This window comes from Oncorhynchus kisutch, linkage group LG14 (genome assembly GCF_002021735.2).
Source record: "Oncorhynchus kisutch isolate 150728-3 linkage group LG14, Okis_V2, whole genome shotgun sequence".
Classification (NCBI taxonomy): Eukaryota; Metazoa; Chordata; class Actinopteri; order Salmoniformes; family Salmonidae; genus Oncorhynchus; species Oncorhynchus kisutch.
This window is the reverse complement of record NC_034187.2, coordinates 27868040-27940128: the sequence shown is the minus strand read 5'-3', so window position 1 is coordinate 27940128 and position 72089 is coordinate 27868040. Positions and strand designations below refer to the sequence as shown.

Here is a 72089-nt window from a genome sequence, read left to right as displayed (position 1 = left end):
TTGAACTAACTACCAAACCCAAGCCCTATCCCTCTTTATTTAATTACCAAACCCTAGCCTCATCCCTCTTCAGCTAATTACCAAACCCTAGCCCATCCCTCTTTAGCCAACTACCAAAACCTAGCCACGTCCCTCTTCAGCTACCTACCGATACCTTGCCCCATCCCATTTCAGCTAACTACCAAACCCTAGCCCCATCCCATTTCAGCTAACTACCAAAACCTATCCCAATCCTTCTTCAGCTAACTCCCAGACACTAACTTCGTACCTCTTCAGCTAACTAGCAAACTCTAGCCCCATCCCATTTCAGCTAACTATCAAACCCTACCACCATCCCTCTTTCAGCTAATGACCAAACCCTAGCCCCATCCAATTTCAGCTAACTACCAAATCCTAGCCCTGTCCCTCGTCAGCTACCTACCAAACCTAGCTGCATTCATCTTCAGCTACTGACCAAACCCTAGATCCCATCCCTTTTCAGCTAACTATCAAACCCAACCCCATCCCTTTTCAGGTAACTCCCAAACCCTAGCCCCGTCCCTCTTCAGCTAACTACCAAACCCTAGCCCATCCCTCTTGAACTAACTACCAAAACTTAGCCCTGTCCCATTTCAGCTACCTACCAAAACCTTGCCCTTTCCATCTTCAGCTAACTACCAAACCCTAGCCCCATCCCTCTTTAGCCACCTACCAAACCATAGCCCCGTCCCTCTTGAACTAACTACCAAACCCTAGCACTGTCCCTCTTCAGCTAACTACCAAACACAAGCCCCATCCCTCTTCTGCTAATTACCAAACCCTAGCCCTGTCCCTCTTTAGCTAACTACCAAAACCTAACCCCGTCCCTCTTCAGCTAACTACCAAGCCTAGCCCCATCATATTTCAGTAAAATACCAACCCAAGCCCCATCCTTCTTCAGCTAACTACCAAACCCTAGCTCCGTCCCTATTCAGCTAACTATCAAACCCTACCCCATCCCCCTTCAGCTACCTAAAAAACCCTAGCTGCATTCATGTTCAGCTAACTTCCAAACCCTAGTCCTTTCCATCTTGAACTAACTACTTAACCCTAGCACTGTCCCTCTTCAGCTAACTACCAAACCCTATCCCTGTCCCTCTTCAGCTAACTTCCAAACCCTAGCCACATCCCTCTTCAGTTAACTACCAAACCCTAGCCCCGTCCCTCTTCAGGTAACTACCAAACCCGAGCCTGTCCCTCTTTAGCCAACTACCAAAACCTAGCCACGTCCCATTTCAGCTACATACCAAACACTAGCCTAACCCCATTTCAGCTACCTACCAAAACCTATCCCAATCCTTCTTCAGCTAACTACCAAACACTAACTTCGTCCCTCTTCAGCTAACTACCAAACTCTAGCCCCATCCCATTTCAGCTAACTACCAAACCCTAGCCCCATTCCATTTCAGCTAACTACCAAGTCCTAGCCCCATCCCATTTCAGCTAACTACCAAAACCTATCCCAATCCTTCTTCAGCTAACTCCCAGACACTAACTTCGTACCTCTTCAGCTAACTAGCAAACTCTAGCCCCATCCCATTTCAGCTAACTATCAAACCCTAGCCACATCCCTCTTCAGTTAACTATCAAACCCTACCCCATCCCTTTTCAGGTAACTACCACACCCTAGCCCCGTCCCTCTTCAGGTAACTACCAAACCCGAGCCTGTCCCTCTTGAACTAACTACCAAACCCAAGCCCTATCCCTCTTTATTTAATTACCAAACCCTAGCCTCATCCCTCTTCAGCTACCTACCGATACCTTGCCCCATCCCATTTCAGCTAACTACCAAACCCTAGCCCCATTCCATTTCAGCTAACTACCAAACCCTAGCCCCATCCCATTTCAGCTAACTACCAAAACCTATCCCAATCCTTCTTCAGCTAACTACCAAACACGAACTTCGTCCCTCTTCAGCTAACTACCAAACTCTAGCCCCATCCCATTTCAGCTATCTACCAAACCCTAGCCCCATTCCATTTCAGCTAACCACCAAACCCTAGCCCCATCCCATTTCAGCTAACTACCAAACTCTAGCCACATCCCATTTCAGCTAACTACCAAACCCTAGCCCCATTCCATTTCAGCTAACTACCAAACCCTAGCCCCATTCCATTTCAGCCAACTACCAAGCCCTAGCCCCATCCCATTTCAGCTAACTACCAAAACCTATCCCAATCCTTCTTCAGCTAACTCCCAGACACTAACTTCGTACCTCTTCAGCTAACTATCAAACCCTACCCCATCCCCCTTCAGCTACCTAAAAAACACTAGCTGCATTCATGTTCAGCTAACTTCCAAACCCTAGCCCTTTCCATCTTGAACTAACTACTTAACCCTAGTACTGTCCCTCTTCAGCTAACTACCAAACCCTATCCCTGTCCCTCTTCAGCTAACTTCCAAACCCTAGCCACATCCCTCTTCAGTTAACTATCAAACCCTACCCCATCCCTTTTCAGGTAACTACCAAACCCGAGCCTGTCCCTCTTGAACTAACTACCAAACCCAAGACCTATCCCTCTTTATTTAATTACCAAACCCTAGCCTCATCCCTCTTCAGCTAATTACCAAACCCTAGCCCATCCCTCTTTAGCCAACTACCAAAACCTAGCCACGTCCCTCTTCAGCTAACTACCAAACCCTAGCCCCATCCCATTTCAGCTACCTACCAAACACTAGCCTAACCCCATTTCAGCTACCTACCAAAACCTATCCCAATCCTTCTTCAGCTAACTACCAAACACTAACTTTGTCCCTCTTCAGCTAACTAGCAAACTCTACCCCATCCCTTTTCAGGTAACTACCACCTCTTAGCCCCGTCCCTCTTCAGGTAACTACCAAACCCGAGCCTGTCCCTCTTGAACTAACTACCAAACCCAAGCCCTATCCCTCTTTATTTAATTACCAAACCCTAGCCTCATCCCTCTTCAGCTACCTACCGATACCTTGCCCCATCCCATTTCAGCTAACTACCAAACCCTAGCCCCATTCCATTTCAGCTAACTACCAAACCCTAGCCCCATCCCATTTCAGCTAACAACCAAAACCTATCCCAATCCTTCTTCAGCTAACTACCAAACACTAACTTCGTCCCTCTTCAGCTAACTAGCAAACTCTAGCCCCATCCCATTTCAGCTAACTATCAAACCCTACCACCATCCCTCTTTCAGCTAATGACCAAACCCAGCCCCATCCAATTTCAGCTAACTACCAAATCCTAGCCCTGTCCCTCATCAGCTACCTACCAAACCTAGCTGCATTCATCTTCAGCTACTGACCAAACCCTAGATCCCATCCCTTTTCAGCTAACTATCAAACCCAACCCCATCCCTTTTCAGGTAACTCCCAAACCCTAGCCCCGTCCCTCTTCAGCTAACTACCAAACCCTAGCCCATCCCTCTTGAACTAACTACCAAAACCTAGCCCTGTCCCATTTCAGCTACCTACCAAAACCTTGCCCTTTTCATCTTCAGCTAACTACCAAACCCTAGCCCCATCCCTCTTTAGCCACCTACCAAACCATAGCCCCGTCCCTCTTGAACTAACTACCAAACCCTAGCACTGTCCCTCTTCAGCTAACTACCAAACACAAGCCCCATCCCTCTTCTGCTAATTACCAAACCCTAGCCCTGTCCCTCTTTAGCTAACTACCAAAACCTAACCCCGTCCCTCTTCAGCTAACTACCAAGCCTAGCCCCATCCTATTTCAGTAAAATACCAAACCCAAGCCCCATCCTTCTTCAGCTAACTACCAAACCCTAGCTCCGTCCCCATTCAGCTAACTATCAAACCCTACCCCATCCCCCTTCAGCTACCTAAAAAACACTAGCTGCATTCATGTTCAGCTAACTTCCAAACCCTAGCCCTTTCCATCTTGAACTAACTACTTAACCCTAGCACTGTCCCTCTTCAGCTAACTACCAAACCCTATCCCTGTCCCTCTTCAGCTAACTTCCAAACCCTAGCCACATCCCTCTTCAGTTAACTATCAAACCCTACCCCATCCCTTTTCAGGTAACTACCAAACCCTAGCCCCGTCCCTCTTCAGGTAACTACCAAACCCGAGCCTGTCCCTCTTGAACTAACTACCAAACCCAAGACCTATCCCTCTTTATTTAATTACCAAACCCTAGCCTCATCCCTCTTCAGCTAATTACCAAACCCTAGCCCATCCCTCTTTAGCCAACTACCAAAACCTAGCCACATCCCTCTTCAGCTAACTACCAAACCCTAGCCCCATCCCATTTCAGCTACCTACCAAACACTAGCCTAACCCCATTTCAGCTACCTACCAAAACCTATCCCAATCCTTCTTCAGCTAACTACCAAACACTAACTTCGTCCCTCTTCAGCTAACTACCAAACTCTAGCCCCATCCCATTTCAGCTAACTACCAAACCCTAGCCCCATTCCATTTCAGCTAACTACCAAGTCCTAGCCCCATCCCATTTCAGCTAACTATCAAACCCTACCACCATCCCTCTTTCAGCTAATGACCAAACCCAGCCCCATCCAATTTCAGCTAACTACCAAATCCTAGCCCTGTCCCTCGTCAGCTACCTACCAAACCTAGCTGCATTCATCTTCAGCTACTGACCAAACCCTAGATCCTATCCCTTTTCAGCTAACTATCAAACCCAACCCCATCCCTTTTCAGGTAACTCCCAAACCCTAGCCCCGTCCCTCTTGAACTAACGACCAAAACCTAGCCTTGTCCCATTTCAGCTACCTACCAAAACCTTGCCCATTCCATCTTCAGCTAACTACCAAACCCTAGCCCCATCCCTCTTTAGCCACCTACCAAACCATAGCCACGTCCCTCTTGAACTAACTACCAAACCCTAGCACTGTCCCTCTTCAGCTAACTACCAAACACAAGCCCCCTCACTCTTCTGTTAATTACCAAACCCTAGCCCTGTCCCTCTTTAGCTAACTACCAAAACCTAACCCCGTCCCTCTTCAGCTAACTACCAAACCTAGCCCCATCCCATTTCAGCAAACTATCAAACCCAAGCCCCATCCTTCTTCAGCTAACTATCAAACCCTACCACAATCCCTCTTTCAGCTAATGACCAAACCTAGCCCCATCCCATTTCAGCTAACTACCAAACACAAGCCCCATCCCTCTTCTGCTAATTACCAAACCCTAGCCCTGTCCCTCTTTAGCTAACTACCAAAACCTAACCCCGTCCCTCTTCAGCTAACTACCAAACCTAGCCCCATCCCATTTCAGCAAACTATCAAACCCAAGCCCCATCCTTCTTCAGCTAACTATCAAACCCTACCACAATCCCTCTTTCAGCTAATGACCAAACCTAGCCCCATCCCATTTCAGCTAACTACCAAAACCTAGCCCCATCCCATTTCAGCGAACGACCAAACCCTAGAACCCATCCCTCTTGAGCTAACTATCAAACCCTACCGCATCTATATTCAGGTAACTACCTAACCCTAGTCCCGTCCCTCTTCAGCTAACTACCAAACCCTAGCCCATCCCTCTTGAACTAACTACCAAACCCTAGCACTGTCCCATTTCAGCTAACTACAGAAACCTAGCCCCATCCCATTTCAGCTAACTACCATCCCCTAGCTATGTTCCTCTTCAGCTACCTACCAAACCTAAATGCATCCCTCTTCAGCTAACTATCAAACCCTACCCCATCAATTTTCAGGTAACTACCAAACCCTAGCCCTGTCCCTCTTCAGCTAACTACCAAACCCTTGCCCTTTCCATCTTCAGCTGACTACCAAACCCTAGCACCATCCCTCTTTAGCTAATTACCAAACCCTATCCCTGTACCCCTTTAGCCACCTACCAAACCCTAGCCCCATCCCTCTTGAACTAACTACCAAACCCTAGCCCTGTCCCTCTTTAGCTAACTACCAAACACAAGCCCCATCCCTCTTCAGCTAATGACCAAACCCAAGCCCCATCCCTCTTGAAGTAATTACCAAAGCCTAGCACTGTCCCTCTTCAGGTAACTGTCAACCCTTCCCCCGTCCCTCTTCAACTAATTACCAAACCCTTGCCCCTTCCCTCTTTAGCTACCTACCAAACCTTAGCCCCATCCCTCTTCAGCTCACTACCAAAACCTAGCCCCATCCCATTTAAGCTAACTACCAAATCCTAGCCCTGTCCCTCTTCAGCTACCTACCAAACCTAGCTGCATTCATCTTCAGCTAACGACCAAACCCTAGATCCCATCCCTCTTCAGCTAACTATCAAATCCTACCCCATCCTTTTCAGGTAACTACCAAACCCTTGCCCCGTCCATCTTGAACTAACTACCAAACCCTAGCACTTTCCCTCTTCAGCTAACTACCAAACACAAGCCCCATCCCTCTTCTGCTAATTACCAAATCCTAGCCCTGTCCCTCTTTAGCTAACTACCAAAACCTAACCCCGTCCCTCTTCAGCTAACTACCAAACCTAGCCCCATCCCATTTCAGCTAACTTCCAAAACCTAGCCCCATCCCATTTCAGCTAACTACCAAACCCTAGCTCTGTCCCTATTCAGCTACCTACCAAACCTAGCTGCATTCATCTTCAGTGAACGACCAAACCCTAGAACCCATCCTTCTTCAGCTAACTATCAAACCCTACCACCATCCCTCTTTCAGCTAATTACCAAACCTAGCCCCATCCCATTTCAGCTAACTACCATCCCCTAGCTATGTTCCTCTTGAGCTACCTACCAAACCTAAATGCATCCCTCTTCAGCTAACTATCAAACCCTACCCCATCAATTTTCAGGTAACTACCAAACCCTAGCCCTGTCCCTCTTCAGCTAACTACCAAACCCTTGCCCTTTCCATCTTCAGCTGACTACCAAACCCTAGCACCATCCCTCTTTAGCTAACTACCAAACCCTAGCCCTGTCCCCCTTTAACCACCTACCAAACCCTAGCCCCATCCCTCTTGAAGTAATTACCAAAGCCTAGCACTGTCCCTCTTCAGGTAACTGTCAACCCTTCCCCCGTCCCTCTTCAACTAATTACCAAACCCTTGCCCCGTCCCTCTTTAGCTACCTACCAAACCTTAGCCCCATCCCTCTTCAGCTCACTACCAAAACCTAGCCCCATCCCATATCAACTAACTACCAAATCCTAGCCCTGTCCCTCTTCAGCTACCTACCAAACCTAGCTGCATTCATCTTCAGCTAACGACCAAACCCTAGATCCCATCCCTCTTCAGCTAACTATCAAATCCTACCCCATCCTTTTCAGGTAACTACCAAACCCTTGCCCAGTCCCTCTTCAGCTAACTACCAAACCCTAGCCCTGTCCCTCTTTAGCCACCTACCAAACCCTAGCCCTGTCCCTCTTCAGCTAACTACCAAACCCTAGCACCATCCCTCTTCAACTAACTACCAAACCCTAGCCCTGTCCCATTTCAGCTACCTACCAAACCCTTGCCCTTTCCATCTTCAGCTGACTACCAAACCCTAGCACCATCCCTCTTTAGCTAACTACCAAACCCTAGCCCCATCCCTCTTCAGGTAACTACCAAATCCTAGCCCCATCCCACTTCAGTTAACTACCAAACCCTTCCCCCGTCCCTCTTCAGCTAATTACCAATCTATAGCCCTGTCCCTCTTTTGCTAACAAACAAACCCTAGGCGCGTCCCTCTTCATCTAATTACCAAACCCTAGCCCCATCCCTATTCAGCTAACTAACACACCCTAGCCCTGTCCCTCTTGAACTAACTACCAAACCCTAGCCCTGTCCCTCTTCAGCAAACGATCAAACCCTACCCCCAATCTTATTCAACTAACTACCAAACCCTTGCCGCCTTCCTCTTCACCTATCGATCAATCCCTAGCCCCGTCGCTCTTCAGCCTCCTACCAAACCCTAGCCGCATCCATCTTCCGCTAACTACCAAACCCTAGCCCCATCCCTCTTCAGTTAACTACAAAAACCTAGCCGGCTCTCTGTTCAGCTATCTACCAAACCCTAGACCTGTCCCTCTTCAGCTTCCTACCAAACCCTAGCCGCATCCATCTTCCGCTAACTACCAAACCATAGCCCATCCCCCTTCAGCTAACTACCAAACCCTAGCCCCATCCCTCTTCAGCTAACCAAACCATAGCCCCATCCCTCTTCAGCTAACGATCAAACTCTACCCCCAATATTCTTGAGCTAACTGCCGAACCCTAGCCCGTTGCTCTTAAGCTACCTACCAAATCCTAGCCGAATCGATCTTCAGATAACTTCCAAACTCTAGCCCCATCCCTCTTCAGTTAATTACCAAACTGTAGAATCCCTCTTCGGCTAGCTGTAGAATCCCCCATCCCTGATTATCTAACTACCAAATTTTAGCCCCATTCCTCTTCAGCTAACTACTAAACACTAGCCCCACCCCTCTTCAGCTAACTACCAAAAACTAGCCCCGTTCCTCTTCAGCTAACGATCAAACCCTACCCCTAATCTTCATCAGCTAACTACCAAACCCTATTCCCGTCCCTCTTCAGCTACCTACGAAAACCTAGCCGCATCCATCTTCTGCTAACTACCAAACCCTAGCCCCAACCCTCTTCAGCTAACTACCAAACCCTAGCCCTGTCCCTCTTGAACTAACTAAAAAACACTAGCCGCATCCATCTTCAGCTAACTACCAAAAACTAGCCCCGTCACTCTTCGGCTAATTTTCCAATCCATAGCCCTATCCCTCTTTAGCTAACTACCAAACCCTAGCCGCGTCTCTCTTGAACTAACTACCGAACTGTTAAGGGAATTTTTACCTATAATGACTAATTATGTATACATTTCAATCAGGCCTGACGAGTCAGAATACTATTATGTTACTGTATATGTACTAATCAGAATACTATTATGTTACTGTATATGTACTAATCAGAATACTATTATGTTACTGTACATGTATGAATTTTCTTTCTTGATCCCAGTACTGAATATAATGTGGTGAATGTGGTCAAGAGTTTAGAACAATGACGGTCTGTTCCTTGGTACAAATGAATGAACTATATCTCCAGACTGACTAGAATGCTTATCTACACTGGCTGACCTTGGCTCTAGGCGAGGAGGGAAGGCTTGAGAGCTATGGAGCCTTTCTACCAGTGTCAAGAAGAGACGGAACATTTAGAAAACGCTGACGTCATTTTCAGTTTACAACCTGTGGTAAAATTCAGCAACCTACCAACCCCTAGCCCTGTCCCTCTTTAGCTTACTACCAAACCCTAACCCCGTCCCTCTTCTGCTAACTACCAACCCCTAGCTGCATCATCTTCAGCTAACTGCCAAACCTTATGCACATCGCTCTTCAGCTAACTACAAAACCCTAGCCCCATCCCTCTTCAGCTACCTACCATACCCTAGCCACATCCATCGTCAGCAAACTACCCAACCCTAGACGCGTCCCTCTTGAACTAACTACCAAACCCTAGCCCTGTCCCTCCTCAGTTAACTACCAAACCCTAGTCCCTCTATAGCTTACTACCAAACCCTAAGCCTGCCCCTCATTAGATAACTACAAAACCCTAGCCCAGTACCTATTCAGCTAATTCCCAATCCATAGACCTGTCCCTCTTCAGCTAACAACCAAACCCTAGCACCGTCCCTCTTCAGCTAATTCCCAATCCATAGCCCTGTCCCTCTTTAGCTAACTACCAAAAACTAGCATCGTCCCTCTTCAGCTAACTACCAATCCCTATCCTAGTCTCTCTTGAACTAACTACCAAACCCTAACCCCACCCCTCTTCAGATAACTACCAACCCCTATGCCCATCCCTCTTCACCTAACTACCAAACCCTAGCCCTATCCCTCTTGAACTAACTACCAAACCCTAGCACAGTCCTTCTTCAGCTAACTTTCAAACCCTTCCCCCGTCCCTCTTCAACAAACTACCAAACCCTAGACCCGTCCCTCTTGAACTAACTACCAAACCCTTGCCCTGGCCCTCTTTAGCTAACTACGAAACCCTAGACCAGTCCCTCTTCAGCTAACTTCCAAACCCTAGCACCGTCCCTCTTCAGCTAATTCCCAATCCATTGCCCTGTCCCTCTTCAGCTAACTACCAAACCCTAGCCCCATTCCTCTTCAGCTAACTACCAAACCCTAGCCCCATTGCTCTTCAGCTAACTACCAAACCCTAGCCCCATCCCTCTTCAGCTAACGATCAAACCCTACCCCCATCTTCTTCCGCTAACTACCAAACCCTATTCCCTTCACTCTTCAGCTACCTACCAAACCCTAGCCCCGTCTCTCTTGAACTACCTAAAAAAAACTAGCCCTGTCCCTCTTCAGCTAACTATCATTCCCTAACCCATCCCTCTTTGGCTAACTACCAAACCCTAGCCCCACCCCTCTTCAGCTAACTACCAAACCCTAACTCCGTCCCTCTTGAACTACCTAAAAAACCCTAGCCCTGTCCCTCTTCAGCTACCCACCATCCCCTAGCCCTGTCCCTCTTTAGCTTATTACCAAACCCTAACCCCATCCCTCTTCTGCTAACTACCAACCCCTAGCTGCATCATCTTCAGCAAACTACCCAACCCTAGACCCATCCCTCTTGAACTAACTACCAAACCCTAGCCCTGTCCCTCTTTAGCAACTATGAAACCCTAGCCCCGTCCCTCTTTAGGTAACTACCAAACCCTAACCCCATCCCTCTTGAACTACCTAAAAAACCCTAGCCCTGTCCCTCTTCAGCTAACTACCAAACCCTAGCCCTTTCCCTCTTCATCTAAATACCAAACCCTAGCCCAGTCCCTCATCAGCTAACTAAGAAACCATAGCCCAATCCCTCTTCAGCTACCTACCAACCCCTAGCCCTGTCCCTCTTTAGCTTACTACCAAACCCTAACCCCGTCCCTCTTCAGCTAACTACGAGACCCTAGCACTTTCCCTCTTCATCTAAATACCAAACCCTAGCCCAGTCCCCCTTCAGCTACCTACCAATCCCTATCCTAGTCTCTCTTGAACGAACTACCCTAACCCTAACCCTGTCCCTCTTCAGCTAACTATCACTCCCTACAAGCATCTCTCTTCAGCTAACTTCCAAACCCTAGCCTAGTCCCTCTTTAGCTAACTACCAAACCACAACCCTGTCCCTCTTGAACTAACCACCAAACCCTATCCCTGTCCCTCTTCAGGTAACTACTAAACCCTTGCCCCACCACTCTTCAGATAACTACCAAACCCTAGCCCCATCCCTCTTGAACTAACTTCCAAACCCTAGCCCCTCTTTAGCTAACAACCAAACCCTAGCCCAGTCCCTCTTGAACTAACTACCAAACCCTAGCCCCGTCCCTCTTTAGCAAACCTTCCAAAGCCTAGCCCTGTCCCTCTTCACCAACCTACCAATCCCTAGCCCCATCCCCTTTCAGCTAATTTCCAAACTCTATCCCAATCCCCCCTTTGCTACCTACCAAACCCTAGCACAGTCCCTCTTTAGCTAACTGCCAAACCTATCCCTGTCCCTCATTAGCTAACTACCAAACCCTAGCCCTGTCCCTCTTCAGCTAACTAACAATCCCTATCCTAGTCTCTTGAACTAACTACCCTAACCCTAACCCCGTCCCTCTTCAGCTAACTACCAAACCCTAGCCCATCCCCCTTGAACTAACTACCAAACCCTAGCACAGTCCCTCTTTAGCTAACTGCCAAACCCTATCCCTGTCCCTCTTTAGCTAACTACCGAACCATAGCCCCGTCCCTCTTCAGCTTATTCCCAATCCATAGCCCTGTCCCTCTTTAGCTAACTACCAAACCCTATCCCTGTCCCTCTTTAGCTAATTACCAAAAACTAGCACCGTCCCTCTTCAGCTAACTACCAATCCCTATCCTAGTCTCTCTTGAACGAACTACCCTATAACCCTAAACCTGTCCCTCTTCAGCTAACTATCACTCCCTACCCCATCTCTCTTTAGCTAACTACCAAACCCTAGCCCCACCCCTCTTCAGCTAACTACCAAATCCTAGCTGCGTCCATCTTCAGCTAACTGCCAAACCCTAGCCCCATCCCTCTTCAGCTAATTACCAAGCACTTTCCCCGCCCCTCTTCAGCTCACTACCAAACCCTCGCCCAGTCCCTCTTGAACTAAGTACCAAACCCTAGTCCTGTCCCTCTTCAGCTAACGATCAAACCCTAACTTCATCCATCTTCAGCTACCTACCAAACCCTAGCCAAGTCCCTCTTCAGCTAACTACCAAACCCTAGCCAAGTCCCTCTTCAGCTAACTACCAAACCCTAGCCCCGTTCCTATTGAACTAACTACCCATCCCTTGTCCCATCCTTCTTCAGTCAATTCCCAATCTATAGCCCTGTCCCTCTTCAGCTAACTATGCTAACTACGGATCCCTATCCTAGTTTCTCTGAGACTAACTACCAAACCCTAACCCTGTCCCTCATAAGCTAACTATCATTCTCTACCCCATCCCTCTTCAGCTAACTACCAAACCCTAGCCCATCCCCCTTGAACTAACTACCAAACCCTAGCACAGTCCCTCTTTAGCTAACTGCCAAACCCTTGCCCCGTCCCTCTTTAGCTAACTACCAAACCCTAGCTCCGTCCCTCTTCAGTTCTCTACCAAATCCTAGCCCCATCCTTCTTCAGCTAATTACCAAACCCTTGCCCCGTCCCTCTTTAGCTAACTACCAAACCCTTGCCCGTCCCTCTTTAGCTAACTACCAAACCCCAGCTCCGTCCCTCTTCAGTTCTCTACCAAATCCTAGCCCCATCCTTCTTCAGCTAATTACCATTCCATAGCCCTGTCCCTCTTTAGCTAACTACCAAACGCAAGCCACGCCCCGCTTCAGCTACCGTCCAAACCCTAGCCTCATCCATCTTCAGCTAACTACCAAACCTTATCCCATCCCTCTTCAGCTAACTACCAACCCCTTGCCCTGTCCCTCTTGAAATATCTACCAAACCCTAGCCCTGTCCCTCTTCAGCTAGCTACCAAACTGTAGCTCCAACTTATACAGCTAACTACCAAACTGGCAAACTCTAATTTGCCTGGATCATAGAGTTTTCTGTCATTTTGTTTACTGGGTTGGATGTTGAAGGAGATTTTTGATAAACATGATGATCTACTGATTTAAAAAAAATAATCTTGACGATATCCGATCATTTTCAATGTCTTTTTTACAAAAACAAAACAAAACTGTCTTTCAGTGATCAATGATCTCAAATATTACAATAGTTTTTGAGAAAAAGACCCACTCTTTTAAAAACAGAGGTAGAAAATAGCAACATGTGTTTTCATCCATCTCTCTCCAAACAGTCACTTTGGAAATATTTCTTGATCAGCCATTCTCATCAGTTCTCAGACAGAGTTGTGAATTTGTGCCATGTTCTGGGGTCATGACCTCTCTGCTGCTGCCGCCACCAGAGTATCTCCGTTTCACACGGGAGGAAGCTTTCACTCAACAGCTGGGCTGTCTTTCTTCTCTCCTCATGTACAGAACACAGACAGACGCTGTTATTGCATTCTGCATCCTCTCTTCCTCACCAGCCACCATACGCCAGGGACCTGCAGGGCGCAGGGAAATACAAATGTCACTTAAGATGGAGAAAGGATACGGGGAAGCCGAGAGCAAGACACAGTTAATTTGTTCTCCAGGGTTGAAGGAGTAAACTAGTAGAGGGATCTGGCTTTCCGAACTCCAAGTAGTGAGACTGTGTACTTCCAAAATAAAGAGCTGCACACACCTTTGAGACAGAGAGAGACTGTACTAAAACTGTCTGATACAGAACAACAATACATACATTACATTTCTGCATTATTGTCACGTTCGTCATAATGATGAGACCAAGGCGCAGGTTGAGTAGAGTCCCACATAATTTTAATAAATCGAAACTTACTGAACAAAACAACAAACAAACAACCAACCGAAACGTGACGATACTGATGTGCACTAAAGCACTAAACATAGTCAAGAGCAAGACAAATGAGGAAAATGGCTACCTAAATATGATCCCCAATCAGAGACAACGATAAACAGCTGTCTCTGATTGGGAACCATATGAGGCCAACATAGACATAAAAAAAAACCTAGACATACAAAAACCCTAGACATACAAAATCTAGAGTACCCACCCTAGTCACACCCTGACCTAACCAAATAATATAGAAAAACGTAGATATCTAAGGTCAGGGCGTGACAATTATTCTGTATTTATTTAATTTTTAATTCCCTTTTGAATGTTGACTATTGCAATTAATACAATTGAATTCATACAAGATTACTGTAGTCTTCAGTTAAACGTTTATGATGGATAAATTCTATGTTTATTAAATGCTTGCGTGCAATGTACACATATATAGATACAAATAGGAGACATCAATTGCATGTTTAAATTCTACAATCTATCAATCATTAGCCTTCAACTTCCTAAGGTCCAGCCATGTTGAGAACTTCTAGATGTCACCATGATGGTGGTCCTAGACTCTCTTTCTGTCTATCTGTCTGTCCTCTCACTGAATCGCTGACTTTCAGTGTGTCTCTCTCTCCCATCTCACCGAGGTCACCCCGTTGGTATCGCAAGCACAGCAGTCACATTGTGCTTCAATGCAGACAGATTGCTTATAATAACCATAAGGGACCTTTCATTTTTCATTGTCAGCGATTTGCGGGATAATTTTGGCACCCTTTAAGGATCCAACTCCCCTAATAAGAGGATAAAAATAAACAAGCTAGTTGTGAAAGCACTATATCGGGATGGCATAATCCTATTTACAAGTCTGAACGCGCTCTGGGCAATGAGATCAAACCACTGCAACACGGTTATAGGTGGCAATTTTCACTATTTTTAAAACAAGAAACTACCATGCCTAAGGCCTTAGAGTGCCAGGTTTACTAAGTGGATAAAACGTCACTTTCTAAATTTCATTACAAAACGCCAACTAAGAAAAATTCTCAGTCAATCTATGTCATATACTCAATATTAGACATAATAGAAGAACAAGTATTTGGGGGGCAGGTATCGACTAGTACATTTGATAATTGATTCATTTGTAAATCTATTTTAATTAGCCATTTAAGCATTAATGAACCAGTTTCAAACATTACAGTTCTGGAAAGTATAGATTTTTTAAATAAGATGCAGAATTTCTGCCTCTACTGTATAAGACATCTGTACAGTACAGTGTGTCTCTCCTGATGGGATGGCTGAGGGAAGAAGGTTCTGTTTGACTCTGTATCAGATCAGGCTCTTGTGACCAACAACTAGTGTCTGAAAACTCGTTTCTGACATGTCTAGGGGGTTTGGTGGATATATTATACTGCAAGGGGTGAGGGTTGTAAGGGAGGGGTGAATTTACAAGAAAGAATAAGTTACAGGGAAAGGGAGAGGAAGTGTGACATGGAGGAATGGTTTGATTGGGTAAAATCAAGGAGCTAGTCAAAGGTTAGGGTACACAGAAGATAGTTGTGGGAGAGGAAAGCAAGTGGAATATAGATGGAGAAAGTGGGGTGGGAGAAAAAAATGAATGCAAAGTACTGTTGTAAAAGGGAGAGGGAGAGGAATTGATCGAGGGAGGCTGAGGGACAGACAGGGGTTGAAGGAGCAAGTTGATTTAACAGCTTCTGTGCTGAGTGAGATAGACATTTAAAAACATAGCATTAGATCGATACAGGAGCCTGTTTCTTATGATAAGATCAAATCGATTACTGTCTTCAAACTTCAACACAATGAATTCTACCTGCTGTGTAAAACAATAGTAAAATAGTTATAGTCATTGCTCTATCAAAACATTAAATTCTGCTCCATGGGTAATATTTCTTAACAAATTAAATGTGTTACCAATGTAAATGAAGCTGCCTCTTTCTACTGGAAACCAGGATTACAATATCCACAAAATGTTCAATATTTCAGGTTTAAACAATTTAAATTGTTTACATAAACCTATCAAATGGTGTATTGAAAATGCTTGAGGTTCACCCCGGTGCAAACTGAAAATAAAACCATGTGATGTTCATTATCAGCTTCTATTTACCCCTTTCCTGCACTCTCTTTATGTATCTAATATTTCACATTTACCACCGTCCAGGAAAAGTGACACAAGAAACCATAAATTCCCTTCTAATTCCAAATAATTCCGATTACATGGACGAGTAGTTTTCAATCAGAAAGATAATCTGGATGATAGATGGTGGGATAATTGGCTGTCTCTGCCACGTAAATATTGTGTCGTTCTATTAATCTTGCCGAATGAGGTGTCACTCTGTCACTCATTCGTCAAACTGAATTAGGAAATATAACGAATAAATAAATGTATGTGGGTGGAGGCTGTGTATGTATGTGTGTGTGTGTGTGTGTGTGTGTGTGTGTGTGTGTGTGTGTGTGTGTGTGTGTGTGTGTGTGTGTGTGTGTGTGTGTGTGTGTGTGTGTGTGTGTGTGTGTGTGTGTGTGTGTGTGTGTGTGATGCAATGAAATGGAAGGAATTTGTGGGTGCTATAGTGACTATCCTACCAGTATGAAAAAGTAAGAATGCAGGGTATAGTTTCCAGGGAAAACATTTTATTATACAGTTATACCTACTTCAGTAGAGGTTGAAATAAAACCATATGTATGCACTATTACGCATCTTTGAACATTACATTGTAACCATACCCCATGCTAAATCTTGAAACAGGCATTTTTATCAGTAAATATACCCCTGGTACAGTACTGTATTTTCTATTTCAGGATCCATTTCTCTCGCATGTTAAATCACTCAGAGGCAGCTCGTCCAGACATGGAATATTTTCCTCCCCCATCAGGTGACTTGGATGTAGCTGGGAAGAGACAGTTTATTGCCACACCAAGAAGGTCCATCCTTTTAGATTTACATTGAACCCTAAACAATATGTTAGACATATTTGCTATGACAGGCTTTTTCCCTCAGATAATATTTAGCATTGTTGTTATTGTACTGGCATTCATTTAATGAATTCCCTTGTAAAGCTTTTGATATCGTCCTAATGTAGAGACTCATCTGGAAACAGAACCTACTTTTCCCTAGCTAATATGTCAGCTAGTCTCTTAACCTGTGTGGGAGAAAGATTTTAAAAAATCAACCAGTGACATCTTCCTAATTTAATTTATAAAGATCATAATTAATGACCTGCAGGCAGCAGGAGACCCCATCTCAGAGCGGAGACAAAAAAGGCCCCAGACGTAAGAATAAAAATGAAGTTTTCATTGAATTCTGAATAAAATCTCAAATATCAGTCATTTAAAAGAAAAGGTCAGCTCTAATGGAGTCCCTCCCTGCTTTTTAATATCTCATAATTCTCTTTAAGGAGCCAATCTGGCGTGACGTGGTCTGCTAATTCAACTCTATTAATTAATAGAACCATCAGGTGTTTGTAAAGGCAAACAAATCACTACAGTGCTGGTTTGGCCTGTGGGCAGGTGAACTGATCTCCCTGCATGAGGCGTGACAGATTATATCTGCTCAGAAGATGGGCCACCGGTTTATCTGCCTGATAAAGTCAGATCCTCGCTCCATTTTCAATCATCAGAAAGGAAATTAGATTAAAAATATCTCAAACTTTGCAACATGAAAGACAAAAAACACAGATAGGCCAAAATGTAATAAACCGAAGGAATTTTTAGATCAATCACTAAACAGAAAGTGTTGCAACATTAGCAATGCTGCACTTCCGGTAAATCCAGTCATTCATTCTATTTTAATTTAGTCTCGGAAACCCCAGACCTTGGAGCAAAAATAAACTAGGCAACAACAGCACAAGGTCTGGGTAGGATGTCAGATTCTCTTGGGAAGAACATTTCTGCGGAGGCTCTTCTTCGGACAGACAGTTCTCCCAAAAAATCATGGGTCTGGGTAGGCGGCAGCGAGGTTTAAAATGCGGTGCTCGGGTTTAGCTAGGGTAACAAGTGGATATGGCAGTGACGTCACCGGTGACTCGCGTCTCATTTCCGACTCCTCCTCTCTGTCCCAACTTACTCCAGAACTTCTACAGACGTGTAAACCGGAACATTGGAACGTTGAGTGAGGTAACCCGTCTGTCTAGAGAGACTACCTTTAATTCAGGCTATTGTTCAATGGATTTAATGGATATTCCAACCCACCTTCTGTTACACATTGTATTGTCTGTATTGCATGTCAATCATGTGTGTTACCTGCAGGTCAGGATTGCAGAGATGGTCTCCAGAGGAAGCCCTGATAAAGGATTGTGTTAGAGACAGGGGAGGTAACTTTGGGCATTGAGAGGGACCAGCTGGGGGCTCCACTGCCTGCGGAGAACAGGTGGGCTGTTTAAAAGGCAAGCTCTCTGCATGACGCGTGACAGATATCTGCTCAGAGGATGAGCCGCCGCTTTATCTGACTGATAAAGTCAGAGCCTCAGTCCATTTTCAATCATCAGAAAGGAAATTAGATGAACAAGATCGTGGTATAAGCAGACAAATATAAACCCCATATTTCCTTCATGCCACTGTAGATTCCTGAACACAGCTTGAATTATAAAAAGGAAGAATATTTGATCTAAATATCATTTGCAATTTTTCAGAAAAAGGGAACTTTCAGTTGTTCAAATAGAAGCCCCTCTATCTATTCTCTGCCTCTTCTCCTGTCCCAGTTAAATCACAAAGCACAGTGTGTGTCCATAGGGCAAAGGTATGGGGACGGGACAGGTCTGTCATTTCATTTCTGTGGGCGAACAGGCTCCATACCTCAGTCAGTCATAAATTTACAGTACCCCTGCTCTCCCCTGGTGGGTCAGCCCCTCCCCTGCCTTCCCGGGCCTGACACGCATAGCAAGCATCCCAGGCCTCGTAAAGCTGACATCTTCACTAAACTATGCTAACAAGACCATGGTGATTTGTATATGCACAGTTCCCTGGCACGTGGCAGTAAGGAGCACAGGAAGAGAAAGAGCCCAGGGGAAATGAGGGGATCAGGGGTGGAATCTACAGGCCTGTTGATGGGCAGCCCCCTCAAAGTTCACCTTTGAGGGGGCTGCCCATCAACAGGCCTGTAGATTCCACCCCTGATCCCCTCATTCCCCCTGGGCTCTCACACATGGCCAACAGGACAGCAGGGGTGGCAGGGTAGCAGGACGGGGGACATGCGACCCCAGGGATGTCATGGCCAGGACATGGAAAATTCCTCCTGTGATTCTCCACAGCGGTGGGATTTATAGACCTCTGAGTGAATGGTTGGTGCAGGTGCAGAGCAACTTGCCTCTCTCTGCTGATGCAATATATTACAAAGCAACTAACATGGCTTAGGGTGTCACCACAAACAACACAGTTATTATTTAAGTTTTTTTTATTTTTAAGGTGACGACATTGAACAGCAAAGGCTGGATAAAATCACATTGGATTTAAGGTTTGGAAAATCATGTGTATAGATGAGTGAAATGTGGGGTCAAATTAATCCAATTGTATATGTTTTGGCTCCTCTGATAGATTAAGGTAAAAATAGAATAAAGTCCGATTTTATGTTCCATCTGAATGGCCTTAACATGTTATTTCATTTACAACAGGTACCCAGGTTATTAACAGTGTTCATTCCAAATATATAGCAAATCACATGGATAAGACAGAACGACAGCAGCCTAAAACTATATCTGTGTCGATGTATCTGGTTAGGCATGGTTTCACTAGAACCTTCCTCCTCTCTATTAATACCTGCCTCTGGGCTTGGGGACAGTGAGTTGTCCACTGCTCACTACAGGGTGATTGAGGGCCTGCATGCTCTTTTACGACCCGACAGGTGAGGCTTCTTTGAGGGCATTGATAAGAGCCTCACCCCTGTCATGACCCAGCCACGCTAATTTGAGAGACTCCCAGTTAAAATTATAATACACTTCATTAAAGACACTCGTTTGTTTTTTTTCTGCAGAGGAATGACATTCAGAGGATTAGATAAGATCCAGTTCAGCACAAAAGATCTCGAACTTTGCAACATGAAAGACAAAAACCAAAGATAGGCCAAAATGTAATAAACCGAAGGCATTTTTAGATCAATCACTAAACAGAAAGTGTTGCAACATTAACAATGTTGCACTTCCAGTAAATCCAGTCATTCATTCTATTTTAGTTTAGTCTCGGAAACCCCAGACCTTGGAGCAATGTAAGCCAGGCAACAACGACACAAGGTCTGGGAAGGATGTCAGATTCTCTTGAAAAGAAAATGTTTTGTGAAGGGTCCTCTCCCAACAAGTCATGGGTCTGGGTAGGCGGCGGCGAGGCTTAAAATGCGGTGCTCATGTTTAGCTAGGGTAACAAGTGGATACGTTACCTGCAGGTCAGTATTGCAGAGATGGTCTCCAGAGGAAGCCATGATAAAGGAGTGTGTTTGGGACAGGGGAGGTAACGTTGGGCATTGAGAGAGGCCACCTGGGGGCTCCACTGTCTGGGGAGAACAGGAGGGCTGTTTAGAAGGCAAGCACTAAACCCACACACAGATCATCACTGTATACAGAATAAATATGATTGGAATGAATCCAGACAGTTCAGTAGGATTAAATGAAAAAGAAAAGAGAAACCACAACAGAGACAGCACAAAGGATAAACCATGGATACAAAAAGAGAATAAACAGTACATTGACATGATTCTGTTGGAAGCAGAGGAACAATGGTTGAAGGAGGAAGGACAGGGGCCATGTAGATAGAGCTGTGTAGAGCCCAACACTTCCTCCTGTACAGTATCTCTACCTCCTGCCACACCTGTCCCCGAGTTCATCCCATCCACCGTTTGAAGTTCCAACTTATCTCTCCCTTCTATCTTTGGGCCCATTTCACATCACTGACTGTTTTCTTCTCTCTGTGCTTCTGCTACATCCTCTCCCTCTCTAACTCTTTATCTCTCTGCCCCCCTCATCCTCTCTCTCTCTCTCTCTCTCCCTCTCTCTCTCTCTCTATCACTCTCTCATTCTCTCTCTGGTTTGGACACCAGGGCCAACCAGGGGGATGAAGGGGTAGGAGTGAATGAGAGTGCCCCCACTGATCTGCTTTCTTCAGGCTGTCAGCGTGCCCTGGAGTGGGCCGTGTGGACCCGCTGTCGGAGGGTGTCATGTTTCCAGGGCTGACACTGTGGCCCCTCTGTCCTGCCTGTGGCCCGGACTCAATGGGGCCTTTGATGGGACACCCGAGGCCTTTCATCGTGCACCCTGCCCTGGAGCACGGAGCCGGGAGGGCGGGGGCTCACAGCCCAAAACACCTGGCAGGTACCGAGGACCATGTGCCTTGGCCAAAACAAAAGCCACTCTGTCAAGTCATTTATTGCAAATTAATTTCCTCTCCCGATCTTTCTGCATTCATAAAACGCAGGGGGGAAGTGAGGGAGGGAGAGACAGGGTGCTTACAGTGAGCCACTCAGCAGGTACAGATGAACTGTCAGCTGCAGGAAGTAGGTTTATTTACACAGGCAGATTAAGGAGATCAATATTAAAATAAAATAACAATTGGGAAATCATCATGCTCTTTAGCAAACTGGATAACAGCTAATCTGCTGAATACAATTTGCACATCATACATTTTTCAGAAGTACACATCATCCTGAAAGCATTAAAAACTCCTTGATATCTTTTTGTTGTTATCCATTTCATGGTTTTATTCATTGTTAAGCTGTATGTTGTGTATGGATATAGTTGATTCATAAGTACACTTCCACCTACAATGGGGCCTATCTCGCTTGGCCCTTTAATGCACGCCTTGAGGCACACCTGCCCCCTCCTGTGTCGCCCTCTTACCCCCTTCCCCCAAACACTGTTACATCCCTGGACTCATCCTCTTCCTTCCTTATCTGCAGTTCAAAGCCTGATGACTGAATTATCTCTGGATGGTCAGAGAGAAAGGAAACAACTGTCTGCAGCTCTCAGCGTGGTGGGGATGCTGTTCTCCCACAACCGCCGGGTTAACTCTGCCTCCCTTCTTAATCCCAATGAAGAGAGAAGGAGAGAGGGAAATACAGGAGAGAGAGAGAGAGAGAGAGAGAGAGAGAGAGAGAGAGAGAGCGAGAGAGCAGTGTGAGGGCACATCAAGGCCATTGCTGGTCTGTCTGCAGGGGTGGAAGTAACAAATTAAAAATACTATTTTTGAGTATTGTACTTCACTACCTTTTTATTAACATCCGTTACAGAGTACGATTTTGTAGGCTATCCATAATCGTAGATCGTGAGGGCACGGAAACTTTGCAAGAGCCCCTCGGAGCTAGAAAAAAAATGCTCATCGTTGTTTTGTCAGTGAACAATCAAATTAAATTTCACGCATTGCGCCAATACAGGCCAATCAGATCAAGCTGTGCATACAAACTGAACAATGACAGACAATGACAAAGCTAAAACATGTTTTTAGAAATGTTTGCACATTTATCGAAAATGAAACTCATTAACTTAAGTACCCTGAGTCAATACTTTGTAGATGAACCTGTGGCGGTGATTACACCTGTGAGTCTCTAAGAATTTCTCTCAACTGGATTGTACAATATCTGCCCATTATTCTTAAGGAAATTCTTCAAGCTCTGCAAGTTGATTGTTAATCATTTCTAGACAACCATTTTCAAATTTTGCCATAGATTTTAAAGCCAATTTAAGTCAAATTAGGCCACTCTGGAACATTCAATGTTGTCTTGGTAAGCAACTCCAGTGTAGATTCAGCCTTATTTTTTCGGTTATTGTCCTGCTGAAAGGTGAATTCATCTCTCAGTGTTTGTTGGAAAGCAGACTGAACCAGGCTTTCCTCTAAGATTTTGCCTGTGCGTATCGCTGTATTCCTTTTATTTTTTTATCCTAAAAACTCCCTAGTCCTTGTCGATGACAAGCATACCCATAACATGATGCAGCCACCACCATGCTTGAAAATATGAAGAGTGGTACAAATTGATGTGTTGCTTTGGATTTTCTTTGTATTCAGGACAAAGAGTACATTTCATTGCCACATTTTTTGCAGTATTACTTAGGCTACCTTGTTGCAAACAGGTTTTTAATTCTGTACAGGCTTCCTTCTTTTCACTCTGTCATTTAGGTTAGTATTGTGGAGTAACTACAATGTTGTTGAGCCATCCTTAGATTTCTTATATGAGTTTCCATCCTCTGGAAGTTAGGAAGGATGCCTATAGTGACTGGGTGTATTGATACACGATCCAAAGTGTAATTAATAACTTCACCATGCCCAAAGGGATATTCAGCATTTGCTTTTTTAGTTTTTACACATCTACCAATCGGTGCCCTTCTTTGCGAGGCAAATCTTATAAGCATAATAATAAAATCTGTCTGTTTATGCTAGAGATATATGCATGGGCTTCGTCTCGATCCACCTCATCCACTGATATCTGCGGTGAAAGGTGGCAAAGCTACAGCTGTGTTTGTCAGACAATAAGACATCCAGAAAATCGCCCACAAGCCTCACAAGACACGTCTGAAGGTCCCCGGTACCAGTTTAAAAAATGAATGGAAGTTGTTCACACTGAGTATACAAAACATTAAAAACACCTGCTCTTTCCATGACATACACTGACCAGGTGAATCCAGGTGAAAGCTATGATCCCTTTTTGGTGTCTTGTAAAATCCACTTCAATCAGTGTAGATGAAGGGGAGGAGACAGGTTAAAGAAGGATTTTTAAGCCTTGAGACAATTTAGACATGGATTGTGTATGTGTGCCATTCAGAGGGGGGGTTGGTGCCCCCCCTTGGGTTGTGCCGTGGCGGAGATCTTTGTGGGCTGTATCAAGATGGTAAGTTGGTGGTTGAAGACCAGTGGTGTGGGGGCTGTGCTTTGGCAAAGTGGGTGGGGTTATATCCTGCCTGTTTGGCCCTGTCAGGGGGTATCATTGGATGGGGCCACAGTGTCTCCTGACTCCTCCTGTCTCAGCCTCCAGTATTTATGCTGCAGTAGGTTATGTGTCGGGCGTCTAGGGTCAGTCTGTTATATCTGGAATACTTCTGTCTTATCCGGTGTCCTTTGTGAATTTAAGTATGCTCTCTCTAATTCTCTCTTTCTCTCTCTCTCTTGGAGGACTGGCCACAGCCAGAAGAGGACTGGCCACCCCTCATAGCCTGGTTCTTCTCTAGGTTTCTTCCTAGGTTTTGGCCTTTCTAGGGAGTTTTTCCTAGCCAACGTGCTTCTACACCTGCATTGCTTGCTATTTGGGGTTTTAGGCTGGGTTTCTGTACAGCACTTTGAGATATCAGCTGATGTAAGAAGGGCTATATAAATAAATTCTATTAAAATGGACAAGAAAAAAATGTAAGTGCATTTGAACTGTGTATGGCGGTAGCTGGCAGGCGCATCGGTTTGTGTCCAGAACTGCAACACTGCTGGGTTTTTCTCGCTCAACAGTTTCCCTTGTTTATCAAGAATGGTCCACTACCCAAAGGAAATCAGGCCAATATGACACAACTGTGGGAAGCATTGAAGTCAACATGGGCCATCATCCCTATGGAATGCTTTCAACACTTTGTAGAGTCCATGCCCCGACGAATTCAGGCTGTTAAGTATTGGGAAGGTGTTCCTAATGTTTGGTTTACTCAGTGTATATGGAAGTAGTTTAAGTGCCCCAAAAGAAGAGGTTAAATATGTTAATAACAATGTAAATAATTTCCTGATCTTTCTTTTAGCTCTCAGATATAGGACAGACACGTCCACTGAACCAATTTCAATCAAAATTGGCACAAGGAAGAAAATGATTATTATTTTAGGCCAAAGCCATAGTGGTTGAACATATTCATTAGGTCCCCTAATGATACCCCCTGACAGTAGCCTAGTGGTTAGAGCATTGGACTAGTAACCGAAAGGTTGCAAGTTCAAATCCCAGAGCTGACAAGGTACATACAGGGTGTTGTCTTAAATATATAAAATGATATGGCCTAGGACCCACTAAAACATTAAATAATTGGTAACCGTGAACACATTTCTGAGTTGAATAAGTGGTTATTTATCTCAGCATTTACAGAAACTATTTCAAACACATTTGGCACAAATAAGCAATGACATTGGACCGACAAAAAAATATACTTCCCAGATGGTTAAGGTCACAGTGACTGGAAATCTATATTCGAGGTAATGACCTAGAGTCATTATATACAGTATGGCCTGACCATCACGTTTATTGAAAAATGATGTGTTACAATGAACACACATCTGATCTATTATTGATGATCCTTATTTATTCATTCATGCAACAGTGGATCAACTCACCAAAAGTCCTGTGAACATCAAGTGTATCAAAAATATATGCTATGTTTAGTGCTTGACTTGGCCAAGAGTTCACTGGGGCCGAGTACTGGAACCTCAAATTGTCTACTGCTTAAGCTCCTGTACCTCTATTAAATATTACATCAAAAGTATTGTGGAGCTGCAGCACATAAATAGTAAAAGTACCGGCACCCAAAATGACTACCAGCGCCTATTTATGTCCAAGTCAACCACTGACTATGTGAAATATTTGTTATCACATAACATAACGTTTTTGTAGACATGGTCCTGTGAACTAGCTAGCTAGTTAGCTAGATAAATTTGGATAACGTTAATCTAAAAGCCAGAGACTCACACCATACCCAAACCGGGTGCCCGAGTGCGTCCGCATGCTCCATCGTGTGTCTGCATGCGCCATCGTGCGTCTGCATACGCCATCGTGCGTCTTTTACAACCACGACCTCCGTTCATCTTTCAATCATCCACCCACGTGGGTATAACCAATGAGGAGATGGCACGTGGGCAAATGCTAAAAGCCAATGAGGAGATGGGAGATGCAGGACTTGCAGCATGTTCTGCGCAAACAAATAGAAGTAATATAGATTTTAGCGCCTGGCAATGCAGACGCTCGTTGGCGCGCGCGAGCAGTGTGGGTGCAATGATTGAATAACATGTATGTGTACATTTATTTTGCAACGCTCAAGCACGCGGCGTAAGCAGTGTGGTCAGCATGTAAGTAAGTCTAACTGTGCAAATAACTGTGAGTCTACACAATAAGTACAGCTAGACATGGACTCATCTCAACTTTTTAGGTCTGAGAACATCTGACAAATTCACTTCAGTTTCAGTATCTGAGAATAAGTATGGAAAGTTTGTGTTTGGGCTATCGTGAGGTCAGTGATGTGATAAAATAAGATGCCACATAAAACAGAATTTTCAGAAATATTCCAAATATTTATGTTGTGTATTTGCCTCTATACAGGTTTGGTCTACCTGAAGCATCATCTTGACATAATGACAGAGGACGAGAGAAAGCAACAGAGCCAGCATTCATCTGATGAAGAGGATTTCTTCTCATCACTAATGCCCAAAAGGTTACAAGGTACAAGATGGGTACCTTGCCTGTGTGTCAGACAAGATGGACTTGCTTCATTCCTTTCCATACAGAAAGAAGCTGTCCCTCAAACTCAACACGGGCCTGGCTGCCCTGCCTTTATGTGAGCGATAGGCATGATTCACTTTGAAAATCAGCGCCTGCTGAAACTGAACAGAAAGTTCAGAGAGACGTGAAGGCATTAGAACAGAACTCTTTTGTTTTTGCTCAAAGAACACTACATAACCTAATGTACTCTGTACATATAGTCTATGTAGAGTTTATCAACCCCGTCTCTATTCAGGGGGGGGGGGGGGGGGTTGCTCAAACATTTTTATTTCCATTATGTTTTGATGTTGCCTCCAAAGGTAATTTGACATCAAATCCTTTAGGTATGTCCAGTGTGCCCTGGAACTCCCTATTTGGCCTTGTATGGGTGTGAGTGAATGAGTGAGTGAAGTGATAGTGATAGTGATAGTGATAGTGATTGTGATAGTGATAGTGATAGTGATAGTGATAGTGATAGTGATAGTGATTGGGTGATTGGGTGAATTTCTTTGTTTATATACTTTATTTTGTGTTGCTTATAATTCATCAATACATTTTACTTGCTTTGAATGTTTGACAAGTCCTTAGTTTTTTTATATACAGCTGTGCCCTGTTGCAACTCAAACAAGAAAGGAACTTACTTTATACTATACATTCATTTCCACTCTTTTTCAATTTCCTGCAGATAATGTGTAACAATGCTCAGGTAAACTTAGCGAAATTAACTATTTTTATTTTAAAAGTAACAATTACCCTTACTCTGAGTACTTTTTAAATGAGCTACTTTTTAATTTTACTTGAGTAGTTTTTTACACCAGCAGTTTTACTTCAACTTGAGTAAAATGTAACTAAAGTAACAGTACTTCTACTCGAGTAGGATATTTCAGTACTCTTTCCACCCGTCCGTCCGTCCGTCCGTCCGTCCGTCTGTCTGTCTGTCTGTCTCTCTGTCTGTCTGTCTCTGTCTGTCTGTCGAAGTGCCAGGACAGGGAAGATGGCCTCTCTATTTCTTCTCCAGCAGTGGGATGTCATCGATAGTGGCTGTCAGCAGCGGAAGCTGGGGTCTCATGTTTGAGTGGCCACAGAGTGCGGTTGACTGAGGTGTTGAGAGGGGAGGTGTGGTGGCCAAACCCACAGGAGAGAAAGAGAGGGGGGGGGGGGGGGGAGAGAGAAAGATGGGGGGTACAGAATGAGAGGGACCCATTCAATCTAGAACACCTGTGCCCTCTGATCACAGGAAATGTATGTGTGTATGTATCAGTCGTCTAGTTTCTATAATCACAGAGACATAATAGGGGGTATTCTCCTTGATACCAAGAATTATGGACTTGCTGTACGGTTTCAAGTTTCAAAGTTGATTCACAATGTGCACAGGATACAGGTGTAAAACAGTACAGTGAAATTCTTACCTTGAGAGCTCTTTCCCAACAATGCAGTGATGACAATAACATAGATAATAATAGAAAATATTATAAAATAGATAAATAAAAACCACACAAGAACTATGATGTGAGTTCAATAAACACGACTGTGCAAGTATATACAGGTCAGTGGCAGTATCTTATTCAATGTGCAGTGTTTATCACAATTGCTCTGAACATTTACGATAAACCACAGAACATACCACAATCTCACAATTAACTGTTACCTACTGTAGATGTAAAGTAGCCCCCCATACCCATATAGATCTCCATCCTGGCCTGGCCTCCTCGTTGATCTTATCTCTGGCACACAAGGTCATCCCCCAGCCAGTCACCACACTCCAATTAAGGATACTAATGGACAGAGCTAATTGGGAGGATTTATAACCTCCTTTTACTATGCTTTATGAGGAAGGCAAGTGGAGGGCATGACCATTTATAGGCCCTGGATCCCGGGATCACCGGCTGTTACTGTCCAACCTGCCACGCAGACCCAGGAAAAAGAAAGTCCTAACAGTAGTGACTGCAACTGCCATCTCTACAAAACGCTTCCATCAGCTTATACGTCCCTCATCCTTTTCTTTCTATAGTTTCCTACATAGACAGAGAGGAAACAAACGACATCTTACAGCAAAAAGAAACAAAATAAAAGGGTGAGAAATAGAATGATTTACACAGAGCAAAAGAGACACAAAGAGAAAGAAAGAGACCGGCAGAGAAAAAGAGAGAAGAGACAGAAGAGAGACAGTGAGACTGAGGGTGAGACAGAGGCAGAGACAGAGGTAGGCTCCACAGAGCAGGCAGGCAGGCCCCAGCCAGTAATGAGTGTGTGGTTATTGATTGTATTGTCAGGGTGGCTGACCAGGGTCCCGTGTGCTATGGGCCCCAGTCCATCTGTGGACAATGCAGTCAGTTACAGCTCACTGCCCCGTCTAATAAAGAACAGGCAGATTGATGACACGAGTATGGGTGAACTCTGCCTAACACTCACCAGCCCAGCACCCCTCAGCACTTTCAGCTGACCGAGGAGGGGTGAGAGGGTACTTTAGTGCTCCCATGTAGGAGCTGCTTGTCTAGGACTGAGGATCCATCCCATCGAGGGGATTTCTATGATGAGAGCGTGATTATAGAGGGATTCTTTGTGTGATCTAGATTCTTCTTTTATTTATGCTGGGCTAGAAATCAATTTCATACCAACGTCATGCAACTCTGCTCACATACTGCTTTTATTGCACATTTTAATTTACCATTTGGGCCTTGCTGTTGCATCTGAGAATTTACATTACCCTGTTTCCCAGAACACAAAGACACAGATACAGATGTAAAAAAACAAAAACAAAAAAACACACACACAAGTAATGTGCAACCTGTTTGTTTCAAGTAGAGCCTGAAGATGCCGTCTGTCAGAGACCTCAGTGTCTCCCCTGAGGGAGAAGAACTCCCCTCTATCAGTCAAGCACAGGAAGAACAGACCGTCTTCATCAGCTCCAAACATGTCTATACACATGTCTATCTCTACAAATGTCTGTCATAAAAAAACACACAACATTACCACAGAACTCAAGGTGTGGTATTGTGTTCAGTTGGACAAGACTAAATAGGCTAAAGTCTGTATAAGACAGGACAACAGGTGAGAGGAGGACTACAGTCATATTGAGCTACCATGCTAAAGTATCTCACTTTGGATGGTCTCAGTCCAGGGTCCCACCTTACGATTGGCTGTACCCCAGCCCCAGACCAACCGGTAGCTCCAGTGACAGCAGAAGCACGAGTGATTACTCTGGTGCAGCCAGCCAAAACGCAAAAATCAATAAACAATCTCAACGTTTCTGAGGGCCTTTCGTCTGACCTAATAAATGTCTCAATTCACTGTTATGACTTCATTTCGCTTTAACGTCTTCTTCATGTGCATCTTTTGCCGATCAATTAGAGAATGGAGTGCCCCCTGTCAGGACACCTGCCCTCGTTCTGCTACTACACACATGTGTACGCACACACAGAATATTCCACTCTTGTGAGCACGGTAAACATGTTTTTTTTATGGGGATTTAGATATTATTGCCAATCCTTTCACCAAAATGACATATAAAATAGAAGCTGTTTATATGAAAAACAGTAATACATGCTTGAATGGCATTCCATACATTTTCCTTTGTTGGGAATGTTTTGGAGAAATGATTGCCGGTTTGATTGTTTTCCCTCACCATAGTGAGTGGACACTAGACTCTAGAGCTAGTAAATGATTGCCGGTTTGATTGTTTTCCCTCACCATAGTGGGTGGACACTAGACTCTAGAGCTAGTAAATGATTGCCGGTTTGATTGTTTTCCCTCACCATAGTGAGTGGACACTAGACTCTAGAGCTAGTAAATGATTGCCGGTTTGATTGTTTTCCCTCACCATAGTGAGTGGACACTAGACTCTAGAGCTAGTAAATGATTGCCGGTTTGATTGTTTTCCCTCACCATAGTGAGTGGACACTAGACTCTAGAGCTAGTAAATGATTGCCGGTTTGATTGTTTTCCCTCACCATAGTGAGTGGACACTAGACTCTAGAGCTAGTAAATGATTGCCGGTTTGATTGTTTTCCCTCACCATAGTGAGTGGACACTAGACTCTAGAGCTAGTAAATGATTGCCGGTTTGATTGTTTTCCCTCACCATAGTGAGTGGACACTAGACTCTAGAGCTAGTAAATGATTGCCGGTTTGATTGTTTTCCCTCACCATAGTGAGTGGACACTAGACTCTAGAGCTAGTAAATGATTGCCGGTTTGATTGTTTTCCCTCACCATAGTGAGTGGACACTAGACTCTAGAGCTAGTAAATGATTGTAAGGCAAACATTTGTCTCCTGCTTGATTCTAGCCTGGTAGGAAGACATGTAAGTGTGCCAGAGAGTCTCCATTTCCATTCTGTCAGTGACAATGACAAGTACACAGCCTCTCTCCAGCCTGGTCCCCCTGTCACAGGCCCTAATCCGGGGAGGTGCAGGGATGACAGGTGAGCTGTGCCAGAGCCCCTGGTCTGTGACTGGGAGCTCGGGGAGAATCTCATACATGGGCCCCTCTCTTGTCTCCACTCGATTCTGCCAGTTCCCATTATTGTCAATCAGAGCAGCGGCGTCTCCATGGGCGGAGAGGAAAGCAGCGGCAGGCAATCAGGCAGGCGGCAGGGCAGTGGGGTGCAGAGGAGTGAGGCCAGGGGGAGAGACGCTGCTACACGCCTGCCAGGCACCACGCCACCATTGGGCCACCAGGGGCCTCACTCTGGGGGCCACACTGGGCAGGATGCCACCACTCAGACGGGACATTTGCTCTACAACATGCAACACACACTCGTAGAGCGTAGCGGGATGAAACCTCTGGAGCTGACTTGCTATGCTTTCTGCCATGGCAATAAGAGCAGCTGAGACTGTGGTTCAAACATAGTTTCACAGGGGCTGTCAACAAGAAAACATTACTGTTCTCTCAGACGTGACTATCTTGTTAGAAAAATGACATAATAACAATGACAGGAGTGATGGAACAGAAGTGAGCCGCTGTTTTGCAGGATGAGGTGAGGTGGGAGGTACGCTCTCTGGGGCTAGGTCCATCAGAGGAGCCCAGATGGGTCCTGAGTGGGCCGCTCCCCTGGCGCCTCTTGACCCTGTGTGGGCCGGTGGTGTGCACGGCGAGCCGATGTTCTGGTTGGGTAATGCGGCAGCCATAAGCCCCGGAGATTGATTGGAGCGTCGTTCTCCCTCCCTGCGCTGTAAAAGATTATCCGCTCACCCGGTGGAAACAAAGCTGTGATGGAAATTCGTCTCGCATCATCAGCAACAAAATATCTACACGCCGAAGCGGGAGTCTCTCATTTTTCATGGGCTATATATTAAATAAAAAAGAGCATTAAAGAAAAAGAGAAGGGGGGTAGCCTGAGTGATAGCGCTAGTTAGTATTTTTTTTTAAATGGCCCACTTGAATCGGGGAGATTATAATGTTTTTATTGGCTGTCAGAAAACACAACTTTTTGCGTACTTCACCCGCTGGAGCTCGTAACGCTCTGATTAGAATGCCAGGAGAAATGAAAAGGAATGGTGCTGTTGTAAGACAACAGAGAGGGAGGCACGCAGGCCAGCAGATGTCCTGGGATCTGCTCAGATACACACAGACACAGCAGGAATGTATCAGTTCAAATACTATCTCTATAAGCAAAAATATGGCCAATTGATGTATTGTATTATATTAGAATTTTCCATTATGGGAACCGCAAAGTGAAAAATGCCACTGATCCCTTTTTATTTTACACTACCACTGTGTAGAATGCTCCCGTGTTCAAGAGGTAAAGGAGTATTGTGGTGATAAGGATGGACTGATGGAAGCTACAGACAGCTGCTGTGTGGGTGGCTATCCTAGTGCAGGGAAACTGACTGATGTTAGTCAATCAAAGGGTCACCTCAGATGAGGTTGCATGACAGTTTGCCACCCTCTAAACCAACCTTTACCAGCCTCCTACACACCCTGCTCCCTGGGGCATACCCCTCATGAACCAACACCACCCCAAATGAAGATTTCAGGGCAACCCAGAAAACAAATAGGAGAGATAGAAATAAATAGAGGATAGAAATGGGTAATTACCCAGCTAACAACAAACGTTCGCAAAAATTTATCTTAAGAGTCTCATAGGTCATTAATTTACATTTTCATAGGAATGTTCCTGTGATGTGCAAGGAACGTTTCCAAGAGACCATTCCCTTAACTCAAATTGAATTTACCATGTTCTCAGAACATAAGATATTTATGTTCAAGAGGTGTTCTGTGGGTTAGGAAAATATTCCAGCAACATCCCACCAAACATACACAGAGTGTACAAAACATTAGGAACACCTTCCTAATATTGAGATGCAAATCAAAATCAAATCAAATGTATTTATATAGCCCTTTGTACATCAGCTGATATCTCAAAGTGCTGTACAGAAACCCAGCCTAAAACAACAAACAGCAAGCAATGCAGGTGAAGAAGCACGGTGGCTAGGAAAAACTCCCTAGAAAGGCCAAAACCTAGGAAGAAATCTAGAGAGGAACCAGGCTATGAGGGGTGGCCAGTCCTCTTCTGGCTGTGCCGGGTGGAGATTATAACAGAACATGGCCAAGATGTTCAAATGTTCATAAATGACCAGCATGGTCAAATAATAATAATCACAGGCAGAACAGTTGAAACTGGAGCAGGAGCACGGCCAGGTGGACTGGGAACAGCAAGGAGTCATTGTGCCAGGTAGTCCTGAAGCATGGTCCTAGGGCTCAGGTCCTCCGAGAGAGAAAGAAAGAGAGAATTAGAGAGAGCATACTTAAATTCACACAGGACACCGGATAAGACAGGAGAAGTACTCCAGACATAACAAACTGACCCTAGCCCCCGACACATAAACTACTGCAGCATAAATACTGGAGGCTGAGACAGGAGGGGTCAGGAGACACTGTGGCCCCATCCGATCATACCCCTGGACAGGGCCAAACAGGAAAGATATAACCCCACCCACTTTGCCAAAGCACAGCCCCCACACCACCAGAGGGATATCTTCAACCCCCAACTTACCATCCTGAGACAAGGCCGAGTATAGCCCAAAAAAATCTCCGTCACGGCACAACCCAAGGGTGGGGCGCCAACCCAGACAGGAAGATCACATCAGTGACTCAACCCACTCAAGTGACGCACCCCTCCTAGGGACGGCATGAAAGAGCACCAGTAAGCCAGTGACTCAGCCCCTGTAATAGGGTTAGAGGCAGAGAATCCCAGTGGAAAGAGGAGAACCGGCCAGGCAGGGACAGCAAGGGCGGTTCGTTGCTCCAGAGCCTTTCCGTTCACCTTCACACTCCTGGGCCAGACTACACTCAATCATATGACCCACTGAAGAGATGAGTCTTCAGTAAAGACTTAAAAGGTTGACACAGAGTTTGCGTCTCTCACATGGGTAGACAGACCATTCCATAAAAATGAAGCTCTATTGGAGAAAGCCCTGCCTCCAGCTGTTTGCTTAGAAATTATAGGGACAATTAGGAGGCCTGCGTCTTGTGACCGTAGCGTACGTGTAGGTATGTACGGCAGGACCAAATCAGGACCAAGTTGCACCCCCTTTTGCCCTCAGAACAGCCTCAATTCGTCAGGGCATGGACTCTACAAGGTGTCGAAAGCATTCCACAGACATGGTGGCCCATGTTGACTCCAAGGCTTCCCACAGTTGTGTCAAGGAGGCTGAATTTCCTTTTGGTGGTGAAACATTCTTGATACACACAGGAAACTGTTGAGTGTGAAAAACTAACCATAATAGAAAGAGGAGTGGGAGGCCCCGGTGCACAACTGAGCAAGAGGACAAGTGCATTAGAGTGTCTAGTTTGAGATACAGACGCCTCACAAGTCCTCAACTGGCAGCTTCATTAAATAGTACACGCAAAACACGAGTCTCAACATCAACAGTGAAGAGGCGACTCTGGAATGCTGGCCTTCTAGGCAGAGTTCCTCTGTCCAGTGTCTGTGCTCTTTTGCCCATCTTAATCTTTTATTTTTATTGGCCAGTCTGAGATATGGCTTTTGTTTGCAACTCTGCCTAGGAGGCCAGCATCCTGGCATTGCCTCTTCACTGTTGATGTTGAGACTGGTGTTTTGCGGGCACTATTTAATGAAGCTGCCAGGTTAATGAGAAGGATGTGCTTGAAAGGATGCACATAGCTCTGCAATTGTGGGTTATATTGGAGAGAGTCTCAGTCTTAAATCATTTCCCTCACACAGTCTGTGCCTGTATTTAGTTTTCATGCTAGTGAGGGCCGAGAATTCACTCTCACATAGGTACGTGGTGCGAAGGACATCAGCGTCTTAACAGCGCGATTTGCCAAGGCAGGATACTCTGAGCGCAGCCCTATCCAGAAATCTGGCAGTGACTTCTGATTAAATTACCACTTGTTGCAATTTCGATGTGGCTCTCTTGTTCAGATATCGGTAAGTGGACTGGAGGCAGGGCATGAAAGGGATAACAAATCCAGTTGTTTGTGTCGTCCGTTTTGGGAAAGTACCTGCGTAATTGCGCACCCAGCTAATCAGGTGCTTCGCTATGTCACATCTGACATTGCTCGTAAGCTTGAGTTCATTTGCACACAAAAAAAATTATACAATGATGGAAAGACCTGTGTGTTGTCCTTATTAATGCAGAAAGAAAAGAGCTCCAACTTCTTAATCATAGCCTCAATTCTGTCCCGCACATTGAATATAGTTGCGGAGTCCCTGTAATCCTAGATCCAGATCATTCAGGCGATAAAAAATATCACCCAGATAGGCCAGTCCTGTGCGAAACTCGTCATCATGCAAGCGGTCAGAAAAGTAAAAATTATGGTCAGTAAAGAAAACTTTAAGCTCGTCTCTCAATTCCTCTGTATGTTGCAAAAGCGTTACATGGTCTCTGTCCATATCATTGCATAATACAGAAAATAAACAAGAGTTCAGGGTCCTTTCTTTAACAAAGCTAACCATTTTCACTGTAGTGTCAAAATCATATTTCCAGCTGTCAGGCATTCCCTTGGCAGCAAGAGCCTCTTGGTGGATGCTGCAGTGTACCCAAGTGGCGTCGGGAGCAACTGCTTGCGCGCGCGTTACCACCTCAATATGTCTCCCCGTCATGGCTTTTGCGCCATCTGTACAGATACCAAGACATCTTGACCACCAAAGTCCATTTGATGTCACAAAGCTCTCCAGTACTTTAAAAATATCCTCTGTTGTCCTGGTTTCCAGTAGTTTGCAGAAGAGGATGTCTTCCTTAATTGACCCCATAAATGTAACACATATACCAGGAGCTGTACCAGGCCCGCCACGTCTGACTCATCCAGCTGTAACGCATAGAATTCACTGGCTTGGATGCAAAGTAATAATTGTTTCAAAACATCTCCTGCCATTTCACTGATGCGTCGTGAAACAGTGTTGTTTGATGAAGACATTGTCTAAAGTTTTTTTGGCCTTTTCCCCCAGTATTGTCCCAGCCATATCCGTAGCAGCAGGAAGAATGAAGTCCTCCACAATAGTATGGGGCTTGCCTGTCCTAGCCACTCGGTAGCTCACCATATAAAACGCTTTTAGACCCTTCTTATTAATGGTATCTGTAGCTTTTATACATGTCTTACTACTCGAAAGTCGTCTTTATTCTCGTTCAAAAAACTCCTGTGGCTTATTTTTTAAATTGTCATGTTGCGTTTCAAAATGTCTGCGCAAGATTGAAGGTTTCCCTTCACAGAGTAACAGTTAATGTGATTGGATGTTAATTATTTGACTAGGCTAACTGTATTTGACATTATGCTGTTATTTCGCTGAACACTAGAAGGCAAAATTTTATTTTTGCCAGTGAAACGAGGCTACTCAGGCGAGAAAAAAAACTCACCCAAATGTATAGCCCCGTTGAAAAATATAAATGTACAGTTTGAAAATGTGAAGAAAATTATTATTATTATTTTTAATGTGAATCACATTTTTATTTGGCGTACCACCGACGGCATTGCAGGGGTACACATACCCCAGTTTGGGAATAACTGATCTACACTGATTGAAGTGGATTTAACAAGTGACATCAATAAGGGATCATAGCTTTCACCTGGTCAGACTATGTCATGGAAAGAGCAGGTGTTCCTAATGTTTGTACACTCAGTGTGAACATGGGTGTCATGTTCTCAGAACATAATATATAAATTAATGGGAACATTTATGAGTCCGAAGAGAAATTCATTACACTTGTTCCTGAGTCAATCAAGGCCCCGATTGGTGAATAATGTATCCATTCATAGCTCTTTGTCTGTTGGCAAGGTGCTTTTAACTTACATATTTGACATACACGATTACATTTCTACAGTAGTTATTATTCAACATGTCCTCAACTTGGATTTGAACTCACAACCTCTTGGTTCATGCTACTCTGATCATCCTCGAACGCCACCATGCCCGTGTCAGATATCAGTTAATCTGATTATTCTCATCATTCATTTGATTTACTTACTTCAGCAATTGAAGGGCTTTCTGTATAGTTGTCTAATGTTATTTGGGCATATTAACCTGTTTTAATGATACTCCTGAATCACTATGATCAATCAAATATTTTAGTGTACTTTTAACAGAGAATCCCTGTGGAATGCTTGACACCTTCTAAAACAATGCCCTGGTGAATTGAGGCTGTTGAGGGCAAAAGGGGGTGCAACTCAATATTAGGAAGGTGTTCCTAATGTGTTGTACACTCAGTGTATATTGCTAAGAATGTGAGTAGTGTGACTCCCCTAGAGGGTCTCTAACCCAGGCCACCAACACCAATGATCAACACCAGAACCACTGTGCCAATAAGGGATATCTTTAGGGCATGTGCTTATTGGCCCAGGATAGTTAGGCCCTGTCCAGCAGAAACCCTAATCCTCCTCCATCAGCACGTGTGTTGTTGCACTTTGAAGTAAATCTCAGCTCTGTTAAAAGTACACTCAAAATGTATTTTTATTGACCATTGTGAATCAGAAGTATCATTAAAACAGGTTAACATGCCCCACCAACTATACAGAAAGCCCTTACATTTTATTTTAAATAAGTCAATTATTAAATCAATGATGAGAGAATAGTAAAATTATGCCAAATATGTACATTGAAAACACTGTATGTTAAAAGCACTTTGTGTGTGAGCATCCCTAACCTTGCCAACAGACAAAAAGGGCTGTGAATGGATCAGTGGTTCACCAATCAGGGCCTTGATGGGCTTGGCAACAGTAACAAGGCGTAATGTTTAATTACATTTTTTCTTTCTTTCTTTGGGACCACCAGGTGACGCCCTGAAAACTGATACACAGAAATGTTCTTGGAACGTTCCCATGAAACATTAATATCGACCATTAATATCATCTAGAACATTAATATCTTACATTCTGAGAACATGGCAAGCATGTTCTGTGTGTGTTTGATGCATCGTTGATGGAATATTGTCCTAACCCACAGAAAACTGGACACAGGAAGGTTCTTGCAACTTTCTCTTAGAACCACCCATCCCGGATCCGGGAGAATTGTCATCAACAACGCTGAATAGCATAGCGCCGCAGTCAAATAATATTACTGTAAAATATTCAGATACATGAAATCACAAGTGCAATATAGGAAAACACAGCTTAGCCTTTTGTTAATCCACCTGTCATCTCATTTTGAAATTATGCTTTACAGTGAAAGCAATACAAGCGTTTGTGTAAATGTATTGATTACTCAACAAATAATAAGTACACCTAGCATCAGGTAACTTGGTCACGAAAATCAGAAAAGCAATCAAATTAATCGTTTACCTTTGATGATCTTTGGATGTATTCACTCAGTAGACTCCCAGTTAGACAACAAATGTTCCTTTTGTTCCATAAAGATATTTTTTATATCCAAATACCTCCGTTAGTTTGGTGCGTTATGCCCAGGAATCCACCGGAAAGAGCGGTCACGACAATGCAGACAAAAATTCCAAATTATATCCATAATGTCCACAGAAACATATCAAATGTTTTTTTTATAATCAACCCTCAGGGTGTTTTCCAAATATCTATTCGATAATATATCAACCGGGATAGTTGGCTTTTCACTAGGACCGGGACTAACAATGGCCAACTCTCTCTTTTGCGCACAAATCACTCTGAGAGCACCCACCTGTCCACTTACGCAATGTGGTCGTTCATGCTCATTCTTCAAAATAAAAGCCTGAAACTATGTCTAAAGCCTGTTGACACCTTAGGGAAGCCATAGAAAAGGGAATCTGGTTGATATCCCTTTCAATGGGCAATAGGGATGCATAGGAACACAGGGGTTTCAAAATAAGAGTCACTTCCTGATTGGATTTTTCTCAGGCTTTCGCCTGCAATATCTGTTCTGTTATACTCACAGACAATATTTTTACAGTTTTGGAAACTTTAGAGTGTTTTCTATCCTAATCTGTCAATTATATGCATATTCTAGCATCTGGTCCTGAGAAATAGGCCGTTATTTTTCCAAACATAAAAATAGTGCCCCCTAGCTTCAAGAGGTTTTAAATGTGTTTTGAACATTTATGTTGTATATTTTGAGAACATTGTAACCACGTTCTAGATAAGTTCAGCTTGACATTAAGCAAATGTTCTCCTAACTTTAAACACCAAAACATGCTTAAAAGGCTCTCAGAAGATTTTTGCTAGCATAGATAGAATGTTCCACTAATGGAACACTGAACACTCAAACATTAGGGGAACATTACGGGTAAGACTACAAAAACGTTCTCTCTCTCCTTAGAATTGTTAGCTGGGTTGGGAGAACGGAGAGAATCTACTTAGTCACTGTCAGTGTGTTCAAACACTACTTTCACTCCGAGAGCTGGGAGGAGAAAGCAGGATAGGGAAAACATCAAACTCCTAAACATGACAGAGCAGGAGAGGAAACCATTGATTTTTCCTCCATTTGGCCATGAATCTGCTGGAGAAGAGGTGGCTGTGGGTGCTCAGACAGCTGATGATGTGATTTGTAACACTGGACCACTGGTGAGCAGCAGAGAGAATTGCTCGACTCTCAACACATGGCAAAGTGGCTGCTGCGACTCCTTCACCATCCAGACAAGATTAACTAACAGCGGGGGACCTACAGTATCGATAAGCTCCACAACAATCCTACAGAGTTTTTCTTCTGTCACAGCAATCTAGGAGCCACTGTTCAATTAACAGTGACTAGAGCGATGGGCAGACTGGGGAGGGGGGGTTACAAATAGTTAGTCCTTCCTGTTGTGACAAACATGTCAGAGATCAATAATAAGGACAGAAAAGTGTCCAAATATGTTTTTCCGAACCAAGTGAATCATTTTGCTTCAGGTGAAAATGAATTCCCAGAGACATCATCCCAGATCCCAAAAACTAAAATGCATCTATTGAACACACACAGTTACAGCCTTTGGGATAAATATATTTGAAAGGCATGGACATTGAGTATTGAAGACACACAGTGATAAAAATACACATGGGTATATGATTAATGATTCATAATGTACTAATTTGTTTAACTTTCCTAATGTTAATTTAACATTAAATGAAATCATGGTATGGAAAGTTGGGCATAAATACTGTATACTATATTAAGTTTATCTAGCAACTACATAAATACTGTAATGTATTTCTGACATCAACAGAACGACAAACACACAGTGCAGGCTTTCTAAGGACAGAATAAAAATAATCCTCCTTAGATCACAAATATAAACATAACAGCTTACAAGATAAGATGCTATTAGTCATATGGGATAGCTGCCTACGACAATAGTTTCAAATCCTTGTAATAAAACTACAAATATAATCAAGACAGTTTCGTCATTCTGTCTATCACGGTATATCTAGCACTTAGAAGTCATGAAGATGCCATAATAAATGCATATCTATATACCAGGATCTACATCTATGGATGGACCTTTCGTATTTTATATCATACAATATGAGTGCAATGCAATGAACACTATGTTTATGTTTAAGGTTTCATAGAGTATATCAACATTCTGACAATCCATGCAAAAAATATCAGTCTATTCAAGCAGCCAAGAAATACAGGACGTATAATGTACAATAGTATTGACCCTTGATAGTGCAGTACCATCATCACTAACTCAGGAGATCCTGTGAACAGAGTGCTTGGAACTTATGGATAAGAGTGCCCAGACATACAGAAACAAAACATACAGTTGTTTTCTCATCTTTAACAGATCACCTCTGAATAGAACACTTCCAATTGACTGACTGGATCACTGATGTCATTGACAGAGGTTATTTCACCAGAGCCAACCATTGTGACCCACAACATCTACATTTGTCAGCAGGGACTGAACTGCGGTAACCAGATACCACAGACGTGTTAGCAATCAACACATGCTGTATCTGTGTTTCTGCCATCTACAAATACAATTCATAACAAAACAAATATTAAAATAAAAAAGCGTGTTCACAAATGACCTCTGACCTACAGGGATGGAGGAATGAGCCTTCCCTGCTTGTTCAGAGAGTAGGTTCATGCAGAGTTTATGACTACATTATGTCTCCTCATCCCCCCATCCCGTCCCATCCCCTGTTCAGTGGACACGGCCTGGAAGCCTCCCACTGGAGGAGACGGACTGGGCATCACTCATTCACTCGCCTCCTAGGTGCCTTTGTCAGGTGATTGCTGCCGGAAAAAGGAAAACAGATCAATACATCTCCCGTGGGCCTGACAGGTAATCTTTACCCAGGATGAAATATGAGTGGTACCAGCCCGCTGGATTCCTTAACTGTAACAGGGCAATTGACTGGGTGCACGTAACGCTCTCTCTCCCCACTTCCTGTCTGCATGGCCATTGGAAATTCATTTTGGAGGGGGGCTGGCTGAGACATCACATCATGGTGAACACGAATTACTATGGAGGAAGCCAGGTAAGGCATTCCCCCTGCAATTGATGAAACTTGATCTGAACATTCCTTCCTATCTGTCAATTTCTTTGGCACCAAAACACAGAGTGACGGATAAGGCATTAGGGAAAGGGACCTCTCCGGGAAAGACCAAGCACTTGTTAAAACAGAGCTGATCTAGCAAAAGCTCTGACTCACAATATCCTTTAACATTAGCATATTTTTGTATGACATGTAATATTCTTATCCAACAGTGCTATGGTTCCTTGAGAAGCTGAGTAGCCTCTCTTGTGATCAGGTACCCACTGATGTGTTCTCTTCAGGATGGAGCTGGCGGTCTGAGGGTGGAGGTTATTTCTGTCTGTCTGCAGACTGACAGATTCCTGTAGCAGGATGTCTTGGGAGAGGCATCCATTTAGATGAGTATACACACACAGCATTTCTAAAACGTCAGCTAAGCACCTTCTCAAAAGGATCACTGCAGATCTATATCTCACACTAATTTATAAAACTGTGACTATTCCACAGAAGTGTTATCTGCACCTAATATTTTTTTAATATTGTTTCAAAAGCTTTGAAAAATAGCTATGTATTTACTGTGCACAATGACCAATGAAAATGATCCAAGATTATAATCATACTGCATTAGTGACATAGTTATCTAGCCAAATATAGTTCATAAAGAGCGGTTTCCTAAATCATACCACTGATAAATCAATGTATCACTTGATTCCTTTGCATAAAAATAAAATGTTCCACATAACTAACTACCTTGTCTCATCTCTGAAGAGCTTGCACAATGTTGGTTAGAGTGAGTGTGACTGGGCTCATGTGACTGGGCCGTGTGATATAAAACCACTGAGGGAGCGGAGTCAGTAGGGAAAGCTGTCCTCTCATTCTCTTACAGTTATTCATTATCACTGATCTCGCTGCCATCCAGGAGTAAACCCTCTGCTCTCTAATGCAGGGACTCCTGAGCCCTGTACTGGATGGTGAGTGTATGCTATCATGATGCTACCACACTGATCTCTCTGTGCCCCTGGCACTGCCCATTTACCTGCTGTGGGCGGGCAGCCAGGGAATGCCAGGTAATGTCAGAGCAGACAGTCACAGCCCAGCCTCACAGCTAGCTAGAGACACCAGGGTTCCTCTTTGTGTGCCACTTAAAACACGGTGGAGATTACTGTTATTTACCCTCCTCGCCTGCTCCCCCATCCCTCTCCACCTGACTTTCAACACACTCTCAACATTAGCCCAGTCAGTCACAAAACAACCGCTTTCCACAAAAAAAACAGGGTTTTGAAAACGGATTGTGCGACTTGCCTTGAACTTGAATGTGTTATGAAATTTGAATAAGGAAGGTGAGCTGAAGAGAACAAAGAGGCCCCTCCGAGGAGCGCAGCCACAGCCCCTCTCTGTTGTGCTAATGAGAGACGTTGTAGCCAGTGTAGCTTTTCCAATCCATGCTAATAGGAGACCTGCTCTTTGTGCCGCTCTCTCTCGGTGGTCACCTCTCTGAACCTTGTACCAGTATGAGGTAGCAGAACATTCTGATGTTCTCCTATCTGTCAGCTGCTACATACGCTGCAGAGCAGACCTGTTGGTCCCACTTCTCCCAGGCTTTCAGCAGAGCAGACCCCCAACCACTCAACCCTCCCTGACCATCATTTCAGTGTCCCTGCTGACAAATGCCAGGCAACTCAAAGAATACATAATTGTTGGGCCTGAGTAATGGGCAGGTGGCCTGCAGACTGTGTATTGTAGAGACAGGAGGCGGTGCCTGGCTGGTGCTGCAGTCTGGAGTAGCAAGACGAGGAGGCTCTTCAAGGAAATGGCTGGCTACGGAGTGATTAACTGGGCTTGATTGCATTAACATTATTCATCCTTTAAATGCTAGATGGAAAGACTTGATCCAGCAGCACAATGCTGATTCAGAGAGCCATGGCGTGCTCTCCCTCTCTCTCGCTCTCTCCCTCTCTCTCTCCCCCTCAGTCCTGCTCCTGCTCCCTCTGGGGGCTAGGTCTGAATAAAGTCCCAGGCTTGATGAAGTCCTGCTTGTCAGACGTGGAAGGCCCAGGGCCTGCAGACTCCATGCTCAGAGAGGTGGAGGAGGTGGAGGTGTCCTCTCCCAGGTCATCTTTATGGAAGGGGATGCATGCTGCAGAGTAGAAGGACACACAAATAAATGTTAACTTGTCTTTTGATTTTAGAACTCAAAGACGGTTCTTCATTTTATCTACATGAATGCATTATCACTATAAATCTACAGTTATCATATGGCCTAATAGTTAATTATGTATTGTTCAAGCGATCTCAATCCTATTTGGCCTCATATGCCTAGTGGCCACGGTTTTTAGAAGGGCAATCTGATTCTCCTATGGTTAAAACTCTCCCATTGAACATGATCTACTTCAACGAGACATTGTGTGGCTGTTGTGTAGTACCATTTTACTGAAAATCTTGACTCAAAACAACTTCATTCTCACCATCTTCATCCTCCTCACTTATTTAGCCATTCTGTCTCAATACGCTCAAAGAGTTGGAGGGAGGGGAAATATCTGAAACACTCTAAAAGAGTGTTTCAAAGAACTCTAAAACAATTGCACTTTCTAATATCTGCTCTCCTTTCCTACTTTACGTTAATAAATCAATCTGTGTTGGTCTCTCCAGAAGTTAGTGGCAGTCACACAGACTTTTTGTGAGGTAGAGTAGGAGCAGAGGACACAGGAACTAGAAGTGACATTGTGGCTCTGGGTTGTCTCAAAGGATTAGGCATTACAGCATTCACTGGCATGTGCTTTTGCTCTTTCCCATTATATCTGCTTGTGCCTCTTTCCAGATGACTTCTTCCCCAAACTCATCCGGCGGGCTAGATAATTGATTAATATTTCTGGAGGGAATGATGACTAACTGTTGCTGTGGTTGAGCCCAAACACTTGGACATCTCAGGTTAAACACGGTCAAAGTTATGAATACAAATTCCGTTGTTTTTTTCTTTCTTACTTGATAATGCCTTGGGAACAGACGACAGTGTATCCACCGCTGAAAGACTGATCATGCGGAATACAATAGTATTTAATTGTAACTTTTATCAGTAGTGATATTTCATCAATAATGTTTTTTCAGTACTGTTTATTTCATTAATAAAAACAAATCAGTGACTTTCCATGAATAAATGTCTCAGTCCCCCTGAAACATACACTGTGAAATATGTTACCTAGATAACATCTAATATGAGATACTGTGGTGGTCAATAAAAATGATACAAAGCAAAGATTTTGAGTCCATGTGAGAATGACATGAATTTGTTTTGTGCAATAATGGGTGGAGTGAATGGAACCATCTTGGCATCTTAACAACCTCTCATGTGAGGCTGTTCAGAAACAATCATTACAGCACTTCCTGGAGCCATTCCCTCCCCTCCCCTCCCCTGTTTATTAATCAGCTAATTACCCATTGACAGTAATGGGTCTGCTGATTCTCACAGTTAAATGAACAGCACTGAATGGGCCTTTAATCATTAGCCTTTGTGCGTTTCTCCCATACACTCCAGGCTCCATCCATTTCACTGGACCACAGGAGGACATTCAAATCAAATCCCTCAGAAGAGGGCTGGAACACTTAAACACTACTAGTACCTGACTGTTCAAACCAGCTACTCTGTAGTTGTGCAGTGTGGTCCTGTAATGCAGAACTGAACAGTAAAGGACGGCAGCTCAATGCTGATCACATTTTATTTTCTGTGATACATGTGAAGCAACAGGAAAATCAAGTCCCCCACCAAAACACCTTTAACCAAACTGTGAGGACTCATGCGTATTCACCCCCACACAGCAGCAACAGCAACTCTACCCTGAAACTTTGGTGGAGCGGTGCTAGTGGCAGGGGCAGGTGGGTTTTTGAAGGACACGAAAGGGTAACTGAGGGGAGCAGAGTGGAGCGGTAGAGGGCGAAATAGTGCGCTGGGCTGCATTTCTGTCAGCAGAAGTGATGGCTGAGTGCTGGCGTTATTTGTCTTGTGCTGCCATACGGCCGTCGCACCAACCTGGGCATTAATGAGAGGAGGCCGGACCGGCGGGCAGGAACATGCAGGGTCTCAGACGCAGGTGATCTGTCACACAACAGCCCTGCTCCGGCTCCACCAAGGAGACACACAGAGATGGAGAGGCAGGGAGGTGGGCGCCACACAGGGAGGTTGGGAGGTTGGGGGTTGGACCCACCATGGGCATCCACTTGGGTCCCATGATAGAATGTAAGGTTGCTAAGTTACATGCCAAGCAGCTGCCAAGGTTGAAGGAGGGTGATGTACACAAATGTTGGTTGCCGGCAAATGATGTAATAAATGGTTTGAGGAAACCAATCATTTACACAAATGTAAAATGGATAGAAAACAATGCAACTTCAAATCAAACTGCGACGTACACAGTCAGGACACATGTACTAGCTTCTTTAAAAAAGTGCACTGTATGAGTGTGTGAGTTAGTGCTTATTATCAGCCCTCGTCCCTAATTTCAAATGAAGGGCACTGTGCACTACAGTGGGGGAGGGGGAAATTTGAATAATTAATTAGTCGGCATGTGAAACAAGCAGAGGGTATTAAAATCCATCAGGACCTTTATACTTGCTGATTTATCCCTGCCAATGCATACAATGAATTATCTTTTACTCAATGTAGATTAACCAAATGAAACGTGCCCAACATAGGTATATTTCTTGGAATAGTGTACATTGAAACCTTTTCTTAATTTTCTTTTTCAAAATGTATGTAGTAAAAAGTCAATAAATGTCCCCCGCAATGATCAGATTTCTTAAATCTAGAAATGAGGTTGAGATCTGAACACAGTACGCAGCTTAAAGGGACAGTGTCTACATAATGTGAAAATGACACTTTTTAACATTCTGTAGAACGGATCCTAAGCAAATTACTCGTGGTGATGTCATCGGTCACACATTGAAACCATTTGCATTTTCCGTTCAGTTTTTGTTGGCGGGATGTGGTCTTCTTCTATTGTTGGATTAATGGTAGTGAGAAGTGTATTTAATGGCCAATTTGAGCCTGACAAGTGGAGTGGTCGTCCTATACAAACAGATACCTGGGTTGATAAGTTCTTTCACAGCCAGCTTCAACACTTGAGCTGGTAAGCAACAGCAAGCAACAGCTGGTAAGCAACAGCTAGGTACCATCTCAGCAATACCCTCAGGAACCCTGGGAGACACGTCCAGCTACAGGCCATGTTCACTACTTATTACAGAGTTTAAAATCAACCACAATACAAGAAACTCACTTCCCAAAGTCTTCTACATTGGGGGAAAAAATACAAAAAAAACGACACATATGTCTAAAGGAATTCTTGCAAATTCAAGGAAGAAAACGCATTTGAATGATAAACTATGAAAGAAAATAAATGTGTATGAAGAATAGTTCATTCCAGCTATAATGAGAATACCTATTACTATTTCTACAAATAAACTGCAAATGCATTTAGGAGCCGATGTGTATCTCCTGGCTTCTGTGATATGACAAAGTAGAGGCGTGGAATACTGTAGCAGGGCGCCAAAGTAAAGATTTATACAGAGCAGTAGGAGCCGCAGAAACTGCCATTGGATGACCATTCCCTGCATGATAAATCACTCTGGTACGGGGGCATCAGACTCCAGAACCAGGAAAAACTACTTGGTACAGGGACATGGGGAAATACTGTAAACTTAAGCATTAAACTTCAAAAAGATTGTGAATATGGTAATAACTTTCATTAGGCCTATTAAGAGTTTAAAAAAATCTGCCTCTAATAATAGTTCTTATTTATAGAGAACGTTTTTCATTCCAGATCGAGTTGCCTGTTTTCACCAAGTCTACTTCTTTATACTGAGTGGGAAATGTATCCTTTGGTGATTTTATTTGGCTTTTATGTTTACAATATTTTATTCTGTTGAACATAAACCCCATGTTTCAGTTCCAGCAGCTGGATGTGATGTTAACTGCATATCTCTCCTGGGGGGGATGTTGAGGGATCCCCATGCCTGCCTCTACATGGTGAATAACATGGAGAATATGAGGGGTCTTTAAGGGCCAGGGGTGAATCTTTTTGAATCTTTTTTTAGTTTTATGGGAAGTGGCTGAGCGCTGGAGAGGTGAAGGACAGAGTCGCTGGCCGTTCCATCACTCAGTGCAATAAATGGATGCAATCTGTATCCCAGTAAAGCATTGGCTGGTTTTAAATTCCACCTCTTTTATCCAAATGAATGATGGATCCCGGTACAGTGCACTGTGCGGCAATATCAATATACATCAAAGGCCAGCGCCCCTCACTAAATCAGGAAACCACCGGCATTTGTTATTTAAATGACAAACAGCGGCTGCAGGAGCAGAGCAGGAAGAGGGGACTTTGGAGAAGAGGTGGACAAACCAATTCAACTTTCAATCCGGTAAAGACGCCAGGCCCGGAGCCATCAGTCTAATGAAAAAAGGCAGCTCTACGAGCCCAAACGGACGAGGGGGCTGCTGCAGGGTGCCGCCTCCAATACGGTCTGCTTCCCATCACACTTCCCTCAGACTCAGTCAGACCACTTCCACATGGGAGGACAGACAGGAGGCCCACAGAGCCCTGTTCTGCCAACAAAACAGCACACACTAGTCAAGACTGAACTCTTCGCTCAGCTAATAAACAGTAAATATGTTGCTGTCTCACAAATACTGGAGACACTATTTGTAAGAAACTCAAGAATTCACATGTATCCTATATTCCTATATTAATAGATGTGATTCACATGTTTCCTATTTTCCTATATTAATAGATGTGATTCACATGTATCCTATATTCCTATATTAATGGATGTGATTCACATGCATCCTATATTGGTGGTTATAAAGGATCATCTAAAGTAAAAGTTTAAAAAAATATATATATTCTAAACCATTTATTTGAATATAAATGTGATAAGCATTGTACATTTTTGTTGGGTAGTACAAGTAGCACAATGTTTTGGTCTGCTGTTTTAAAAAAGAAAAAAAAACTCTTAACCTGAAAGTGGTCTTGGGGATTAGTTACTGTATTGTCAGCAGGATGTATAATAAAGTAAGCGCCCCGATGAGAGGTTAGGTGAATGTTAAACAGGTCAAAGGTGCAGTAGTCATGGCGACAGGTACCTGATGTTGTGGTGACAGAGACAGCAGTGGTCTTCCTCCTCCTCTTGATGTCCCCTGTGCACAGCAGTCCCAGATGGACGTTAGTCTGCCTAGGTCAGAGACACAGAGCTGTAACATTAATCTCAGACAAAATTATTAAAAGACCATCCTTTTCCAATTTCTATGGATCTGTATACTGAAATGTGAAAATACTTTGGTTGTTTCAAATCATTATTCATTTATCTTTTCTGTTTGAGTCTAAAAGAAAAATACGAGTGTTGAACCTTTCTGCTATGGCTTTTCCATGAGCAGTTAGAAGTTTCTAGAACACTGCTGCAAGGGAATATCCAACCCTGGACCCAAAAGGAGTAAAAAATACTACAAACTGTTTTTCTTTACTGGAGGGAATCACCAGAATTTTGTTCCATTTTGTTCAGAGTTTTGTTGAAACGTTAACAAAAAATATCAGCGGAGGAAGAAGGAGGTGTAGGGGTTGTGCGTCTGTCGCTGCCGGGTCCAGTTAAACAAAGTACCCCTGCTGTGGACCTCCTGTGTCATATGTCAGTAGCCTCCAAACGGGGAGGGCCCCCCACAGCCCCTCCTAGCCCTGATTACTGGGATGTAAAGTTAAGGTCAAGGTCCCCGCCATGGCTGAGGGGGAGGGACTGACGTTACCAAGAGCCGGCGATGTGATGAGTTGACTCAGTGTGTGTGTGCCTGCGCTCATATAGTGCCAGTGCATGATATCGCCCACGAAATGGTGTATTATCTCACACGTTTCACAACACTATATCCACTTTGACAACAGTGTTTATTGGTTGAAAGCACCTGTAAAGACGCATCTGTAAAAAGAAGAAATCTCTGCAGTGCAAAACAACAAAGGAAGACATTAATACAGCAGACCCCTGTTAACCGTGGTGTCTCCTCCTGAGCAGTCAGCTACATAAACCTCCCTGGTCAAACATGTGCTGAGATAGGATAGGGTCCTGTCATGGCTGCCTTTTAACAGCCTGCATGTTCCATCCATGACCTCAACACCCATTAATCACATGACGGCACTGCAGGAGAGGGTGCAGAAAGCTGTGTGTGGAACGCTTTGAGCCAAGTCTATGTTGTATAATCAATAGGTATAAAAATAAATGGCTTGACTGTTATTCCCTCCCTGCTACCCCACTCTAATAAAATCCCAGTAATGCATATTTCATTTACTTTTATACTTATTGATTACCTGTACTCCAGTTAGTAAATCACGCGCCTATCGATCCCTCAATCGTACAATCCCTCTGTCGGACAGCACATAACCAGCCATTTGTGCCCCTGATAAAGAGCTCAGACATTGAACTCCCCACAGTAAATCTTTGCAAACTAACTTTTTAATTCCAAAATCGATCCATGCTTAAACGTCGCATTATTTCACGAGGCACGCCCGCGGTATTAAAAGTAATACCCTGATGCATTTGGTCTTTATGCATAGAAGTCCATCCTTCCATCACTCCCCTCATTACACAGAGTCCTGATCGGGCAGGTGCTCTGGGGCCCAGGCTGCAGCCTAGCGGGAGAGATCCTGTGGTGGAAAGGCTGTCTGGCCCCTCCCCTCCAAGGCCCAGACTACAGGCTGAGGAGCAGGGACCACTCAGGGGCCACATGGAGCCTACAGAGACACTCAGTCACATGCTAATAAAACATTAGAATACCATTAGCTGGCTCATTAGGGAAGGCTAAACGGGACAACTCATTTAAAAAATGGAACCAAAAGGCCTCTGGTAACAGGCTTGTTATGCATCATTTGTAGCTGTTTGAGTAGCTCACTGCGGGATAACACAGCTACAATTTTACTCAAAGGTGTAATAAAAAGCTATTTTGGAAATTGGTTTGCAATAGAGTGGGGTTAAGATGTGTTTAAGAGAAGCAGTTTGACAGATAAAACACACAATACATGCGAGTGATCTTCCTGCAAGATATACAGTGGGGCAAAAAACTATTTAATCAGCCACAAATTGTGCAAGTTCTCCCACTTAAAAAAAATGAGAGAGGCCTGTAATTTGCATCATAGGTACACTTCAACTATGACAGACAAAATGAGAAAAAAATCCAGAAAATCACATTGTAGGATTTTTAATTAATTAATTTGCAAATTATGGTGGAAAATAAGTATTTGGTCAATAACAAAAGTTGATCTCAATACTTTGTTATAGACCCTTTGTTGGCAATGACAGAGGTCAAACGTCAAAGTCTTCACAAGGTTTTCACACACTGTTGCCAGTATTTTGGCACATTCCTCCATGCAGATCTCCTCTAGAGCAGTGATATTTTGGGGCAACACGGACTTTCAACTCCTTCCAAAGATTTTCTATGGGATTGAGATCTGGAGACTGGCTAGGCCACTCCAGGACCTTGAAATGCTTCTTACGAAGCCACTCCTTCGTTGCCCGGGCGGTGTGTTTGGGATCATTGTCATGCTGAAAGACCCAGCCACGTTTCATCTTCAATGCCCTTGCTGATGGAAGGAGGTTTTCACTCAAAATCTCACGATACATGGCCCCATTGATTCTTTCCTTTACACGGATCAGTCGTCCTGGTCCTTTTGCAGAAAAACAGCCCCAAAAGCATGATGTTTCCACCCCCATGCTTCACAGTAGGTATGGTGTTCTTTGGATGCAACTCAGCATTCTTTGTTCTCCAAACAAGACGAGTTGAATTTTTACCAAAAAGTTCTATTTTGGTTTCATCTGACCATATGACATTCTCCCAATCTTCTTCTGGATCATCCAAATGCTCTCTAGCAAACTTCAGATGGGCCTGGACATGTACTGGCTTAAGCAGGGGGACACGTCTGGCCTGCAGGATTTGAGTCCCTGGCGGCGTAGTGTGTTACTGATGGTAGGCTTTGTTACTTTGGTCCAGCTCTCTGCAGGTCATTCACTAGGTCCCCCCGTGTGTTTTGGGGATTTTTGCTCACTGTTCTTGTGATCATTTTGACCCCACGGGGTGAGATCTTGCGTGGAGCCTCAGATCGAGGGAGATTATCAGTGGTCTTGTATGTCTTCCATTTCCTAATAATTGCTCCCACAGTTGATTTCTTCAAACCAAGCTGCTTACCTATTGCAGATTCAGTCTTCCCAGCCTGGTGCAGGTCTACAATTTTGTTTCTGGTGTCCTCTAACAGCTCTTTGGTCTTGGCCATAGTTGAGTTTGGAGTGTGACTGCTTGAGGTTGTGGACAGGTGTCTTTTATACTGATAACAAGTTCAAACAGGTGCCATTAATACAGGTAACGAGTGGAGGACAGAGGAGCCTCTTAAAGAAGAAGTTACAGGTCTGTGAGAACCAGAAATCGTGCTTGTTTGTAGGTGACCAAATACTTATTTTCCACCATAATTTGCAAATAAATTCATAAAAGATCCTACAATGTGAATTTCTGGATTTTCTTCTTCTCATTTTGTCTGTCATAGTTGAAGTGTACCTATGATGACAATCACAGGCCTCTCATATTTTTAAGTGGGAGAACTTGCACAATTGGTGGCTGATTAAATACTTTTTTGCCCCACTGTATATGGCAACATTACAAAATGAGCAGATAAAAAAATCTGGTGAAAAGTTGTGTTTCCTTGCACATGGGAACGTTTAACATTTCAATGTAATGTAACGGTAAACTAGAAGAGTCCCACAGAAAGAAGGGAAAGTCATTGAATTAGGAATCACCAACTAAGAATAGCAGAGCTGTATTGAGCCATGGAAAAATAACCCAATACCCAATAAAGAAGACGAACAAGAACTAAATTCTCGCAAAGACACATCGAGGACATTCAAGAAAATGTCTGAGCGATACATTTTACATGTCACATGGGTCATACAACGAAAAAGACACTCTTAAAAGCAGCGTGGTCCCTTAGGTAAAGAATAAAACAAAAGTGACACAGGGTCAATTGTAATTCAGGTGCCCACAACCAAAAGCAGATATATCAATTAAAAAGAACACCTCAAAAGAAGAGGGGCAGCGGTAACAAAATGGCCACCTATTTTCATTAGGGTACACAGTACTTCAGGTGTGAACAGGATCTCAAGATGAATAGAGGTATTCAAATGAATCAGAAAGGATTAAAGTCTCCTGGGAAGCCGATCAATAGCCCCAAATCAATAATCAATAGGCCACTCACACCAATATACTTACTGCTGACACCGAGATCTCACAATTAAAATGAAAACTGGGAGAGGAGTGGCGTAAGACTATGATTTATCTTGCGCCACAAATGTCATTTAGAAAAGAAAAAAAAAGTCAATAGATATAACCGAAGTGCGGCCGGCTCAGGTGGGAGGCAGTTATGCATTTTAACATGGCCACCATCCCAGAACGTTAGAGCCAAATCCTACTGTTCACTGTGCCCATTCACACGGCCATACTAGGACAAATAACATGGAGTCCTATACAGCCTAAAGCACTTCCTATCAAATCCCTGATGGTTGCCATCAACTCTACCAAAACAGGAGATGACAGGCTTTTGTTAACACACTATTATTTCAACCTCTGCAAGATACAAGATGAATGTTTATACATCCCTTACAGATCAAAACACTTTTCTTTCAAGGGTATTTTGAAGTAAATAAAAGGCATGGATACATGAGAGCTCAGTGATAAGAATCGATCATTTGAATAAGTTCCTCAAAATAAAGGAAAATATAGTGAAGCCAATTATGTGAAGTGTAAACTTTGCGGTGAGCAAGGTGTTATTTAATACAGTTTCTGAATCTGAGTATCGATGCTCTGTGTTAGAGACACAGCACTATTATCCCCACCCTGTCAGTATCATGCTGATGCCCTATATAAGAATATTGATGAAATGTATGTAAGTGAGTGCATGAGTGAGTGCGTGCGTTAGCACATACACCAGTAAGCGTGTGTCATGTACAGTGCCTTCAGGAAGTATTTACACCCCTTTACTTTTCCCACATTTTGTTGTGTTACAACCTGAATTTAAATGGATTACATTTAGATTTTGTGTCAATGATCTACACACAATGGCCCATAATGTAAAAGTGTAATGATGTTTGCCGATATAAAAAAAAATATTTATATATAAGCATTCAAACACTTTGTTATGGCACAACCTAAATAAGTTCAGGAGTATATGCGTAACAAATGACAAATCCCTTCTGTCATGAAATGCTTTGAGAGGCTAGTTAAGGATCATATCACCTCTACCTTACCTGACACCCTAGAGCCACTTCAATTTGCTTACCGCCCCAATAGATCCACAGACGATGCAATCGCCATTGCACCATCTGGACAAGAGGAATACCTACGTCAGAATCCTGTTCATTGACTATAGCTCAGCCTTCAACACCATAGTACCCTCCAAGCTCATCATTAAGCTCGGGCCCCTGGGTCTGAACCCCGCCCTGTGCAACTGGGGTCCTGGACTTCCTGACGGGCCACCCCAAGGTAGTGGTAGGAAACAACACCTCCACTTCGCTGATCCTCAACACAGGGGCCCCACAAGGGTGTGTGCTCAGCCCACTCCTGTACTCCCTGTTCACCCATGACTGAGTGGCCACGCACGCCTCCAACTCAATCATCAAGTTTAAAGACGACAACAGTAGTTGGCCTGATTGGCAACAATGACGAGACAGCCTACAGGGAGGAGGTGAGGGCCCTGGCAGAGAGGGGCCAGGGAAATAACCTCTCTCAACGTCAACAAAACGAAGGAGCTGATCGTGGACTTCGGGAAACAGCAGAGGGAGCACGCCCCTATCCACATAGATGGGACCGCAGTGGAGAAGCTGGAAAGCTTCAAGTTCCTCAGCATACACATCACTGACAATCTGAAATGGTCCACCCACACAGACAGTGTGGTGAAGAAGGCGCAACAGTGCCTCTACAACCTCAGGAGGCTGAAGAAATTTGGCTTGCCCCCTAAGACCCTCTGAAACTTTTACAGATGCACAATTGAGAGCATCCTGTCAGGCTGTATCACCGACTGTTACGGCAACTGCACCGCCCGCCACCGCAGGGCTCTTCAGAGGGTGGTACGGTCTGCCCAACGCATTACTGGGGGCACACTTTCTGCCCTCCAGGACACCTACAGCACCCGATGTCACAGGAAGGCCAAAAAGATCATCAAGGACATCAACCGCCAGGGCCTGTTCACCCCGCTATCATCCAGAAGGCGAGGTCAGTACAGGTGCATCAAAACTGGGGCTGAGAGATTGAAAAACAGCTTCTTTTTCAAGGCCACCAGACTGTTAAATAGCCATCACTAACCGGGTACAACCCGGCTACTCAACCCTGCAACTTAGAGGCTGCTGCCTTATAGACATGGGATCACTGGTCACTTTAAATAATGTAACACTAGTCACTTTAATAATGTTTACATACTGCTTTACTCATCTCATACAGTTGAAGTCGGAAATGTACATACACCTTAGCCAAATACACTTAATCTCAAATTCCTGACATATAATCCTAGTAAAAAATTCCCTGTTTTAGGTCAGTTAGGATCACCACTTTTTATTTTAAGAATGTGAAATGTCAGAATAATAGTAGAGAGAATGACTTATTTCAGCTTTTATTTCTTTCATCACATTCCCAGTGGGTCAGAAGTTTACATACACTCAATTAGTATTTGGTAGCGTTGCCTTTAAATTGTTTAACTTGGGTCAAACATTTTGGGTAGCCTCCCACAAGCTTCCCACAATAAGTTGGGTGAATTTTGCCCATTTCTCCTGACAGAGCTGGTGTAACTGAGTCAGGTGGGTAGGACTCCTTGCTCGCACACACTTTTTCAGTTCTGCCCACAAATTTTCTATAGGGTTGAGGTCAGGGCTTTGTGATGGCCACTCCAATACCTGGACTTTGATGTCCTTAAGCCATTTTGCCACAACTTTGGAAGTATGCTTGGGGTCATTGTCCATTTGGAAGACCTATTTGCAACCAAGCTTTAACTTCCTGACTGATGTCTTGAGATGTTGCTTCAATATATCAATTTTCCTCTTCATGGTGCCATCTATTTTGTGAAGTGCACCAGTCCCTCCTGCAGCAAAGCACCCCCACAACATCATGCTGCCACCCATGTGCTTCACAGTTGGGATGGTGTTCTTCGGCTTGCAAGGCTCCCCCCCTTTTCCTCCAAACATAACGATGGTCATAATGACCAAACAGTTATATTTTTGTTTCATCAGAGCAGAGGACATTTCTCCAAAAAGTACGATCTTTGACTCCATGTGCAGTTGCAAAACGTAGTCTGGCTTTTTTACAGCAGTTTTGGAGCAGTTGCTTCTTCCTTGCTGAGCGGCCTTTCAGGTTATGTCGATATAGGACTCGTTTTACTGTGGAAATACTTTTGTACCTGTTTCCTCCAGCATCTTGACAAGGTCCTTGCTGTTGTTCTGAGATTGATTTGCACTTTTTGCACCAAAGTAAGTTCATCTCTAGGAGACAGGACGCGTCTCCTTCCTGAGCGGTATGACGGCTGCCTGGTAACATGGTGTTTATACTTGTGTACTATTGTTTGTACAGATGAACGTGGTACCTTCAGGCATTTGGAAATTGCTCCCAATGATGAATCAGACTTGTGGAGGTCTACAATTTTCTTTCTGAGGTCTTGGCTAATTTCTTTTGATTTCCCATGATGTCAAGCAAAGAAGCACTGAGTTTGAAGGTAGGCCTTGAAATACATCCACAGATACACCTCCAATTGACTCATGATGTCAATTAGCCTATCAGAAGCTTCTAAAGCCATGATGATAATCTGTCTAAACAATTGTTGGAAAAATTACTTGTGTCATGCACAAAGTAGATGTCCTAACCGACTTGCCAAAACTATAGTTTGTTAACAAGAAATTTGTGGAGGGGTTGAAAAACGAGTATTAAGGACTCCAACCTAAGTGTGTGTAAACTTCCGACTTCAACTCTATGTATATACTGTATTTAGTCAATGCCACCCAACATTGTTTATCCTAATATTGATATATTTCTTAATTCCATTCTTTTACTTTTAGATGTGTGTATTGTTGTGAATTGTTAGATACTACTGCACTGTTGGAGCTAGAAACACAAGCATTTCAATACACCTGCAATAACATTTGCTAAATATGTGGATGTGACCAATAAAATTTGATTTGGAGGCACTTTATGTGTTGGGTGACTTGTTTAGGGGTGTGACTGTGGAGGGGGGGTGACCTCCAGTGACTGTCCAGGGTAAGTCTGGACAGTCACTAGAGGATGGATTTGAGCTGCTTGGGGAGATGGATTCAGGCTTGTGCCGTCCGACGGGACACATCTGAAGCACCACTCGTCAATCCCCCTCTCTCCCTCGTTCATTTGGGAGTATGATTTATACTTTTTGAAGTGAAGGGTCTTGAATCCCTCTATAAAGGAATTAAGAGGCTTCCCCTGAGACGGCATTCAAATGAGAGCATGGTAGGGATATGAGGGCTTTTTAATAGATAGAAATTAGTATTCACAATGGCTCAAACTGGAATCTGAAGGAACCTTTCAGGTGGAGAAGAAAGAGCCAGTTAAGAAAATAAATCTAAGAAGTATAGCCTTTTCATTGCATTCGTGTTTTTGCCCATCAAGAAATGGTGGAGGGCTTTCTGAACTAGCCCAGGAGAGAGAGCGAGAGAGCTTGAAACAGAATAAAAAATGCTCTGTAAATAGGCACTGTGGAACTGGAAACAATGCAAGGAAGAGTCTCAGACTGAGGGCTGTTCAGCTCCTCAACAATCCCCATGCCATGCAGATCCAGCAGTACAGGGGCTGACTTGGAGCTAGAGGCTTTGAGCAAAACTCTTTAGATAAACTTCTGCAATTATTTATATTTCTTTTGCGTTTTCAGAAACACTGGAAACCAAAGATTCTACATGAATATATTCTATGTTCGAGAAAGACAACCTTGGAAAAATACATCAGTTATTATTCAGCGGAGTCTTATATCCCAGTGAGGAGTTGTCTGTTGTATAGACCAGGGGTCAAGCTTGCCCCATATACAGTACCTGACTGTGCTAGCTAGTCTCATGGGGGACGTGGCTAATATCACACAAGTCTTTCTCCAGCCTTACCCATGTCCTCATCCTAACATGACGTTCTATGACACCACTCCTCTCATTCACTCTAAAGACCATGAATGCCCACGCCAATAGCACCAAAGCACAACTTTCACATGTTAGCCCAGCTGCTTGATGTGATGTCATCTGTATGCCCACCTGAGTCTGGAGGTCACGATGTCACACTTTGAGCTCCTGTCTCTGAGGAGTTGGGCAATGTTCTCAACATTGCACATATTGAACATGTCTCTGAGGTACAAACTTTGATGTAGCATGCATCGGTTAAATCACGACTTGTGTTTAGCGACTGGTTCATTTAAGAGTTAACCACGTCTGTCAATATATTGAGCTTCAGAATGGAATGGGCTGAATGGCTCCAATAGGCCCAGGAGAGGCGGAGTTTAACCATGCCAACAATAATGAGTGCTGTGTGCATCCCCTACCTGGTTTTGCAGATGGAAGAGGAGCATCTCCGATGGGAGCTGTCTGGCACCATGTCAATGGGATAAACAGGTAACGGACACAGAGGGTTGAACTGGAACACATTTAGAAGATGTTAGGAGTTCACCCAGACGCATCAAAAATAGGGCTAGAGAGATGAAATGTCTTATTCAATAATTCAACACAAATATACCTGGCTCCGGTCTCTTTTTCCAATGGAAGGCAGCCATTGATAGGGGTCCTGAGAGAAATGCTTCATTCTCTCCATAGACACTGACATACTGTTGTCCTGCAACACATAAAATGTGGTATTTTAGAACATATCACATAACTTGTTAAATACATGCATTAAAAGCCTGGTATCCATTAATGTTTGTCAAGGAATGTGTTTCTAGTGTGCCACTCTGCCCTCACCTTACTGGGAAGCCTCCTCCGGCCTTTCCTGATGCAGCGGGCAGCCACGCCAGGCAACCGGTTCAGACGGGCATGGTAACCTGCAACACCAAACCACATTGTTACCCAATCAGAAATGGAGAGAGTGACATTTCTGTTGTTTTCTGTTATTTCACAATGTAAATGGGCTCCCGAGTGACGTAGCAGTCTAAGGCACTGCATCTCAGTGCAAGAGGCGTCACTACAGTCCCATAGGGTGGCGCACAATTGTCCCAGCGTCGTCCAGGTTTGGCCGGGGTAGGCCGTCATTGTAAATAAGAATTTGTTCTTAAACTGACTTGCCTAGATAAAAAAGGTTAAATATTTATTTTTATGTATAGCATTTTGATTAGCTCATCACCTCTCTGAGTGGGCCGTGCAGGCTGTAGGAAGGTGGGTGGAGCTGAGTCTGGTACTTCGAGGACAGGAGGAGTATCTGGGTCCCAGCTGGGCAGCAGGCTGGGAATGCCCATCCCTCCCGCTCCACACTCCCCCTCAAAGAACCAGTCACTCTGCTCATCATCACCTACAGCACAGGCAGGAAATTCAACACTGTTAGTCACAATGTGTACATTGGGAAATTCCATAACTGCTCAATATGATTCTGCATGACATTTAAACAATGATACAAAAGTATTTTCACGGATGGGCTGCACCAATTTATAATTTAGTGCTGTACAATTAACCATGGAATGAAGTACTGACTGCATGAGGGCATCTTTCCTACTTGGCCTGCATCAATCCTCTCTCTATTTGTTGACAGCCTCTCCACCACCACACAGCAGACCACCCTGGTCCCCAGACACTGCACTCTCCACAGACCTGTCAGTCAGCGGGGCGCATGCCTCTCACAGTCAAGGTGTAGTGACAACTGTTAAATCAGGGGCCGCCTCGCCCCACCACGGCTAATGAGATTAGCAGAGGCTTCAGCGCTCATTAACACGACATGACAACGCCTTATTAGAGCCGCCTGGGTGCCCGGCAACCAGCCTATTGTATCAGAACCTCTTTCTGTCTAGTCTTAGCATTCTGTTACACTTACAAAGAGCACAGGCATAGCTCCATCCTTTGAACATTCAGGTAATGCTAGAATTAAAAGGCTTATTACATGCTTTTTGTTTTCATTTTGCACCATTATTACCTTTGTCATCTTATTTAATTTGCATATACATATGTAAATGACACAAACCACATTTTCATCCACAGTTTGTATGCGAGGAAAGTCATACCTTATAAAACAAAATCACAATAGCTGTGATGGAAACAAGAGGTTTTGGTGTCATTTTATAAATGCTGACAGAATTTGTTCCTTCGACATGGTGGGATATTTTTGTGTCTGCAAAATGTAATATGCGGGAAATGACGGTGGAAACACATTTGTGTGCAAATACTCTGAACAAAAAATATGAACGCAACATGCAACAATTTCAAAGATTTTACTGAGTTATATAAGGAAATCAGACAATTGAAATAAATTCATTAGGCCCTAATCTATTGATTTCACATGACTGGGAATACAGATACCCTTTAAAAAGAAAACCAGTCAGTATCTGGTGTGTGTAACATTTGCCTCATGTAGTGCGACACATCTCCTTCACATAGAGTTGATCAGGCTGTTAATTGTGGCCTATGGAATGTTTTCCCTCTTCAATGGCTGTGCGAAGTTGCTGGATATTGGCGGGAACTGGAACAAGCTGTCGTACATGTCAATCCAGAGTATCCCAAAAATGCTCAATGGGTGACATGTCTGGTGAGTATGCAGGCCGTGGAAGAACTGGGACATTTTCAGCTTCCAGGAATAGTGTACAGATTCTTGCTGAAACATGAGGCGATGGCGGCGGATGAATTGCATGACAATGGGCCTCAGGATCTTGTCACGGGTATCTCTGTGCATCCAAATTGACATAGATAAAAAAACAATTGTGTTCGTTGGCCGTAGCTTATGCCTGCCCATACAATAACCCCACCACCACTTCGGGCACTTTTTTCACAATGTTGACATGAGCAAAATGCTCGCCCACACGACACATCTGCCCGGTACAGTTGAAACCGGGATTCATCCGCGGAGAGCACACTTCTCCATCGTGCCAGCGGCCATCGAAGGAGAGTATTTGCCCACTGGTCGGTTACGACGCCAAACTGCAGACAGGTCAAGACCCCGGTGAGGAGGACGAACACGCAGATGAGCTTCCCTGCGACGGTTTCTGACAGTTTGCGCAGAAATTCTTCAGTTGTGCAAACCCACAGTTTCATCAGCTGTCCGGGTGGCTGGTCTCAGACGATCCTGCAGGTGAAGAAGCCAGATATGGAGGTCCTGGGCTGGCGTGGTTACACTTAGTCTGCGGTTGTGAGGACTTTTGAACGTACTGCCATTAATATTTAAAACGACGTAGGCTTACGGTAGATAAATTAATATTCAATTATCTAGCATCAGCTCTGGTGGACATTCTTGCAGTCAGTATGCCAATTGCATGCTCCCTCAAAACTTGAGACATCTGTGGTATTGTATTGTGACAAAACTGCACATTTTAGAGTGGGACTTTATTGTCCCCAGCAGAAGGTGCACCTGTGTAATGATAATGCAGTTGAAGTTATTTGGGACTGGGGGGCAGTATTGAGTAGCTTGGATGAATAAGGTGCCCAGAGTAAACTGCCTGCTACTCAGGCCCAGAAGCTAGAATATGCATATAATTAGTAGATTTGGATAGAAAACACTCTGCAGTTTCTAAAACTGTTTGAATGATGTCTGTGAGTAAAACAGAACTCATATGGCAGGCAAAAACCTGAGAGAAATCCAACCAGGAAGTGGGAAATCTGAGGTTTGTTGGTTTTCAAGTCTTTTCCTATCCAATATACAGTGTAAATGGGGTCAGATTGCACTTCCTAAGGCTTCCACTAGATGTCAACAGTCTTTAGAACCTTGTTTCAGGCTTCTACTATGAAGGGGGAGCGAATAAGAGCTGTTGTCTGGACACCAGCTGTCTGGCAGAATGCCATGAGCTAAGTCTCACACGCGAGCTGCGTTCCCTTTAATTTCTAAAGACAAAGGAATTGTCCGATTGGAATATTATTGAAGATTTATGATAAAGAACATCCTAAAGATTGATTCTATACATCGTTTCACATGTTTCTACGAACTGTAATGTACCTTTGACTTTTCGTCTGGACTTGCTCGCGTGTTGTGAATTTGGATTACTGGACTAAAAGAGCAAACAAAAAAGGAGGTATTTGGACATAAATGATGGACTTTATCGAACAAAATGAACATTTATTGTTGAACTGGGATGCCTGGGAGTGCATTCCGATGAAGATCATCAAAGGTAAGTGAATATTTATAACGCTATTTCTGAGTTTTGTGACACCTCTCCTCGGTTGGAAAATGGCTGTATGTTTTTCTGGCTTGGCACTGACCTAACATAATTGCATGGTGTGCTTTTACCGTAAAGTTTTTGGGAAATCTGACAGCAGTTGCATTAAGGAGAAGTTTATCTATAATCGTATGTATGACACTTGTATCTTAGATCAATGTTTATGATGAGTATTTCTGTAATTTGATGTGGCTCTCTGCACTTTCACCAGATGTTTGTTTGAGACAATGCATTTCTGAACATAACGTACCAATTTCAAATTAGGTTTTTGGACATAAAGATTAACTTTATCGAACAAAACACACATTTATTGTCTAACATGAAGTCCTGGGAGTGCCATCGGGTGAAGATCATCAAATTTCAGTGATTCATTTTAACGCTATTTCTGTCTTTTGTGACACCTCTCCTTCTTCGGAAAATGGCTGTATGGTTTTCTGTGACTAGGCGCTGACCTAACATAATCACAAGGTGTGCTTTCGCCGTAAAGCCTTTTTGAAATCAGACACTGTGGCAGGATTAACAAGAAGTTTATCTTTAAAATGGTGTATAATACTTGTATGTTTGAAGAATTATAATTATGAGATTTCTGTTGTTTGAATTTGGCGCCCTGCAATTTCACTGGCTGTTGGCGAGGCGTCCCACATATCCCAGAGAGGTTAATCAGCTTCTTGATATGCCACACCTGTCAAGTGGATGGATTATCTTGTCAAAGGACACATGCTCACTAACAAGGATGGAAACTAATTTGTGCACAAAATTGGAGAGAAATAAGCTTTTTGTGCATATGGAACATTTCTGGCATTTTTTATTTCAGCTCATGAAACCAACACTTGTACATGTTGCGTTTATATTTTTATTCAGTATAATAATCAACATATCGAACTAAACTTGGAGTCACACAATGATATGGTGTGTGGTTCTCCCACTACAATTCAGAAAACCATACAGTTTATTAGTCTACAGATTAAATAACTTATGATGAACTTCACAGGGGGCTCTTGATGCTCCTTTCCAATAAATATTGACGGTCTTATTCTGGTGACATGAGGATCGATGCTTGACTGCCATTTGACAAATAACAATTATCCATAATAATCTCATCATGTAGACTAGCCTACATCTGCGAGCTGTTGGCTACAGAGACCAGAGTAGGCACATTTGCTATTTAAGGCAACAGTTTGTGATAAAACTATCGGTAGAGTTTAAAATGCGATGGAAACATATTGAACTTTACATTTTTATTCAGTACATGAAAAGTTGATTTTGTGTGCACTACGTCATTACACACTCACTTTTATCTGCAATAAATCCATTTATTGGAAACACACCACTGGTGAGAGAATGTACACATTTTCTTTATGCAAATTCTACAATATCTGCATGAAAATCTGTTGCCAACTGGATGGAAACCTAGCTAGTGAGAAATAAATATTATGCTGAACATTAATACCTTGTCTTCCCTCATCGTTAGTGAAGAGGCCAGGATCACTGCTGCATATGCTGCTAGTTTCACTGCAAACAGAGGAAGAAGAATATAATTGTCAGTATGCATTTCATGTTAAACTTAGCAGTCTTTTTGTAGTGATAATACTGATGTGTAACAAGAAAAATAAATATGTTGTGATGGATCATTTTAAAATGGGTGCATTTTAGGGTCAAAGAAGGTTGTGCCTTTGAAAATAGAACAATGTGAAGCAAAAATGTGCAAGCTCACTCCAAAAATGTTAACATGCAACATTCAATGACAAAATAAGGAATCAGTCCCGAGCTAGAGGTCAACATAAATATAAAATGACACAAAAAGAGGAGGGGTGCTCTCCCCACTGGTTGCCATCCCCAACACAAAGGCATGGGGAAGGACTCTGGTCGAAGCCACTGAGTGACATGCACAATCTAATTGAATATCCTCCGCTGTCAGCTCCAATCTAATCTGTGCTGCGTTCTGGAGGATGACAGGAGTGCGGCAGATTCCCCTGCCTTCTCAGTCTGTGAGCAGGACCCGCGGACGTGCCTCCACACAACAACTGGCCAGCATCTGCTCTGAAGGCTGGTCCAGCCCAGGCTGCTCCATGGCTGGCCCTCTCCATGCCCCCAGGCGTCCCCGTGTTACCCCTCCACCCCCCTCTGCCCCGGCCCATACCCCACCCTGGGCCTCTCTGCCTGTCACACCTCTGCCACTTTGGGCTGGGAGCTAAATAGACCTGCCAAGGTCACACAGGAGTCAGGACTATTTGTTTAACACAAAAAAAATATTAAAACAAAATATTGTCTTGATGAAGTGGACATTGGTGGAGTAAATTTTAGAACTGTGTTCTGTGAATTTTAAGAATGAATATGTGTGTACATATTTCGTTTTTTGTTGTGTGTCACTTTTTTAGATTGTTACATTCAAACTGCCATGGATGGTCACTGATTTTGTCTTAAATTCTCTCACAGCATGCCAAGTAGCAACTGTAACACAAACATCCATGCTCAGTCCTTTGAGGCCATTTGTCCACTGGGTCAGAGGAAGTCTGAGGGTCTTGTTTGCATTGCATTTTGCTTTGTGGTGATCAGCGTTGACCTTGGTGACGAGGGAGAGAGACCGGCGGGGTCAGATACACGCTGATATGGTTCTTTGCCATATTGCACAGGCGTGGCGGTGACGGCAGGCTCAGACTAGGCTGCTGCCAGATGGTCCAGCACCATCTCCCTTCACACACCCAAGAAGCAGATGTGAGAGGGACCAGGCCTCTCCTGGGAATGTGGAAGACGTCTGGCCTAGCCAAGAACTCCAGGATCATCCCTCCCTCCCCACCCCCTTCCCCAGACCCTGGTTCCCCAGGCCTCTACTCAGCTGTCCTCCACCTCTGGACACACGGCTGAGCATCTGGAGCAGGGATCTCTGTTCGACAGCAGTAGAGGGCATATCTCCTCACCATGCATCCTCCTGGCTATAGGCAGCAGCCCCTATAATAAAAACTAATAGCCCTTTCAGGACGATTGTTACTCATCCTATAGCCCTTTCAGTTATTTGTCTCTGTCTCGCTATTATATACAGTGCATTCTGAAAATATTCAGAACCCTTTCCTTTTTCCACATTTTGTTAAGGTACAGCCTTATTCTAAAATGTTCTTTTTTTAATTCCCCTTTATTCCCCTCATCAATCATAATGACAGAGCGAAAAAACAGGCTAATTTATTAAAAATAAAAATACCTTATTTACATAAGTATTCAGATCCTTTTCTATGAGACTTGCTATGAAAGTTGAGCACCAAGTTGAGCATTGTTTCCATTGATCATCATTGAGATATTTTTACAACCATGGACAGTGCCTGTCAGAGCAAAAACCAAGCCATGAGATCAAAGGAATTGTCCATAGAGCTCCGAGACAGGATTGTGTCGAGGCACAGATCTGGGGAAGGGTAACAAAACATTTCTGCAGCATTGAAGGTCCCCAAGAACACAGTGGCCTCCATCAGTCTTAAATGGAAGAAGTATGGAACCACCAAGAGTCTTCCTAGAGCTGGCCACCCGGCCAAACTGAGCAATCGGGGGAGAGGGGCCATGATCAGGAAGGTGACCAAGAACCCGAAAGGTAACTCTGACACAGCTCCAGAGTTCCTCTGTGGAGATGGGTGCAGCTGTAGAACCTTTTGAGGATCTGAGGACCCATGCCAAATCTTTTCAGTCTCCTGTCTATGGACAATTCCTTTGATCTCATGGCTTGGTTTTTGCTCTGACAGGCACTGTCCATGGTTGTAAAAATATCTCGGGATATATCTCAGGAGACTGAGGTTTTGTAGTGCCCGCTTCACGAATGTCTTGGTGTGCTTGGCCCATGTTAGTTTGTTGGTGATGTTTGTTGTCCTGGCATCACACAAGCATCACGTCCTTTGGCACTATCCCTACGATGAATCATGTTGGTGGCAGCATCATGCTGTGGGGATGTTTTTCAGCGGCAGGGACTGGGAGACTAGTCAGGATCAAGGGAAAGATGAACGGAGCAATGTACAGAGAGATACTTGATGAAAACCTGCTCCAGAGCGCTCAGGACCTCAGACTGGGGCAAATGTTTACCTTCCAACAGGACAACGACCCTAAGCACACAGCCAAGACAACGCAGGAGTGGCTTCGGGACAATTCTCTGAATATCCTTGAGTTGACTAGCCAGAGCCCGGACTTGACCCCGATCAAACATCTCTGGAGAGACCTGAATATAGCTGTGCAGCAACGCTCCCCATCCAACCTGACAGAGCTTGAGAGGATCTGCAGAGAAGAATAGAAGAAACCCCAAATACAGGTGTGCCAAGCTGCTTCAACAAGTGTTTCAACAAAGTACTGAGTAAAGGGTCTGAATAATTATGTAAATGTGATATTTCAGTTTTTATATTTTAAATGAATTAGCAAAAATGTCAACTTTTTTCTTTGAGGGGGAAAAAACTATTCAATCCATTTTAGAATAAGGCTGTACCGTAACACAATGTGGAGAAAAAGTCAAGGGGTCTGAATACTTTCCAAATGGTCTTAAGGAGAATATTTTGAGTACAGGTTACACATGTACAATAATTATCTTTCTCTATAATAGAGGAACATTTTGAAATATGCACCCTTATCAAAAACAAGTTATAGCTCACAGATGGCAGCGGTACAACAGTTTCTTCCATTTCTGCATTTAAAAAATGTGTTTGCTTCCTATAGGGGGATTTGGAGCAAAGTTTGAAAAAGATCACAGGTATAAACAATTAATTAGAGCCACACATTAACTATTTATCCGTATTAAAGGTGTAATGTGATGTCGCTGGGAGCAGCCCTGAGCCAATGTGAAACCGTTTCCATTAAGTACTGCCTAATTAATTCCATGAATAATTGAGGCTGCCATTTTTCTTGGGACCAGTAGAAACACCTCTCTCTTTCATCTCCTCCCATGACCTTTGTCAGGAAAAGTTGACAGACCTTTTAGTCAAACTTAGCCTGTTTCAAATGCACTTGCGAGAACAAGGATCATTCCTGTGTTAGTATCAATTACAGGTAAAGCTCAACAAAACACTTGCCTGATGACTCAAACTTGTTTTCTTCCACTGCTCAGTCTGAGATTGCCATCATTGAAGTCGTTTGTGGTGACGTCAAAATAAAGGGTGTTGTACAAAACAAAGTCATCAGCGATTGGATCATCTCTAACCAATCAGAGTATCAAAGCCAATTTCTAAATGGAGCTTTACCCACGTGTGTTCTGACTCTGGCCCAAACCCATCAGTTTATGGGACTAATCAGAATGGTTAGAATGTTTGCGTTCTAGAAATCGTTGAATAGGTACTCAAATCTAGTCTCATTGCGGAGAAGAAACTAACGTCCGTGGGTCTGGTGTAGCGTTTGGCCAGATCAAGGAGTTTGGGTAGCCAAGCAATCAAAACACACGCCTCCCATTTCTTCTTCCCAGAGAAATACTATCACGTACTTTGCATCAGGCTCCATATCACTAAATAAGCCTCCACACTGATGTTCCCTTCAACCATGGTGGGACTCAATTAAGACAAGGACAGTTACGTGTTCTAAGACACCACAACTGCATTCCAGTGTGGAATAAAAGCTCCCTTCTGACAAACCTCAGTAATTTCTGGTTGAACTAATCAGTTCCCCACACGGCCCCATTGTCTGCAGACAAGCCAGTGAGGTGAAGCAAAAACACAGTATCCAGATTAGGACTAATCATTAGGATATAATCCCTGGCTCCTGGGAGAGGCAGACCAGTTTGCGCAGAGATTACCGGTCGGCCGCCATTTATTGAGCCTGGGCTAATTCAGCAGAGGGGGGACAGAGACAGAGGGGGGGCAAAGCGCAGATAACAATGGCTCCGTTGGCTCTTCAAACAAGCCGCCCCAATCCAAATCCATGCCCTCTTTCATGGGCGTCTTGAATATAAGGTTATCCCACTCTCCCTGAGCTCCTGTAATTGGATTAGTCTCAGAGATTTATGAAAATGAACTTCAGCAAATGGAATACAGCTCTAAACCAAAACTCTTCGTAGAGTTTTGAAAAAATCCAAATTAGAAAGTGAATGTGTGGAGTGTGACAAACGCACGCACAATGGTTTGTGCTTTCCGGTGGTAAGGTTGTCCATGTTGAACACACCACCAACAGTACCAACACCACAGCTGTAGACAAAGGCCGTGTCCCTGTTTGCCTCCACCCACAGGTGAGGCCTGCTCTCTGGGCCAGACGGGGTACCAGGTGGCCATCCTGCCAGCAGGCCAACGCTGCTCTAATCAAGGATGTGGAGCCCAGCTGGAGTTTCCAACATCTGCTCCCAATGCACTTGGGCGGCTAAAGGCAGGCTATGGTCTGTGCATATACTGCATGAGCTGTGACCTTAAGGCAAAGGACATTTAAGAGATCAAACACAGAATATGAAGAGGTTAATGGAACGAACAGAGAGAGACTACTGAAACCTAAAAGGGTTCAAATACATTTTAAGAAGTAACTGAAGTCTAAAACATCAGATGGATGGAGCATAGCTTTTCCTGGTGTCTAAATATGGCTGTTGTACCACTGTCAAACCCCCATCACTAGCTACCATTTTCCCATTTCCTTGGACTCCAGCAGGACTTAACCCAGAGATTGTTTAGTCCTCAGTACAGAGCGGCAGTCTACTGAGCAGCAATCAGCAGCCTTCTGTTGTGTAAGTGAGAAATGATTGACAGCGTGCCACGGTGTTCCCATTTATTTCTTCTCCCGAGCTGTTTTCTGTCAGAACGGCTATTGATTTTTCCATAAAGTAAGAAAACAAGTACCGTTGAGGGGCCAGGGAGGTCAGGACAAATTAAACCAGAAGATGTAAAGCCCTCTGTCTCCCTATTATTGGTTACCACAGACTTCTTCTCCATGTTTTTTATATGGGCCAACAGATAATGAGATCATCAGGGGGAACACCCAGTGGAGGCAGGTGTCTAGCAGTGGGAGGGACATTGGGGAGAAGAGACCAACCAGCTTTACACACAGGCAGCACTATGCACTTCTTTGGGACGTCTATGCAACCAGCCTATTCCTCCACGGTCCAAGTTTCTATTTTTCTTACTAGTGTAGTATACAGACACTGATGATTTCCACTCCGTTGAGGATAGCAGAGGTTAGGTTAGATTATTCACTGTGTATTTTTATGTCAAACTGGCTCAGCCCTAAAGTGTCCAGGCAGGACTGAATAGGCCTATTTAGTAAACCCATTATTGTAATTAATATGACAGCATGGTAATTGATTGGTTCCAATGTCACTTATAGGCAGTCACAGTAGTATATCTAATTTAGATATTTTTTTTTTAATGCACACATTGGAATGCACTCAGTTGAACTCAGGACAGACATAGCTTCAAATATTAACAATAATATAGACATTTATTTTGAAACGAATCAATACCTCACCAAGCGACTTATTTACTTGTGACAATTTCTCCCAGCAAAGTAATGAGCTGAGTGATGCCTTGCGGCCACAGTATCAGCGATCCCTCCCCACTTATCACCTCAGAGAGAGAGCAGATGAGCAGGAGAAGGGAATATCATTCATTTTTTATGTCAATGAAATACTTGAAGGTGCAGAAGCATCAATGTGATGCACTTTTTGTTTTAGATGGGGCCACATTGAATATTGACAACTAGATGTAGACAGGCAGTATAGATCATTTTAAATGTCGCTGTGTTTAATTGCCTCTGTCAGATAGTAGTTATGCCCATGACTTTTATATTACGGGCCAAACTGCCTCAGTAACTTCACCACCCAAAGGGTAAATGGAACGTGATATTTAGGGGTGATTTGTAGTTTGACTAGGTCTGTGTCAACAAAGGCCAGCAATAACATATTTTACAATTGTAGGCTATATTGTAAATATTGCAAAGGTTGCAAATATTATGTAATATTTAGGAAATGCCAAATGAAAACACTTAACGTTAAAAAAAAATCATTCTCCTAAAATATTATATCCTTTTAGATGTTATATTATTGTCCTGTCAAACTTGATATTTTCTCACACAAAAATGTAATTGATGTTTAGAACATTACCCTTCAGACATATTCTCATCAGAAGCCTCTCGTTGCTCCTTGGCCTCCAGGACCAATGGGATCTTATCCTTCCAGCACTCCTCTGCCCTGAGGCCCACTCCATCAGCCTCCCTGTCCACTCCCACCCAGCCTCCAGCGCCCTTCTTCAGCCTGGACAGACGCTGCTTTTTGGACAACCTGTGGTTTCCGCCCCGCTCGCCATCCACCCCTGACACCGTCAACTTCTGCTGCAGGCTGACCGTCACATCAGAGGTCATGCGTTTGACCTTCCGCCTCCTCCTGAGTGGCCGTCCCGGGGTGTTCTCTGTGAAGGAGTCTGACTCAGGCCAGGAGTGCTGCTTGGTCTTGATGGCGTAGCTGTTGCTGGAGCAGGAGGGCCAGCGCTTGGCCATTACCATGTCGTCTGAGTCGCTGTAGTTGGCGGCGGAGGGGGCCGGGGCAGCATTCTCCCGGCAGTCCTTGGCTGCTTCGTCCAGGCTGGACTCGGAGGCCTCACTGAGGCAACGGCTGTGCTCCAAGGGGTGGAGAGAGGAGTCACAACGGCGTTTACGTCCCCGGCGCCGTCGGATCTGCCTGCGCTGTTGCAGAGGACTCAGAACCATCTCCTCCCAGAGCTCCTCTAGCTTGGTCTGCTCGGAGGTCTGCTCCAGGGCTGACACCAGGTCGTGCACCAGCTCATCCATCATGCTGCTGGGGGACAGGGGGAGAGGAATACTGGTAAGCTGGAGCAGTACAGCTCCAGTATACTGTAGATGTGATTGGCACATGAATAGAATGAGTATAGTGTAAGTTGACACTAGCTTATAAGAGGACAGTGTATGCTGCTGCTGCTGCTGCTGCTGCCAACTACAACACTCAGAATCCTCTGAGAAGCTACTGTTAAAACATAATGCACATGACTATGAAGATGTTTTGTTCAACTAATTGAACAACAATTGTGTTAGTCTTAATACAGCCTTCATAAACCCTTCATAGGGCCAAGGTAGATGCTATACAACTTATTTATAGCATACTGTATAAAACAAACTTGCAGGTCTGTCATCTGGCACTTTGCCACAAGTATCACAAAGACATGTGCTTAGGTTTTCTATAAAATGCTTACTGATCGTTTAAAGTGGTACCTAGGATTTTTTTCAGTTTAAAAAAAAGTAATAACTATCATTTTCTCTTTTAGTGCAGTTTGTTTTCTGTCAGGCAACCTACAGCGTTCCTCGGTCCACTACCCAGGCATAGTAACAGCAGTGACTACATAGCCTACAGAATGAATCTACTCACAACTCATTCCTTATTACAGCACTGCTACTACTGAAACACTTTTGAATAGAACATGAAGACAGAGTGAAAGAGATAATTTGATCATTAGGCTATAATCAGGACTGAATATGACCAATTGGACAGGGGAATTAAACTATTATGTAATATATATATTGTGTGTAGCCTTCAGCACTTCGGCAGACTCCAAATAACTAGAGAGTTCATATCGTTCATCAATTTTGATTGTTTCTTCTATTGTTCTAAAACTGACCATGATAATTAGATAACAATAGGCCTAGCCTGGGGAGCGAGATGTGCTAAGAAAACCACAAACCAAAACATTATCGTTGCGAAACCTTGATATCGCTTACAACGGTATCGTGACACAATTGTTGTTACTGCACTTAAAATGAGAACGCTGTTTGAGATTAAATGCTCCGTTTCTCAATGAAATTATATCCTTATGTTATGTAACGATGCTGTTGTTTCCACTCACCAGTCGCAGTTCCTGCTTGTTTTGTTTTCACAGCTGTAAACATGAGACGTACTTCCGCCCCGCTGCCAAACGAATGAAGTAATTTCCGCCCCGCTGTCTTTTTTCGGTCTGTGCTCTTTATCAAGGCGGAGTATTGATAACTGGTCGCGCTAAATGTGTCCTGCACAACTGCGGTGCTGCCCAGGGGTGATGAAATTCATACTTTAAATAAAAACACTTTTATCCAAAACAGCCACCGATGTTTTCCTCATTTGTGTTGCTCAACTCGCTTCTGCCAATTGAATCTCAGAGGTCATTATGTCTCCAGTTCAGCAACACAAATTAGGAAAACATCGGTGGCTGTATTCCTTAAAATGATGAATTTAACCAAATCGTGGGAGGACCGCAGTTATACAGTGCAGTCATGCATTTTTTAAATGTACATTTTACAAGCATCGACTCATGTTGCTAGCAAATCGCGCGACTAGTTATCGATACTAAACTCTGCCTCGATATAACGTATGCTTGGATATAACGGTTCTTGGATATAACGGATCCTTGGATCCTATCTGGGATCCTTGGAGCGTTTCTATCCCATTGAAGTTTACATTTTAAACGATAAGGTTCCAAGGATCCCACAACCCAGATAGGATCTTTATCCCACCCATAAAAAAAGCTACCCTAGTTGAGCTCTCTGCACTATGCTTAAAGGGGCAGTGCAGTTAAAAACGTGATCTTTCACATTAAGAGGTCTAAATAACACTGAAATTGTGAACATGGTGACAATGCCCTTTTTGTGTAGGAGCTGTTTGAAAAAAAATGCCTG

The 72089-nt window shown here is 43.8% G+C and overlaps 1 protein-coding gene across 3 annotated transcripts; it reads right to left on the bottom strand.

Annotated features, from left to right (window-relative positions):
- Positions 1 to 39613: 39613 nt before the first annotated feature.
- LOC109904054 (G patch domain-containing protein 2-like) lies at positions 39614 to 71394 on the bottom strand. Of its 3 annotated transcripts, none has more exons than XM_020501139.2 (9): positions 71285 to 71394; positions 69535 to 70224; positions 62956 to 63017; positions 58499 to 58663; positions 58120 to 58199; positions 57899 to 57994; positions 57708 to 57799; positions 48245 to 48333; positions 39614 to 43255 (listed from the first exon to the last, which is right to left on the bottom strand). In XM_020501139.2, the coding sequence occupies exons 2-9, from the start codon at positions 70218 to 70220 to the stop codon at positions 43086 to 43088; spliced, it is 1440 nt and encodes a 479-aa protein (XP_020356728.1). In that variant the 5' UTR covers positions 70221 to 70224; positions 71285 to 71394; the 3' UTR covers positions 39614 to 43085. The 3 variants fall into 3 exon arrangements, with proteins under 3 accessions (XP_020356728.1, XP_020356730.1, XP_020356731.1); XM_020501141.2 differs by having other exon boundaries at positions 69535 to 70221; positions 71285 to 71387; XM_020501142.2 differs by lacking the exon at positions 39614 to 43255 and adding an exon at positions 43271 to 47707.
- Positions 71395 to 72089: the final 695 nt, after the last annotated feature.

Excerpts from the sequence above, each read along its gene's own strand:
- LOC109904054 (XM_020501139.2), bottom strand. The coding sequence starts at position 70,220 with ATGATGGATGAGCTGGTGCACGACCTGGTGTCAGCCCTGGAGCAGACC. Across the intron at positions 58,664-62,955 it reads TAACGATGAGGGAAGACAAG|GTGATGATGAGCAGAGTGAC; the intron begins GTATTAATGTTC and ends CCTGTGCTGTAG. Across the intron at positions 48,334-57,707 it reads TCTTCCATCTGCAAAACCAG|GCAGACTAACGTCCATCTGG; the intron begins GTAGGGGATGCA and ends TCTCTGACCTAG.